Raw genomic sequence first — 60,948 nt, 5'->3', positions numbered from 1 at the left:
GTACAAGGTTAGTGTGACAGTTCATTAGAAGTTTGAAGAAAAAGAGACTGGCTGTTCTGCAAGATGGTTTGCTGGCTGAGATTTCAAGGCCCCCTGGCAAGTTGAGAATTAGGAGATGTGTTCCATTTTTTTCTTCACTGGGATGAATCATGCCTCTGACGGCAACTGTGTATGTGTGTAGTGTCGTGTTTTATCAGCTCCTTTCTGAATTATTGCTTTTCACGCACAAGCCCTTCCCACTTGACGGCTGCCAGAATGAAGTTTCGGAGGGAGCAGTTGGTTATATCTGCCACACAGGGACATCCTGGCTCCAGAAATCGTCTCCCGACCACGTACCAGAAGACACCCCATTGTCTGTCGGAGTCGGCCCTGGCTAGCAGCGCAGCAGCTTGACAGCTGGAGAGGGGCACAGGGAGCAACCGCGTCTTCGCTCCTTCAGCAGGACAGGATCTTGAGGAAGGCTTTGCGGAACTCAACATTGAAGGCAGTATAAATCACGGGGTTGAGGGCACTGTTCACGTAGCCCAGCCACGTGGTGGCGCTGTAAAGCTCCGGGGACACGTGGCAGGCTTGGCAGTGCGTGTTGAGAACGTGGGTCAGGAAGAAGGGCAGCCAGCAGACAATGAAGGTCCCTAGGTTGCAAATGGAGAGAAAAACTAAGTAAGGGATCTATCTGCGTCCTCCTTTGATTCCAGCAACTTCAAGTCGATCATTTTATGCCATCTCCAATGAATTTTTATAACCCTATGAAGTAAATGTTCCTATTCCCTCCCCACCTTCCCCCCGTCCCCGCCCTTTTTTTAATTAAAAAAAAAAAGGAAAACACATGTTAATATCTTTGAGTCATCTCAGGCTGTAGACTCTGGATCAATATTTTCATTTGATAGCTACGGGCTTTCTTACATGTTTTTTTCTACCTTTGAATTCACTTGAGGTGGTGATGTAATGTCCACCCATGGTGTATGTGACTTGGGCAGTGATAGGAAAGAACTGACAGGTGCAGGACACACAGCCCCTGCGGTTGGGGAAATTACAGCGAGGTGATCTAGTAAAATCCCTTGTAGACCAGAAACCAGGCTCGCCGATGGCACTGCGCATGATGATTGCTGATCTGGTACGTGCGATTTCCTAGTGGTTTGTTTTTTTAAAAACTGGATGGCACTATGGTACGTAGAACTTCCTAGTTTTTAAAAAACATTTTTCTTTATCTTCTATGAAAGTTGTGATTTTCTACATCATGGAGAGTGTGCCAAATACAGAAGAGTAGAATGAGGGAAAATAGTCGCCCACCATTTAAAGACAATCACTTTTGACATCTGGTGAATTTCTTTTCAGCCTCTCTTTCTCTGCATTTTAAATAATCTAGTTGTGATCTTGCCATATGACTAGTGTTCTGCATCCCAATTTTGTCATTTAATTTTTAAGTGTTTATTAAATATGCAATGTGTGCCCAGCAATTTCATCGAATTAGGATCTTACTTATTCTTTGATTTACCCATTATCATTCCATGTGATAGATAAGAAAACAGGGCTCAATCGGGGCACCTCTTTTAGCTTCTACATTTTAGGCTAGGTCTTTTGAATTTCCATCGGCGTTAACATGCATACACAAACATTTTGGTTCCCTACCTGATAAGTGTGGAAGTAAGGCATTGGCTTCCCAATCTCCATGAACTGTGTTTACTCCGGCGTCTTCCTCCAGCTCAGCTAATGCAACCCAACAGAATTCCTCCCAACCTGGCCCAGACTCACCAAGCACGATGGCCACCATCTGGGTGGCCTTCTTCTCCCTGAGTGGCACCGCCCGAGGCTGCAAGGATCCCAGCTTCAGAGACGTCGACAGCCTGCCGTTGCTGAGTTTTCGGACCTCTAAGCTGAGCTTGGGGGCCATGGTTGGGCTGAGGGAATTCCGAGTCCTTTCGTCTCTTTTCAGCTCCGATCCCCCCTCTTGGAAACCTGGCCGTGCCAATGCCGTGTCTTGGCAGATGCTGTAATAACGCTTTAGCTCCGTGTGTGCTCGGCCGGGGGAGAGGGGCTGCAAGGGTGACAAGAGAGGGTCCTGACATTTCTGGGGATAGTTTTGATCCTCTGGATGTTCCTGAAAGGGAAAGAAAATGTCAACCAGGGGCAGGAAAGCATCATTGCCCGAGAGCTCTGGCAGAGTCATGGAACCAGGGAAAGTGCTGGGGAATGAAATCCGCTTCTGATGGAAGGGTCTTCACATAAAGTGTGTCTGAGAACGACCACTCCGCAAGACAGGCCACACACGTCTGTAGGCAGGCCTTTTCAAGTTCAAGTGGTCTGGGCCTCCCAAGGAAGACACAGACCACACGCAGCGATAAGAGGAACATAGCAGTCTTTACAAGACCCATGGTTCCATTTCTTCAGCAAATCAATAGCAACAACAATAGTAATAACTTTTACTTGCAAAGTGTAACTCTTAAAATTTTAAAAAATTCAAATCAACTGGCTATTAAATGATTAGTAAGACAACTGGGGAGATTCAAACACTGGCTGGATCTTTAGAGGAGATTGGGCGCCTTCAGGGTGGTAGGACCGTAGGCTGGCTGGATATTTAATGAGAATATTGTTACTGTGTAAGTTGATTTTGATTCACGGTGGCCCAGTGTAACAGAGCAGGATGGCCCCATAAGACTTTCTAGGCTATCGCCTTCTGTGGAGCTGTTCTTTCTCCCAGAGAGCTGCAGAGTGGGTTCAAACCACCGACCTTGTTAGCAGCCAGATGTTTCACCCATGCAGTACCAGGGGTACTTTGAATAACATTAGGCTTTTATTATCACATTTCAGTGTGATGTAGTATGGTGGTTATTTTTATTTTTTTTAAAGAACACTTATCCATTATATTGATGGGCAAAATTATATGATGATTGGTATCATCCCATAATCACACATGTTAATGTTGGTGGGAATGGAGGTGAAATGACATTGGCCAGGAGTTTATAACTGATGGGCTGACTGACTGTTGGAACCAGAGGGCTTGTTATATTGGTCTATTTTTTATTGACAATTTTTATAATAAAAAGTTAATAAATGAAGAGACTCCAGGGTATTCGTCTCAGCTTTCCTATTTAGTAGATACATTTATGGACAAATTAATGAAATATCTTTGGGCCTCATTTGTAAAAATTGTCAATAATGTAATATCTCTTTCCGAGGGTTATGGTGGAAGTTAAATATTCATTTTATCTGTGTGTAGAAGAAAAAGTCCCCATGAAATTTGAGAATTTGGGGGAGAATTCGGGTTGGGACGTAGCCAGAGTGTTTTGAGGATTCTCACATCACCTTCTTGAACATTGAGGCGGCTCCACCATGCCCTGGTTCCTCCCCAGCAAACTCCCCTCAACCCGAATCAGCCGATGCTCTACCAGGACTCAGAGCTCAGGGACTGACCGCCAATCAGGACGGAAAAAGTAGCATAAAAGCCCTTTGCCTTTATTCCTGCTCCTTTCCTCCTATCTTTCTTGCATCTCTTTTGATTGGGTCCCCCGAAGATACTGTTGAGGCTCTACTTGTATTTGCAAAACTGGGGGAAGAGTTAACTGCGGCCGTGACCTTCCAGGAAACAGTTTTCACTGTATCTTCTTCCTCCAGCATCTTTTGGTTAAGAAAAGGAATTCAGAGAGTGGACCTGGCATGAGTTGTCTCGGAAATTGATACTGAACGCATGTACCTATTTCGAGCATCTCTCTCTAGTTATGTCATCAGTCTTTTTACCTATATCTATGCCATCTGTCTGTCTATCATGTATGGAGAGAGTGGTCATCATCTGCACTGCTTCCCATGATCGAAGAAACAGACAGTGTCAAGCTTGAGTAGGAGGCAAGACATTCTAACTCCCACGACTGTAAAGGCATTTGACACTTCTTCCCCGACAGTGGCAGCTAGGGCTCTGGCACATGAGCCAAGCCTAACCTGTCAGGGATTTCCACCTGAGAACTTGAATCTAGAGCCAGTCTAGAAGGAGGGAAACATCCCAAATTCATCGAATCATGGGGACCTGCGCTGTAGGTCTCCTAAGTAGGTTCTTCGTTTGAGCTGACAACGCCATCTGGAGCCATTCTTCAGCCTTTCGTTGGGTCTTTGAATCCCCTGACAGCTTTCTAGATAAGTTTGCAAGCATTGCGACCCAGAACCCTCCCTAGTTTGGGAAGTTTTCTGCTACTCTCCCTTTAGACCTGGGGATCCCTGCCTCGTGCTTTAGGCACAGTACACACTCAAAAACATGTATTGAATGCATGCACGGAAGTGGTCTTCAAAATGATTTCATGTTAAAAACGAGATTCACAGATTCTTAGGGACTCTAAGATCTATATGTATGCATAGCTATGGATAGAGGAGATTTTTATTCATTAAGCATATTCTGTTTTCTTTGAATGACCCTATTATAACCAAGACTTAATTGATTAAATGAATAAATAAATGAAATGAATGGTACATTTCTTCAGTGCTTACGCTTGTAATTGAGCTGACATATAGCTATCTAAAAGGGACGGCATCTAACTTCTAACCGAAACTAGGGGACTGGAGGCAAACTGTCAGGGATGCCTGAGAAACCTCAGGTTTGAGAATGCTGATCTAGAACAGGGTTTATCCACGTAACAGATGTGGAGACTCCGTCCCATAAAAGGAAAGTGATCCTCCATCAATTAGATGCTGTGTATTGTTTTCTGCCCCTCTGTAAACCCTTTGTCATCACCTCCAAGTCTGGCACTAGGGACCATGGACGTCTTTGCATCTGGGTGGCAGAATCCTCCCCTGCCATCTGGCAGGTGAGAACCTAAGTCTTCATACTCCTGGTCATGCAGCCTCTAGGGTCGCCGATCTCTCCCTTTGTAGCCATTGCTTTTCCTGTTTTTGCTTTGGAACCTGTGCGTACCTTTTACCTGCTCTAGTCGTCTAGACAGGACTCCCGCACACCAGGCCTATGTAAAAATGGCTAACAAAACTAGAGGAACCGCAAAGAAGACGCAGGACCTCGACAAGATGGATTGACACAGTGGCTGTAACAAGGGGCTCAAACATCAGAACAGTCGCGAGGGCGGCACGGGACTGGGCAGTATTTCCTTCTGTTGTACAGAGAGCCGCTGTGAGTCAGAGCTAGTTCGACGGCACCTACCAGCACCACCACCACCCCCACCCCCACCATCACCACCACCGCCACCACCACTGCCCCCGCCGCCACCGCCGCCACCACCACCACCACCAGTTTGGACAAGACCTGTGCCTTCATCGTGTGGAATCTCTAATAGCAGTGGTGTACAGGGAAATGCAAAGATTGTCCTATTATTGAATACCCTTGGCTCTATTCTGCACTCTGGTTGCTGGGGGAAGGCAGAACGGCCTTCAGTTGAGAGACCGAGGCTCAGGATGACCATCACATTGTTTGACTTTCCCTACATTGAGAGACTTGAGAGTCTCACCTTAGGTCCCTTGTCTGCTTTTCTCAGCTTGTTCCTCTTTGTTTCATTGACACCAAAGTCCCTCTAATGCAGGTAGTTCTAGATGCCATCTCTACCTCACTCCCCAAAGTGATGGGGCTCCTCCGCCATTGGTATCCAGCCTAAGAGTTGAAAGCATTCTGAATATCATTTCTGAAGCTTCTATCAGCACAATCTCTGGTGTGGTGTGTATCATAGGTTAGGTGTGCCACTGGACCCAGATTCCATTTTCGGGTGAAGCAGAGTCAAGACAAGCCAGCATATTGACAAAAGGACTCTTACTATTTTCCTACCCAAAGACATAGCCTACTTACCATTTTCCCTGTGGCATCTGATGAAAATCTGGCCCTTATTGAAAACTGCCGAATAGGGTGCAGCCGGAGACAAGTGGACTAGGGAGGGTTGAAAGAAGAGCTAGTCAGCTGTGGGTTAGACTCTACATCATTAGGTTATGTAGATATCAATTATTTGAACGTTGCATGTTCATATCCTCAGCTGTGAGTCCAGAGCTCCTATTTTATGGGAACTAATAAATAGTCTTGTTCTATTGTGAACTTTGGGACCAAACAACAACAACAACAACATAAAACCCCATAAACAGCCCAAACTCACTGCCATCCATTCAATCTTGACTTATGGTAACCTTACAGGATAGGGTAGAACTGTCCTTGTGGGTTTCTGAGACTGTAACTCTTTACAGGAGTCGAAAGCCTCATCTGTCTCCTGCGAAGCAGACGGTGGTTTCGAATAGCTGACCTCATGGTTAGCAGCCCAGCGAGCAGAGGCCGTACAACATTCCCGCCACCCCTAGCAGATTGTAAGTGATTGATATGCTTCTCTTGATGCTTCAAGCACTTTGTGAGTAAGCTGCGATGCTAAGCAGACTTTGAAACTCAAGCAATTGGAGGATAACTGTTGAGGCCATGATGTTGCGCTCTGCGTCAAGAAATACTCAATAGAAAAATATGATTAGGATTTCATCCCATCAGCTAGTCAGACTCTTCACATGGGGGCAGATTCGTAGGAGATTTTTCCACTGACTCCTGTGAGCAGTTGGGACAGAATGCTAACCTGGGACCCCACCAGCCGTCCATGGGACAAGGGCCACGCGAAAACCTCGAGTCCTTGTGAAATCGAAACTGCTGGTCATTTCTGGAGAATGAAGCATCTTGGACGGGAGGGAGAGCAAGCCAGGATACAAGTCCCTCATCTTCCCAAGTAAGGTGGGCCCTAGAGAGGATGTCACTCTTGAGATTGGATTAGCTGCCTCCGGAGGATAGCCAATAGCAGCAACTTACAGGGAAGGGCTCACACACGCGTGTGTGCCATGTGCAACATACAGACAAAAGCATGCGCTGCCAGGGGCTGCACGTGTGGGTGCTGTGCTCCCTCCGAACCCGCTCTGGTGCTTACTTGTTGGGGGAAGCCCGGCCTCACACTGAAGCATTGACTGTTCTGTCGCGTGAGGATCCGTTTCCGTCTCCTTTGTCTTAACACCACGTAGATCCTCGCGTAGACGAGGACGGTCACTACAAAGGGCAGGTAGAAGGACACGACTGAAGAGTAGATGATAAAATCGGGGTTGGAGATGGAGCAGACGCTGGGGTCCCCTGTGCGGGAGAGAAGGAGAGACAGGACAGGTGTTTGCAGACCCTGGGGGATACCAGGCATCCGCGAGGAGCGCAAAGGATGGACGCCTCTATTGTGCAGTGTCTCCACCTTCTTATCCACGCGGGGCTTTGCGAAGCAGGGGGGTGTCCCTGCCTCTGACATGCGCCCTCATCATTTCCTAGTTCAAATGCTGCCACGTCTTTGGAAGTGACCTTGAGTGTCTCAGTCAGAGGCAGCTCTTTCTTCCTTTGTGCCCTGTACTTTTGCCCCTTTGGGGGTAGTTATCGTACGTGACCTGTGGTGAGGTTGAAGGGACAGCTGACTTCGGCTCCTGGACTGTCATTAAGCTAAGGGCAGTATACGTGTTGTCTTGTCTCATCATTGGGACCACATATGGGAGGCAGATGCTGTCTCGATTTCTATTTTCAGGAGAACAGACTAAGGCTCAGAGAGGGTCGGAAAGTGCCCCAAGACCTGAATGCAGTAGAAGCAGCATGATCTGTGTTTTGCTTCAGCCCATCTGACCCCGAAGTCAATGCTATTTTCTGTGATTTTGACTCGTCACTCCCATCCGTACCGGTGGCACCCGGTGCATTTGCACTGTATCTCGCATGGACAGAATCAGCTGTTGGCACACTGCACAATCTCCATCTCAAACTCTGGCCTTGAGGGTGAGCTGGTGAGAGAGAGCAGATGTCTCATGGGAACTTCCGTCTGCTTCTTTGTCTCCTGACATAGACAGAGTAGACGCCAGACAGCAAAGTGGGTGAAGTGGTATACATCTACCTGGAATTTGTAAATGTGATCGTTCTTTGGGACAAGGGGCTTTGCAGATTTAATGAAATGGAGGGTCTCAAAATGAGTTCATCCTGGGTTTAGTATGGATCCAAAATCCAGGGACAGAGTCCTTATGAGAGGAGAGCAGAGGGACATAGACAGGAAAGAAAGCTGTTAAGACAGGCAGAGATGGGAGTTACATGACCCCAAACTAGAAGCCAGAAGAGGCCAGGAGATTCTCCCTTAGAGTCTCAGAGGCAGTGTGGCTCATCAACCTCTTAATGTCTGACTTCTGGACCCCAAGGCTGTGTGAGAATAACTTTCTTTTGTTTTTAGCCATCTTGTTTGGAGCAATTTGAATGGCAGCCCTAGGAAACTAGTACCTTTACTGGGTTCAAGGATTTTGGGGGAGCGTCTGGGGATTACTTCTCATTCTCTGATACTGATTCACCTCCACATTTAAGGAGGCAAGGGTGATGGCAAGGACTCATTGATTCCATTCATTCATTTACTGAAGGCAGTATGACTGGTGATAAAAATACTAAGTAGCTCTACTAAGGGGTCTAAGATGCTTTCGTGGGCTACCCTGGGAACTTGAGCCACACTGATATGGACAGCGAACAGGTCAACTTGAGAGGTTGGTGAACTTCATCATAGGATTTGAGCCAAATCTGTTCCCAAAGACACGAGATATGGACAGATCTGATTTTAGGATGAGTCTATTATCAGTGCGTATATTTCTCAAGCCAATCTCTCCATAGCGTCAGTGTTCTGAAAGCCAGGTAAGGTGTTCTATTACTAATATAAAATATTCACACTCCCCCATTTCCCCTTTTCAATAGAATATGAAGTCAAATAATAGACTTTTCCTAACTTTGAGGTTTTCTTTCTTTAAAAAAATAATTTTATTGGAAGCTCATACAGCTCTTATCACAATCCATCCATTGTGTCAAGCACATTTGTACATATGTTGCCATCATCATTTTCAAAACTTTTTCTCTGTACCTGAGCCTTTGGTATTGGCTCACTTCCCCGCTCCCCCAACCTCCCTCTCTCATTAACCCTTGATAATTTTTTTTCATGGCTTACACTGAGTGATTTCCCTTCAACCACTTTTCTGTTGTCCATCTCCCAGGAGGGGGTTATATATAGATCATTGTGATCAGTTTCCCCTTTCTCCCTACACCTTCCCCTCCCCCTCCTATAATCCCTACTCTCAATATTGGTCCTGAGGGGTTATCTGTCCTGAATTCCTTGTGTTTCCAGCTCTTATCTATACCCATGTACATGCTCTGGCTTATCTGAATTTGTAAGGTAGAATTGGGGTCATGATAGTGGGGGCAGGGGGAAGCATTAAAGAACTGGAGGAAAGCTGTATGTTTCGTTGGTGCTGTACTGTACTCTGACGGACTCATCTCTTCCTTGTGACCCTTCTGTAAGGGAATGTCCAATTGTCTACAGATGGGCATTGGGTCTCTACTCCACACACCCCACCCTCAGGTGGGACACAGACACACTCTCTGTTTCATATTCCTGATGACAAGACACGTGGAGATGGAGGAGCCACATGGCGATCCACACCAGCACTGAGATGTTTCTACCACCACTGGATCTTCAAGACATTTCATCCACTGGCATGTGATCTTCCTGCATCTGGTGTCCTTGGATGTGTTGCATGAGCCTGAAGAGGAATTCGTGGACTACTATCAAGATATGGGGTAATTTCAGACTTATGGACTTGACCTGGATTGGGCTGGGATGTTTTCTTAATGTACAATTGCTCTTTGCTATAAAGTTCTCTCTCACACACATATGAATGACTCTGGATTTGTTTCTCTAGTCCACCCAGACTAACACCTGGAACAATAATGATCTCATGGGTGGTCACCACACTGAAATTAGCTTAGCATTCGTCTTCACTTTAGATGTTGACAGTAACTGGGGACTCTGTCGAATGTTGGCCTTAGAGGCTCTTGAAATGTCACAAGCATGTGTATATGTGATGTGTGTGTGTTTGTGGTGTGTGTGTGTGTGTGTGTGTGTGTGTGTGAATAAGGATGTCCCTGCCAGCCCCCATAAATGAATAAGTGGTACCATAGTCTGCCCCAGAGGTAAACTACACCTTAGATGAGCAATGATAATTCCCTACATTACAAATCCTAATTTAAAATGAATGTTCATATGGAAACAATGTTACAGAAAGTAGCTTTGTTATTAGACTAACCCCCCAAAGAATATTCAGGACTCATTAGAAATGATATTCCAGCGCGACACAGCGAGTCTCTGAGTCTGAAGTCATTCAGTTAAAGTACCAAGTGAACAGGAGAATACAAAGACAATAATAGCATCATCTTTTAGAAACGTGCTGGGTTAAGCAGACAAATATTTACTGGAAGACTTGGCTACTTAACCTTTGATGTATCAGGGAAAATAGCTTGACCTCCATTGGTTGGCATGTACTTGGCACCTCCATGTATGTACTGCCAATTTAATTCTGTTCATTGCAAAGAAATCTTATGAAGCAGGAAGAATGGAATTACATCATATGAAAGGGGTTAGAGTCTAAAGGACTGAGCAAAGTGAAAACTGTGTGGAGTTTTCTACACAGTTGCTTTGAAAAGGCCCCAGTTACTCAAATAGACACACATGGTTTTATTATCATCTTGCACAGTAAGTAAAGGTTGTATGAGAAATGCAGTTATGTGTTATAAAGGTTCATGTGTAACATGTGGTATCAAGGATGACATTTCTGGCCTTATTCATAGGGTTGAGCACTCCTCTGCTAACCAAAAAGTTAGCGGTTCAAGCCCATCCAATGTTCTGTAGGAGAAAGATGGGGCAGTATGCAATGGGAAGATGTACAGTGGAAACTATGGAAAAGTCTATAAGGTCAGACTGGATCAGAATTGACTGGACACCAAAGGCTATATATATATATAATTTATATAGATAAATCAATATTTAAAATATATCTATATATTTGAATTTGCTCTATTATTATCTCAAATTTCCCATAAAACAATTGAGCTAAAAAATGTCAAACAACACAGCCAGTGAAAACCAGAGTTGGAGTTGGAATTTAGGTTTTTCTTACTCTGAGATCTCTATCTTTCCTTTAAATCACCGTGTTTCGCCTTTAAATCACTGTCCGGCAAATGGTTTTAGTCTGTCAGTTGGACTTAGCTATGTAACTGGTATATAAAAAAACCAACCCAGTGCTAGCGAGATGTGGTAGTTACATGATCTGTTGTCAGTTTGAGACTTAAGAGTGAAGGGGTGGAGTTTAGCCTGTCAAGCAGGTCACAGCATGATGATATCATTTGGAGGCACTAAGGAGATAAATAGCTTGCTAAAGGTGGGACGCAGCCTCACTTCCTATGAGACATGATTGCTGACAAGATACATGGAGCTATGCTAGAACCCTGGAGCTGAAGGAGCCATGTGCAGACCCCTGCCAGCACTGAGATGCCTCTACTGCCACTGGATACACAAGACTTTCCACCCACTGGCCTGTGATCCTCTTGCAGTTAGCATCATTGCATGTGTTGTGTGAGTCTGAAGAGGAATTTATAGTTTGGTATCAGATGTATAGGCTAAATCTGATTTATGGATTTGAACTGCACTGCGCTGGGATGTTTTCTCAATATTCAATTGCTCTTGTATATAAAGCGCTTTCATATGTGTGTGTGTGTGTACATATATATACATATTTGTATATTTGTATATGTATATACAAATCCTAGGAGACACACACTCTCTCTCTCTCTCCATAGGGTTGTTTTTATACCCTCTCTCTCTTATCTTTACCATAGCAGACTCCCAGGCCTTTCTTCCCTAGTGCTGCTGGGTGGGCTGACAGCACAACCTTTGCTTAGCAGTCAAGTGTAAACCAGCCCACCCCCTAGGAACCTCCACATGTACCAGAAACACATGAAACTGGAACCTCCCAAGAATTCATAGCATTGGCTCATGGGATTTAACGAGCCAATGAAAATGGACAGAATAAGAAATCCAAGTGAGCACTAGCACATAGGTTTCTCTCTTAGCAAACATCAATGTTTTCTTTTGATATCTGTAACTTCATGGTTATTCTAATCGCTTTCATTTAACACATGGAACTCCTGAGGATGGAGGATGGATACAGAAGGATGGACAGTGGAAACAGAAGGCCATGATTCACATGAAGGGGAAATGTGGTATTGATTAGTAGTGAATACCTATTATCCCAAACATTTCAGGTGAAAACATCAGTCATTCATCTCTCCATCCATCCATCCATCCATCCATCTACCCATCCATCCATCCATCCACCCATCCATCCACCCATCCATCCATCCACCCATCCATCCATCTACCCATCCATCCATCCATCCATCCATCCATCCATCCATCCATCCATCCATCCAATAGAAGATATAGACCATGGGCCAACCACTATGGCCAGAATTATTTTTGTTTTAAAATATAAGACATACTTCAGTAATTTGAAACTCTATACTGGTTTCAAATGTTAGCCATGATTCTTACTGAGTATAAAGGTAAACATCTATCCCAACCTCAGATGTTTTATCATGCTATTTTGTATTATAGGTCCACTGTGAATTGTCATTTTTCATTGAGTAAAATAATTTCACTTAATTCTTGGGGCCCCTTAATATCTTAGTACATTGCTTCAAATTACTGCATTGACATGTCTGTGAAAGTGCAGGTAAGGCAGGCATTTCATTAATCAGAGCAGAACTTTTAGCCAGTAACGGATGAGCGTTGCCTTATATTTCACTTTTAACTAACAAATTCCCCAGCTTTGCTTATTCGATGGCATCATCTTTTGACCTGGGGTCAGAAATATCAGGGCTGAGCACCATTCCCTGCCGCTCAGGTGTGCTATGCATCACATGGGCACTGGAAGCGGAGCCCTGGTTGTTACCTGTGGTGTTGAGACCAAAGAGGAGCGGGCAGGACACAGCGAAGGCCAGTACCCAGACGGCTGTGATCATAAACGCCACGCGCCGGCAGGAGCTCTGTCCTGTGCCTTGCTGGTAGTGCACTGGCATGACCACTGCGGTATACCTGAAAAAGGAAGGAGAAAGGCCGGGCGTGATGAGAGGGAAGAGAAACTGCCCCAGAGACAGGTTGTACAAAGAGGTCACTGGGGTGCACTAATTATGCTCATACACAGGGTCAGAGAACCATCATGTAGCTAGAAAGTCAGAGAGCAGTTGAGTGAAAACAGAACAACCAAGAAGAAGTAAACGAAGAACTCCTTGAAGTGGGTAGGGGTGCAGAGAAAGGGAGAGAGGGTAAACATGTTCACATGCCAACACCAGCGCGCTGGAGAGCTTCGTGACTAGTCGCGTAGTCACACACCCTGGGTGGGTGACCTTCTGTCCTCATAGTTCCTCACATCACACAGGGAGTCACTGGGCTTTGAACATCTTATGTCTTATGGCCCAGCGCTCATAAAATTTATTATATTAGACATTCAAGACACATGCATTATGAAACACCTATAAAAGCAAATAGGCGCTCTTTGTGATTTGCATCAAATCACGATGACTGTTATGGTTATATTGTGTTAAAGATAGTTTAGTGTGTCTAGAAGTATCTCTTTAATGTTATTTGTGCATAGAAAGATAAGAGTTGTATGAGCCCCTAATAAAATGATTTTTTAAAAAAAGAAAGATACACTACATACTGTATATGAAGACAAACGCTTGACTAACTGATGTTAGAAAAAAATTGTACCTCGTGGTTCTGATTTATGTACAGATAGGACTTAAAGATGGATTGAAGAGTGGGACTTGTTTGTAATCTGTGGGACTGCCTTTACTAGTAGAGCTTGTCCCCAAAAGATGCCAAATCTGCTTCTCCCTGTGAAAAGCTAGTCCAAGCAGTAGGTTTTCAAAACAGAACTCAGTAGCATAGAAATGAGTGGTATCCAACGCAGGAGAAAGATGAGGCTTTCTACTCCCATAAAGAGGTACAGTCTCGGAAACGCCCAGGGGGCTGTTCTACTCTGCCCTACAGGGTCAGTATGAGTCGGAATCGACTCGATGGCAGTGAGTGAATGTCCAATGGGAGTTGAAAGTCCAGTTTTCGTGTTTTGAAATGGCCAGAGCAGCTTGTTATTTTCGTACACCAGTGGCGTTTATATGGCAGCTGCATGCTGAATTTGCCTGGGAGATCAGTCCATAATCACCCCAAACGCAACATATCTGAAACAGATCTCCCCGAACGTCTTCATTTGCTTCCCCTTCCCGAATTTCCTCTTTCCAGCGCCCAATGCATCTAGACCCAATATGCAGATCTTTTGGACTCTTCTTTGACCCTTTCCTATCATTTGCTCACCCATTCCTTTGACCCTTTATTCAAAATGTATTGAGTCCCTGTTATATGTCAGACCCGACATAGACCCGTTAGATTCTGGAACTACAGGGATATGCAAAAGAGAAACAGTCTTTAGCTTCCTTGAGTTGAGAGTGGAGAGGATGGGCTATAAAATGAAAACAAGATACTATCCGAACATGAATAAGTTGGGTGACATGTGAGAGAATAATGGAGGAGGCAAAGTCGCAGCAACCCGAGATAGACAAAGAGGGTGCAGAAGAGAGTGAGTCAAGGAGGGGCCAATGGTGCAGGGGAAGAACATTCTCAAAGAAAGGACAGCGGGAGCGATTTACTGATGAGGATGATGTCTTCCCTAATTATCTTCCCATCGTTTTCCTACCACCTGTGCTCTAGGAGGGCCAGCGTCTCCTGGAAGATCTCCTCATATTTATCATTTCATTCTTCAAATTCATATTTTACTCTTCTGTTGACTCCCCAAAATAGATTTCATCATTTCACACCCCGGTTCAGAACTCTGTGGTAGGTAGAATTCTAAGATGCTGACCTTTATGAACACATCCCTGTGAACATGGTAGTATATCTCATCTATGATTCTATTACTACTCAGCTGAAAAAGAGATGATCATAGGGGAGGCCAAGTTATTTCTTAAAAGGGATTGGGCCCTTCCTGAAATCAGTAAGATTCAAAGGATGACAAATCTCCCTGCTTTAAGACGTACAATTCTAAATTTTGGAGAGGGCCACATGGCAGGGAAGGCCAAGGGGTCTCTCCGATCTCCAAGCTCCCTACCATTTGAGTCAATACTGACTCACAGCGGCCTTTAGGAGCTCAGAATGGCCCCGGTTGTTAGCCCGCAAGACAGTAGGGGCCTTAATTCTACACGTGCAATAAACTGAAGTCTTTTAGCAGTCTCCCTTTGGAAGTTTAGAAGGAGATCCCAGGCTTCTCATACACTGTGATTTCAACTTTGTGAGACCGCGAACAGAGAACCTAATTCTGTGCATGGCCTTCTGACATGCAGAACTTCGAGAAAATAAGTGGGTGTTGTTATACGTCACTACATTTGTAGCTATTTGTGTATAGCATGGGAAAACTGTTCATGCTTTTCTTTATCCATACACAGAACTTCTTAGGCTTCTCACCATGACTTCAACTTACCTGCCCAAACTGACCTCAGAATGGCCGAGGGATGGACGCTCTTCCCTAGACAGAGGCCATTGTTTTGTGACCCATTATCCCTTCTTCCTCATTCTTGCCCGCCCTTAATCCTAGATCTGGTCTCTAGCAGTCTTTCCAGTCCTTTCCAGGTTACAGAGGACACCCGTAGTAAAAAGCTCACTGCCATCAAGTCGATGCCCACTCACAGAAACCCTGTAGGACAAGGTACAACTGCCTCCCTGTGAGTTTCTGAGACTAACTTTACATGGCAGTAGAAAGCTCTGTCTTTCTCCCACTGAAAAATTGCTGGTTTCAAACTTCTGGCCTTATGGTTAGCAGCCTAACACAGAACCAGGGCTCCAGGGCTCCTATAAAGTTCACTCCCTACCTCGAAACTCATAAACTTTCTCTACCAATCAATCACGGTTTGCTCCTGCATGTAGTTGTCTTGTCTTATTATTTAACGTACCTTTTGGCTGGATAGACACGGCCTCCATATGATTTAGGGTGTTGGATGGCTCTCATCATCTTAGAGTTTTGATACTCCCAATAGACTCTACACAAAACTTTCAGAAACTGTTGCTTGACTTATCATGATGCCTGAAGGCCTCCTTCCCCATGAGATGGCAAGGTTTTAAAGGGCACAGCTGGGTTGTTGGAGGCCATCGAGTCAGTTTTTGACTCATAGCGACCCTATAAGCCACAGAATGAAATACCGCCTTCTGTACCATCCTCCTAATCACTGTTCTGTTTGTTGTTCCATTGTTGCAGCCACCGTGCCAATATACGTCATTCAGGATCATCCTCGGTTTTGCTCACCCACTGCTTTACCCAACACAAGTCCTTTGCAGGGGCTGGTCTTTCCTGACATGTCCAAAGTACATGAGCCAAAGTCTCACCACCTGCCCTTCCAAGGAGCATTCTGGCTGTACTTCCTCCTAGACACATTTGTTTGTTCTTCTAGTAAGTCCACCGTACTTTGGATATTCTTTAGCTATACAATAACTCAAATGCACCAGTTCTTCTATGATCTTCATTACTAATTGTCCAATCTCACATACATAAGATGCTTAAAAATGCCATAGCTTGTTGGGTCAGGTATTTTCAGTCTTTACTCTTTCATACGTGAAAGAGGTCTTGTGCAGCAGACTTTCCCAAGGCAATACGTCATGTGATTTCTTAACTGGTGCTTCCATGAGCATTGGCTGTGGATCCAAGTAAAGTGAAATCCTTGACAACCTCAAACGTTTCTTTATTTATCATGATGTTTTTCATTGGTCCAGTTGTGAGGGTTTGGGTTTTATTTATATTGAGTTGTCATCCACACTGAAGGCTTTGATTTTAATCAGACGATGCCTCAAGTCCTACCTGCTTTTAGTGATCAAAACTGTGTCATTTACATATCACAGGTTGTTGATGACTCTTTCTCCAACCTGATGCCACGAACTTCTCCACATAGTCCATCTTCTTAGATTATTTGCTCAGTTTACCTTAATAAATATGGTGAAAGGATAAAAACAGTGGTGGGATTAAAATAATTTAACAACCAATTCACTTCCCCAATGACCATTTTAAGTATAAAAATGATATACTGTAAGGTAGTTTATTATTTCATATAATTTTAATAAAGGAGGTACATATAACTAGATTATGTTATAAGAAGCTTTAAAATATTCATGAAAAATAAATAATACCTGACAAAAACAATATAACTGTTATTTAATATATTTCCATATTGTGACTTATTGGTGTCCTCACTTGCAATAATTCATTTGTAGCCGAGCATCTGGGTTTGTGATTTATACTTAACCATCTCTTCATTGAAGGAGTAGGATCCAGTTCTTTTAGAGGTAGGCCAACTAGGCCATCGTCATTGTGCTTGATATATTGGACACAGACAACGTCTCCCCTCTGAACCTGTTATGTTCATCCTTGAAAAACCATCTTCCACGTCTGCTGAACTTACAATTGTTCTGACAGTATTTCTGGCTCTTTGAACACTTTCAGGAATTGCATAATTTGCTCATATATTGTGGGAATCTGGGGCGTAACACAAAGCTGAAAGGAAGGGCAGCGTGTCCCTTTCTCTCTTTCTGTTACATATTTGTTTCCTGAAGTAACAAGTGCAAGGGAATAAAAATGTCATATTTCATCAAAAGTAGCATGAGTTTTATGAAATAAATAAATCAGTATTACAAGCTTAGTTCCATCTAACTTTTTATACTTATGGGAGAATTACTACAGATGCTTAGATGATGGTGTTGTGCAGATGAGCATTGAAAAAGAGTAAGGAATGTAAATTTGTAGCTGCTTGGCCACATGGGGTGACTGCCCAGCCACTCACCATAGAGAGAACACTGATAACAAGCGTCGGTTCACAACCGGTTCTTTAAACTCAACAAAAAGTATTGGTTTGCTGAACTCGTGTGAACTGACTGAATCCCCCACTGAATAAACCCCTGAAGCAAATCTTTCTTGACTTGAAACCACACAGATGTCCCCTTGTTCTGTTTGAACAACTGTCTCCCGGTCAATACACAGGTTGTGCATGAGCACGATGAAGTATTCTGCAATTCATTTTCTTCTTAACGTGATCCATAGTTTATTACAGTCTGCACAGTCGGATGACTTTGTGATCAATAAAACACAGTAGATAGCTCTCTGGTATTCTTTGCTTTCATCCAACATCCATCTGATGTCAGCACATCCTCTTCTGAATCCAGTTTGAATTTCTGGCAGCGCCCTGCTAATGCACTACTATGGTTGGTGTTGAATTTCCTTCAGCAACATTTTACTTGCATACGAAAATAATGAGATTATTTGGTCATTTTCACATTCTTTTGGGTCGCCTTTTTTGGGGAATGCCCACAAGTATGGAATTCTTCTGGTCGGTTGGCCAGGTAGCTTTCTTGTAAATTTCTTGGCACAGAAGACTAAGGCTGTCTAGCACTGCATCAGTTATAAGAAATCATTCCCTTGGTATTCCATCCATTCCTGGAGCCTTGTTTTTCACCAGTATACTCAGTACAGCTTGGACTTCTTCCTTCAGTACCATCACCTCTTGGAAAGGTTGAACATTGACCAGTTCCTTTTGGTACGGTGACTCTGTGTATTCCTTCTGTCTTCCTTTGATGTACCTTGCATCATTCAATATTTTGCCATAGAATCCAGCAATAACAAATATTTCACCAAAAAAAATCATTACAGTCGGAAGCTTGAATTTTTCTTTCAGTTCTTCCAGTGGAGAATTGCTGAATGTTGGGGGAGCGGGGGGGGGAGGGGCGAAAATGAGGAGCTGATGCCAGGAGCTTAAGTGGAGAGAAAATGTTTTGAGAATGATGAGGGCAATGAATGTACAAATGTGCTTGACACAATGTATGTATGTATGGATTGTGATAAGAGTTGTATGAGCCCCCAATGAAATGATTTTTTTAAATTGCTGTGTGTGTTTTCTTTTCCTTTGTACTTTCTCACTCCAGATCTTTGCACAATTCATCATAACACGCTGTCTTTCTGTTCATCTCTTTCACTTTGCCATTTCCAACATTTGCTTTAGGTACTCTCCATTCAAGAGTGAATTTCATGACCTCAATTCTACCTTACAAATCGGATTAGACCAGAGCATGCACACTGCTACAGATAATACAGGGAATCCAGGATAGATAAATCCCTCAGGGCCAACGAGAGTAGAGATACCAGGAGGATAAGGGGAAGGTGGGGGGAGCAAGGGTAACTTGATCACAGAATCAACATATAACCCCCTCCCAGGGGAACGAACAACAGTAAAGTGGGTGAAGGGCGACAGAGGATGATGTAAGATATGAAAATAATACTCTATAACTTATCAAGGGCTCATGAGGGAGGGAGGACAGGGGAGGGGAGAAATGAGGAGCTGATCTTAAGGGCTCAAGTAAGAAACATGTTTTGCAAATGATGATAGCAGCATACGTACAAATGTGCTTGACACAGTGGATGAATGTATGGATTGTGATGAGCGACGAGGAACCCCCAATAAAAGTATTTAATAAAAAACAAAGAAAGAAATACAGATACATAGGAGGAAAAAAAAAGAGTGAATTTCAGAGGTCTTCCAACATCCCTTTTGGTCGTCCCCCTCCCCCATCTTCGTAATGGCCTTTTGCCATCTTCATGTATAATGAATATTCTGATGGTCATTCCTCAAATTCTCTGATATTCTGTGGTTCGCATTCAAGACATCAAATTTGTTCTTTAGATGCTTTCTAAATTCATGTGGAGTATACTCAAGGTCATATTTTGACTCTGGTGGACTTGTTTTAATTTTCTTTAGCTTCAACTTGAACTTGCATAGGAGCAATTGATGGTCCATTTCCCCATCTATCCCTGGCCTTGTCCAACTCAATTCTATGTGTTCTCTCTGGTGAGGTCCATTCTAACGAGGATTATACACAACAAGGGATAGTCACTGTTGATGTTGTTGAAAAAATATATTTGCCATTAAAAATTTGCTGGTCTTACAAAATGTTGTCACCCAATTCCATCACCAAGGCCATTTTCCAACTACTGCTTCCTTCCTCTTTGTTTCAAACTTTCTCATTCCAGTCACCAGTTATCAAGGTGTCTTGATTGTATGCTTGATCAATTTCACACTGAAGACATTGTTAGAATTCTTCCATTTCTTCCACACTAGCTATATTGGTGGGTGCACATATTTGTCTAATAATTGTATCAACTGGACTTTCCTGAGGGTGGAAGGATATTATCCTGTCACAGAGAGCATTGTACTTCAAGATGGATCTTGAATGGTTCTTTTTCATGATGAATGCAAGGTAGTTTCTCTTGGGTTTGTCATTCCAGGCAGAGTAAACCATAACTAGATCTACACCTTTTTATTTTCTCAGTATCTAGGCACCCTGGAGAGCCGGTTCAGAACAGGAGCCTCATTTACCCTTCCGTGCACCTTAAGGTTTGAGGCTGAGGATGGGAAGCGCAGACCCTGGCTGGCAAGCTTGGCGCAATCCTCCACAAATGCTCTCCCTTTGTCTGCTCCGGTGCACCAGCACATCTCTCTTAGCTGCCTCTTGTGTTTCTAGCTTCAGAGCATTAACATTTGAATTCTGAAAAGATCAGCGTAAAGTCATCTGTGAATGCGAAGGGGAAGGGCTCAGAACATTGGGACTTGAATTTGGAAGCGTGGTGCATAACAGAGGCTTCTTCTTTCTCAAAAGGGAGAAATGGAGGTGATTACTAGTTAAAAAGGTCAAATGAAGATACCACCCACAACCTCCAGGGAGGGCTGGCCTTCCTCCTGAAGCACACAGATTCCAGCCCCTCTTGGGAATCCCTTATGACATAGCAGGGCAAGGATCACTGGTGGTCCCATCCCCCCCCCCCCATGCCACCCCCCCCCCCTCTGTCCTGGTCCCTAAGACAACTTGTAGAGGTAAGTGCCTTGTAGAAGAACTCTTCTGGGATTCAATCCCCTGGGGTCCTATCATTGTCAATAGGGAGCTGAGGGTTAAGAAGCAAGCTGTGATTCACACAGAGATCAAGAGATCAAGGCCTTCCATTTGCATAACGTCCTTTGATGTCAAAGAACCCCATCTCTCTGTGCCTTTAGTAGTGTGTTGCCAAGTGGCCCCAAAGCCATGGTGAGATCAGTACTAATTTGTAACATCTGCCACCACATTTGGCACCACTCCCATCATGACCCTACCCTCCCAGAATTAAAAAAAAATCCTAAAATGTTGCCAGTCAGCATTTGAATGTTACATGCTTCCTTAGATATCCTTTCCATGTCTGGCCACTACCAGAGGCTGTCATGTGCTCAGTGCGGTCATTAACGTCCAGCAGGGGAAGGAGGACGCAGAGACATGGCGGTTAGTGAGGAACCCACTGGAAGTTGTCCCAGAGCCAGATCTCCAAGCTTCGCGACCAGAGTCCTTGCTGCGTGCTCTGCTTCCCCCCAAGCACACTGACAGCCTCTGAGGCCTCTGGGGGACAAGAGTTTCCATGGGGAAGGTGGTTTCCGAGATCAGCCTGGAGTTTCTCCAGTCAGCTTCCTTCTAGTCATTGCTTCAGGGATTCCTGGTTCAAGAGACCGACTCCCAGGCCATGGCGTTGAACATGTTGATTAAGTGCTTCTCCCTGGACATATCAATACAGTATCTCTGAAGGGGAGTCCAGGATATGTTTTTAATAAAATAAAACAGATTTGGTGAATAGTCTGCACACAGGGCATGTTCTATGTCAGAGACTGCTGTGAATTTGCGGGAGACATGAGACAAGAGCCTACCCACACCACTATTAAATGGAAGGTTCCCCGCTTATTTTTGGGAACACGATTAGACGTTTAGAACAGAGGAGACACCCCAAGTCAGTCCCAGTGTTTTGCTGTGAGGAAGCTTGTGACAGGTGACTGAGATGTTGAGACTGTTCCAGAATTAGCCATCGGAGGGCACCCGAATGCAGCAAGAGGGCTGCCAGCTTGTGTGGGGTGAGAAGTTCACAGTTCACCTAGGGGCTTTGTGGGCCTGTGGAGAGGGGGGTAGGGGAGGGCCCCCCTCCTTCCTGGAGCCCTGCAGGGACCCTAAATTCCCACCCTGGTAAATGACTTAGCTTCCAGTTTCCTCTAGAAGTGACCGCTGATGACCACAGGCTCACAGCTACATCAATGCATCCTGGAGGGCAGGGCTGGGCTTGGGTGGAGAGGCATGGTCCAGCGCCCTCTCTGGACTTCTGGCCCTGGGTGTTCACTGGGGCATTCCAGGGTCTAAGCCTGTCTCCAGGGTACACTGCACTGCTCTACCACCCCAATGTGAGAGCCCCGCTCCTCCCTCTGGGTTTGAACGCCTAGCTCCTGAGCCCTTTCTTGTGTCAATTACTCCACTGATCTGAAGGCTGTCAGTGTTTCCAGGGGTGAAGTTTTGGGGCTTTAGAAGCTACAGAATAGGGTCTAGATCCCAGCTCTGTTGTGTGGGTGTAGGCCAGTGATTGAACTTTTCTTAGATTCGATTTTCTCATGTGCACAATCGCCCCAAACCTCTTGTTGAGTCAAGTCCACTTTGTAGTGACCCTATGACAAAATAGAACTGCCCATGGGCTTCTAAGACTGTCAACTCGAGGACAGCAGAATGGCGCAACTTTCTCCCAAGTCATGGTGGATGGGTTTGAACTGCCAACCATTCGGTTACAGCCAAGTACATTAACCGTGGCACCACCTCAGCTTCTGATCTGCACAATAGGGATAGTGATTCCAGCCAGACAGAGTGAACGAGTTTCCTGCAGAGCTTTGAGCACAAAGTCAATGTTCAAAGCCCACTACTATTACTAGGTGAGCTTCAGTGGTCTGTGGTCCATGGGTTTGTGGATGCCGCCTTCTCATTTCTAATGATCGGGGAGCATTCGATTTATTTATCAAGTCAACACATACACACAGCACTTTGCATGTGTCAGGCACTGTTCAAAGTGGTTTGCACATATTAATTCATTTGATTTCATAATAACCCTTTGAAGTCGTTTCTATTAATCTCCACTTAATAGATAACGAGGGCCTAAGATGTTAATTGACTTGGCCAAGGTCACATTGTGGCTAAATTGTGAAGCCAGGATCAAAGGCAGGCAGTCTGGCTCCAGAGCTAGGGGTCCCTGTATAGGACCCCTACCTCAGCCCCTCTGCAAAGGCAGTATGTTGCATTAGATAAGGCCTGGTCAATTCTTACTCTGAACCTACCAGCTTTGGGAAGTTGGCAAGTCATATATATATATATATATATCCTAGCCCCCGAATTTTTATGTGTAAAGTGGGGGTAATGCACCGATCTTGCAGGGTGGTTGTGGGGATTAGCGATCAAGAGTCAAAAGCTCTTTAATATTTGACACGTTAAGCAAACATACACCAAACCCACTGCCATCCGAGTTGATTCAGATTCCTAGCAGTCCTGTAGGACAAAGTAGCACTGCTCCCTGGTGTTTCCAAGGTTGTCCTTAAGGGAGGACAGAGCCCCATCTTTCTCCCGATGAATGGCTGGTGAATTCACCCTCCTAAATTTACAGTTGGCAGCTCAACTCATAATCCGGAAGGCCACTAGGCTCCTGTGCTTGGCACATAGTACATGCTAAATAAATGGTTGTTACTGGGTCACTCAATGATGTTGACCCTGTGCGCCACATAAGGAAATGTTGCCCAATGCGATCTACTGGGTTTTCATTGGCTGGCTTTTGGGACTAGATGGTCAAATCTTTCTTCCTAGTCTATTTTCGTCTGTTGAAGCCTGTCCGGCAACACCCACGCCTTCAATGACAGAGGAATGAGGTAGATGGACCAGGAATCCAACCTGGGGTTCCCAGGGAAGGTGAGACGTCTACCCATGAACCACTAACCATCTCATGAATGGGAACTATTTTCATTGTTATGTCTGGAATCATGCAAGTTAGGATTAGGGAATTCTAAACGGGGAATGTATCTAGTTTACTTCGAACTCTAGAGAGGTAGGTAGTCAGAGATTTCTCCTGGGGGCGCCACACCCAGTTCCACTCAATGAAAGGGCCATTCGTTGTAATAGAATCCTGTTCAGGGAGTCAGCCGCTCAGGTTCAAGTCCCCGTCCTGTGCTAGGAGGTGAAATCCCAGAGAGGGATGCTCACATTGCTAAGCGACACAACCCCCCACCCCACCCCACCCAGAAAACACTGACTCCATGGCAGCAGACGGGTGTGACACTGCAGCCACTGTGCCACTATGGTTCCCTTGCTAGGCAAAGAGAAAGGAAATTCAGATGTTTTCCTGCGTCTCCCGCCCCACCCCACCCCCCAAGTCCCCGTGGCTTATCACTCTACTGGAAGTCTCAGCACCACAACCTAGGAAGAGAGAGTATTCGCTGGAGGGGGGGACCTTGAAGAGGTCCCCTCCTTAGGAAGCCGGCGGCATGGAAGGAGAAAGCAGCTGGCCTGGGTGGGAGGGCTGCCTCGGTCTCCCCACCGGGGTTTAATGAGCCCCAGAGCTCTGTGTGGCCACTTCTCACCACCTTTTATTTGGTCAGACAGGGGGCTCAATACATCTTTAGTTCCGTGGACTCCCCGCGCGGGAGCTGCTGAAGGAGAAAGCTTTTTTGCAAATGATTGGAAAGCCCTTTGCAAATATAAAGTGCTTATTTAGATGCAAACTGAAAATCCAAGGTGCCTGTGACTCATCTGGTCCCTATTGTGCTCGCTGCAAAGACGGAGGCTGCCTGTGTGATGGGTGCCATTGGAGAGCCACTTAAAGAACTCCCTGGTGAATGAATTTGGTTGCATTATTCCTGGCTCCTCGTGGGGGGCGGGCTCCCATTCCCACCGCTCAGAGCTGGTCCTCCTGCTCTGACTGCCCGGCCCTCTCCCGGAGGTAGTTCAGATGCAGGATGCACTCCCAGGGGGGGGTGGGGGAGCTGGCCTGTGGCGGAGGCCAGGAGCTAAGGGGGGTGGAGGACTTCCTACTCTGCTTTGAAAAAAAAAAGAAAAGAAAAGATGGCATTCTAGCACCCAGAGCGATGCCTAAGAATCTCATGACAATAGTCTCCCTTGCTTTCAAAAGCCCTTTAACAGACACCCCGCCCCCCCCCCCCACACACACACTATGGTCCTCCCCACCCCGTTCCTGCAAACCAGGGCTTCACAACCCCAAAGTGCTGAATCCATTTGGTCAAGTTTGTCAAACCGGTTACTGGCATTGTGTGAACACCAAAGGTTTGCATGAATGATCGCATCTTTAATGAATCCACTGCTGTTTGGCATCACAAGAACAGAACTGGATGCCTAAGGTATTGTAAACTGCTGTGAGAGATCCCGGAGACAGCTTGCCCGAGGGTTATTTCCATTGCTGGAATGGGGTGGGGACTCTCTTTTGAGGTCTGGCAAGGATTGGCTCATAGGGAAATACAAGTCAACGGGGCAACCACCACAGCATGGTAGGCATGACTTGTCCCTCCACTGTTCAGTTAGAGGAGTGCTAGGCATTCTGGGAATTTTCCTACTTGAGAGAGAACCCAATTCCAGGTTTTCCCAAGGTTAGTTGTCTCTGAAGGGGTGAACGTTGCAGCAAAATGGTGCTCTTGTGTAATTTAGAAAAAGGGACCCCTCTCCCCGCTGGGCTGGAAAATTGCAAAATGCCATGTTCTCTAGGCTGGCTCCAGGATTCACAAGGGATGTACTGGCTGATCTCAGTTCCCACATCCTTGGACTGCTTCCTACCCCATGTGGACGGAAACATGTGGGAAAAGGGGTCAAGCACACAATCAACAGGGTGGGGAGCAGGGAGAGAACCAGGGGAGCTGGGAGGAGGCTGCCCCAGTTCCTCTCCTAGAAGCTCCCTGTAATTACAGCTTGACTCTCTTTCCCTCCAAGACGGACTTCTTGAAGATGCACGAACACTGGCTGATCGGAGGCAGTGACCACTGAGTTTAGTCTGCCTTGTTTAAGGCTCTGTCAGAGACGCAGCAGGGGATACTGATAGGTGATGGTGAAACAGACCAGACACTGTCCCCTACGTTCGTAATTCAGCTATTCCCAACAAACTGCAGGCGATGGCCGGAAATCACATAAAAGGCTTGGAGGCGAATAAGGGAGTTGTGTTCTCAGAGAACAGAACATGTTATGTGAACTCTCTCCTCACCCCTTCACTTTTCAACAGCTTTGTGGAAATATAATCCACATCCCGCACAATTCACCTTTTAAAATAGGCAATTACCAGTGAATTATACGTTAGCATATGTACAAAGTTATATAATGATTTAGTGTATTTTCAGGAAATTTAGTATAGTTACAGAGTTATGCAATCATATAGATGCCTTACTTACATTTTTAAGCATAAATAGTATCAGTATTAGTTCCAACATTTTGGATGTGTTCCCTAAATTTTCCTTCTTCACTTCCTTCAAGGAATATAAATGGAAGGATCTTTCAGTTGACTGACTGGCTCACAGTATCAGCATAGGGAGGTGTCCATTCTTTGGTTGCTATTAAGTGCCACGGAGTTGATTCTAGTACATACCAGGCCCAGTTGACTGAGTGGAACTGCCCCATCGAGTTATCTTTAAGGGAGCTGATCCTTAGGACTTTCTTCACAGAACTGCTGTGTATAGATTTGAACCACCAACCTGTAAGTTAGCAGCTTAGCACTTCACCATTGCCCCACTAGGATTCCTATTCTTTGGCTATTGTTCAGAATTCTCCATGAGGTCATGAAAGGACGTTTCCAGGTGTCATGCAGAAGGCACTGCGCTGAGCCCTGTGAGGCTGAGCTAGAGTGAGGGCAGCGGGTTCACACTCTCCTAGGTGGATGGAGCTGGGAGCGCCCGAAGGCAGGGGTTGGGCAAGGTCCAAACCCATCAGCCACTTTCAGTAAAAAGAGAAGGCTGTCTGCTCCAGTAAAGATTTGCAGTCTCAGAGTCCCCCCACCTGGGGTCACTGTGAGTTGAAATCAACTCACTGACAGTAAAGTTGGCCAGTGAATTTAGGTGAAAGAAGTGAGGTCAAAATCGGAGAAATCTACTCCAGCAACCGAAAAGGCATCTACACACCATACAATTCCTGACTTGTTTCCTTCACCCCGAGAAAAACAGAAAGATCAGTCTACCTTTCTCAAGTTGCCTTTCTCCCCCGTGCACTTCCCTCCCTCCTCGTTCTTTGCAAATGCTCTCTTGCTTCTTTCTCAGTCTCTCTGCTCCCTGCCCTACCCCCAAAGAAACCCCCCACAACAGCAGGAACAGTTCCTCTCTTAGCGCCCCTGCTGAACGCGCTCCCACCATCTGCTCACTTCTTGTCCTTCGCCTCCTACCTCTTTCCTCCCAATTACTGTGTTTTCCCAAAAGTAAGACATCCCCTGAAAATAAGACCTGCTTAGAGTTTTGCCTCTCTGAACTATAAAGCATCCCCGAAAATAAGACCTCCCCGCACATAAGGCCTCCCTGATAATAAGCCCCCCCTCCCCCAAAGCTATCGTAGCTCTGGATTGTAGTGGCAGGCGCCACTGCTAGCAGACAGGAAGAGCGAGTAAATGTACCATAGATTGTTGTACATGGAAATAATGGTAGTAACAAGAAATTCTTGATACTGTAGGATTCAGTTTGTCCGGTTATGCTGGTTTGTGATGACAACTACTACCGTATCGTATACAGGTAATACATTTCCTTTTTTGTTTTTCGACAATAAATGTGTACCACCATATTCTTCTTCATGGAAAAATAAGATATCCCCTGAAAATAAGACCGAGTGCATCTTTGGGAGCAAAATTTAATATAAGACACTGTCTTATTTTCAGGGAAACAGGGTAGAAATCAGAAAAGCCCCAGGGCAGGGTGAAAAGTAAAATCAGAATCCACTTTCAGGAGCAGGGGCAGAAGAAAGTGGAGGAAAGTTTATAGGATAGTTATTTCTCTTTAACCATAGGGCTTTGTTTCATCCACAAAACAGAGTCTCAGAGAAAATGAGAGGAAAATGCCTCACAAGGAAGGCCGCACAGGTTCCACCTGCCCGTGACCTCAGTGCCCTCCAAGGCAGCCTGTGGCTCCTAGACAAGGAAGGCAACTTCCTCAGACTGGTTCCCTCCTGCCCGCTTGCGGCTCTTCTCTGGAATGGGAATCGCAGCCCTACCTGTCAATGCTGATGGCACACAGGTTGAGGATGCTGGCAGTGCACATCATGACGTCCAGAGTGACAAAAACATCGCAGCAAACTCGGCTGAAGTTCCAGACTCCACCTGTTACCTGGGCGTCAGAGACAAGGATGTCAGTGTTTCCTTCCAGCAAAGGAACAGCAATTTAATCAACTCAATGGCCTCCTGGCACAGATGCTGAAAGGCCTTCTCAGTGGTTGGTGGCGTCATTACCACACGGTGGGCAGGCATTGAGGGAGTGCCAGGCTGCCCAAGATGAGACCGTTAGGACATTAATACTGGAAAGGATCGTGGCAATCTATTCGTGTTTCCCTAAGTGTGGTTCACGGTCAGGTGATTGTGAAAGATTGCCGAACCCTTCCCTAGCCCTACTGAGTCAAAATCTCTAGAGCTGGGCTCATGAATCTTCATTTTAAAATAAACACCCCCAGTCACAGCAAGGTTTGAGAAACCAGGCGGCGACTAATGCTGGCCGTGGTTAAGTGATATGCCCGTAGAGACACAGCTGGTAGTCAAAGAGCTGGGATGCCTGCCAGATGTGTGAGTTGTGCCAATATGCTACTAGGAAGCCCTCCACCCAGCAGAGAGCTCACCATGTACCCAGGAAATAAACCGAGAGCATTTTTTTTAAAACAAAACTTACCTCCAGGAAGAAAATAGATCTGGCTCCTGGGTTTAAAGCTTGGAAGCACCTGGCAACAACATCTTTAAGATTTTGTGTAAAATAGGTCTATGCCAATATGCCTGTCTTGAACACCCTTGCCCAATCACCAGACAGTCCGGGCAAAGACTCAGCCCAGGGAACTGGAAAGAACACACACCGAATTGGTGAGGGTGAGCCCAACTTCAAGCATTTGCACACGTTCTGAGCTCTCTCGTTTGCCCTTGCTCAACAGGCAGGACTTTAGGAAATTTCCTTTATAATCTCTTGAGCTGCCGTGGAATTCGTTATCCACTCCTGGTGACTCCACGCGCGGTGCTGCCTGATGCTGTGCCTTGTCCAGGCTCTGCCGCCGTGGTCCTTAGGGTTTTCCATGACTGAGCTTCAGAAGGAGCTCACTTGGCCCTTCTTCCTAGTTCACCTGAGTTTGGAAGCTCTGTGGAAACATTCGGCATCTTGAACCCATTGCCCTCCAGTTGGTTCCGACTCAGAGTGTGACCCCATATGTTTTAGTCTGGGTACTTTAGAGAAACAAGCCCACAGACACTCAAGATTAAGAGAGAGTTTTATATAAAGGTTAAGTGCACATCAAGGAAACATCCCAACCCAGTGCTGCCCAAGCCCACAAGTCCAACATTGACACATATGTCCGACACTAATCCACAAAATCCTCCTCCATCTCACAAAACACATACTATAACACTGACTGAAGGAGGAATGCCGAGTCAGTGAGCGTGTAAGCATCTCCGCCCTGGCAGGGGTCTCCACACGGCTGCCCCAGCACCCTGGGCTGCATCAGGGTAGGCCCATGCAGCTTCTCCTTGGAGATGTCTTGCAGGAAGTGAGCCTTGCCAGCGGAAGCAGGAAACTGGCTAAGGCAGCTGTACGCTTGTCTGGCCATCACAAAGCAAGACATGAGAACTCAAAGGTGAGGCTCACTGAACCTTTTATCCCGCCACCTTTCAATTAACTCCACATGTGTTTATCGGCCAGGTTGGCACAATAAGCAAATGGCCTCACCATAGGACAGAGTTGAACTGCTCCACAGGATTCCCAAGGCTGTTGTTTTGATGGAAACCGACAGCCACATGTTCTTCTGAAAGCAGCAGGTAGGTTTAAGCAGTGTTTATACACGAGGTATAGCCAAGGTCTCTCAACTTGGAAGGTGAGAAATTTCCCCTTAACCCACCAAGGCCTCATCATTTCAAGTCTAGCCTATTTTTACTTAACTTTCTTTTTCTTTTACACAATTGAGTTGAACCCAGGAGATGGGTTAGGAAGATGGTCACTAGCAAAATAACCCCACATGCCATTCTTGAGTTGGGGAGCATTTCTGCAATAAATGTTTGCCAGTTACCACTTGTGGGGCTGTCATTTGGGGGAGAACTCTTTGAAGTGGGATGCCCTTGGGGGTAGCTGGATCTCTCATGATACTGCTATTATTATGGCTTAATAAGGTCTCTTAAACGACTACTTAAGAGATAGGGATGGTTGAAAAAAAAAGGCATTGTTGCTTCTGATATAGAATTTCAAAGGGAAAAAACCAGATATAACTCAAATGATTGTGCATGACAATGGTGCTGTTCTTCTGTTTAGCATCTCATCTAAGAATCGTGTGTATGACCAGCCTGAGTTCATGGCTCTTTCCAACTTTGTCCTATTACAGTAAGGCCCTAAGAGCAATCTGCACTTTCCCATATAATTTCTTCCCATTGGCTTTATTTTCACTCGCCTATTTTATCTGGTATTTAGGATTTTTTTTCTTCCTCTTCTTTCAGAAACCAAAGATACTTTGACCAAAGATATTTAGATTAAAAGCAAAACCAAAAAAATTGAAACTAATGATAAAGTCATTGCATAAAGAAGCAAATATGAATTTATAGCAATTCTATGAAGGAAAAACAAATTAAAGGGAGATGAAAGGATTCTGAGCTCAAATGATAATAAGCACAATGATTTAAGGGGGGCAGGAGAATTAAAAAATGGATTTCCTTATTGCAAAGGACAAGTGCATGCTAGAGAGGCTTCTTGAAAAAGCTAGATTTTGTACCCTAAATCTCAGTTTAACATTGTGTCTGTGATAAAGTGGATGTCTTAAAAAAATCTTTTTGCATCACTGTGAGTTTGTGTTCGTGAGTGGGTTTTGAGATGGCTGTAAGAGCAAACTGCACTTCTTGCTGGACGTTCACTCATTCATTCATTCGTAACACAAGTACCTGTGAAGTCCTTAATTCTTGGTAGAAAAAAGGTAGATGATGTGTTTTAAGAGATTTTTAAAAATAAATGTCCTACGGCCTTGTCCTTGAAACACTGCAGCATTACTGGGGAAACAAGGCAGTCTTGAATAAAGTAACAAGATGATTGTGGGATACTTGCCACGCTCATGCAAGCTAATATTTACAGACAACTCACTTCACATAGGTCACTGAAACCCAAGGCTCATTCCAGGAATTCCTGGGGGTGGGAGATTATGATTATTTTAACTGTCTGTGCCCATAGGGGTCTGAGGATGAAGCATCGCTTATTTTACAGACACTTAGAAGTGACTGTTCCTTACTCAACTCGATGGGAACAGAGGCTTTTGCCTCCTCATTGCTGTGCCCCAGGCTGCTACAGAAGTGCTCAGCTTGCGGATAGATTCTGAAAGAATCAATGGTCTGTGCCAGGCTCTTTATTAATATCAATAAATAAAAACGTCAATGACATCTAGTCAATTCTGACTCACAGCCACCCTCTGGGGCAGAGTTGAACTGCCCCCCGGGGGGCTCGGAGACTATCTATCTTGATGAGAGCACAAAGCCTCAGCTTTCTCCCATGGAGAGGCTAACAGGTTTGAACTGCTCCTTAGTGGTTGGACCCCAAAACTGAACCCATGACACCACCAGGGCTCCGAATACTAAGAGCTACCATTCATTGAATTCTTATGAAGTGCCTCACTGAATTATGGTGCTGGTGAAGAATATTAAGTCTCAGAGCCTGCCAACAGAAGACGCAGTTTGGTCTTGGAAGAAGTACAGCCAGTATGCTTCTTAGAATCAAGGATGGCGAGACTTCATCTCAGGGACTTTGGCCAGGTTATTGGGAGAGACAGGCCCCTGGGGAAGGATGTCATGCTTGGCGAAGTATCGGCGCAGCGGGAACGAGGAAGCCCCGTGATGAGATGGATGGACCCCTTGGCTGTACTAAGGGGCTCACACTGATGGGCCATTGTGAGGATGGCGCAGGAGTCGGCAGGGCTGCATTCTGTTGAGCTCAGGGAAGCGATGAGTTGGAGCTAACTGGAGGACGCCCGCCACCAACCACAATGGAGTGCGCTGCAGCGCACTTTACAGACCTGCGTTCTGCTGCCTGTTATGAGCCGACGAGAGAGATGACCCTTCGTATCTTAACTGGCGCCGAGAAACTCCAGCTTAGAGATACTGAACACCTTGCCAATGGTCACACAGTTAGCAGAGGCTGAGCTGATATTGGCGGGGAGGTTGTCAAGTGCCGGGAACTACAGTGAAGTGCTTATCCTGGAGGGGAGGCGATGGGAAAATGGAGGAAGGGAGGGGACATAGGGGAAGGGAGACCATATGCTTATCAAGGATTTTCTTATGGTCAGCTGTTCCATCTCAGCCTAGGGAATGAGATACTTTATTATTTTTTTTAACCCGGATGTCTCCATCATACTTCGTGGCTACTTTGATATCCGCCTTCTTTAGCCTCCAAGGGCACAAAGCCCCCAACGTGCCCTTGGGCTTCTAGGCCCCACTGTGTCATTCTATTCAGGCTCTCCTCCTTGTCTGCCGCCAGGTTTCTCCCATCCAAATTCGCATTCTCGCCTTGATCTCTCCGTTAAGTGGCAAGAAGAAAACAATCTAATTAGTTGATTAAAGTGATGCCTAGTAAGGCAGCGGTTCTCATCCTGTGGGTCCTGGCACCTTTAGGGGGGCTGCCTGATTCATAGCAGTAGCAAAATTACAGTGATGAAGTAGCAACGGAAATAATTTTATGGTTCAGGGGGTTCCCACAACATGAAAGTCTCGGCATGAGGAAGGTTGAGACTCACTGTTCTAAGGTGTCATCACGTAGACTTCCCGGGAGCTTACTCATTTAAATGAGTTTTTATTGATGGGATGTCAAATGGAAACATATAGATATACATATTTCCACACCATTGAAGGATCAATTAAAAGCAGCAAAGTGCCACGAGTATCCTAACTAGCTTACAAATTACCTTATAGGACTCAAGAATCTATAAATATTATTTCCAAGTTTTAGACAGAGGCATTACTGCATAAACTCCCTGAGTGGTGTAGGCAGCCCAACGGAAGGTTGGAGGTTTGAACCTACCCAGAAGTCCCTTGGAAGAAAGATCTGATGGTCTCCTTGCAAAAACATTAGGCACGGAAAACAATACGGAGGACTGTCCGGCTCAGACATACCTGGGGTGGATTTGACTTAGCATGGACTTGAAAGTCACTTATTTTCACTTGTAACCTTTATTTCTCCCTCCTGAAGGTCTGCAGCTTGGCACTCCACTTCTGAGATGTGCAGAATTTAATTCCATTTGAAAATCACGGGAGTGGAAAGAGTTGACATTTGCCCGCCCACTTACTCATCTATCCAATATTTCCTAGTTGCCTGATACTTGTCTTAGAGATGGGTGCACTGAGATGAATTAAACTTAATTTTTACCGCGGGGACTCAGAATATAGTATATGTATGTAGGGAGACTAGTATATGAATATGTGTGGGTTAAAGAGGCAAGGGACAGAAGGCAGATAACTGAGGCAGGGCAAGGGAGCAAAGGTAATTTGAACAGAGCATGCGTAGAGGCCGTAACAACATCTTGGGACTACATTTCCCAGAACTCCTTGCTATCCCTATGGCCAGTCCCAAGACTCTTGCTAGTGCACAGGAACTCTTACAAATATATGTATGCAGAGGGCAAGAAATACGGAGACGAACCATTTTGGCTGGTAAGGTTCTCTTCTTCCTCGTTGTCTCTAAATGCAAGACTCTTGTGATACCCTCGGTCTTCCCCGAGTAAATCTTGTATCTTTGGTTAAGCATCTGAATTTCGGTAACAGTCTTAAGGAAACAATGATGATCGTTTCTAAGTGCCGACAGCTAGATACGTACAAAGTATTGGGGACCACGAAAGTAAAATTATTTTTTTTAATTAAGGCATAAAAAAGATTTTAAGACATTTGATTTAAAGCATTTTAGAGACAAATCCTACCTCTCTCCTAAATTTTAATGAAGAACGCATGTTAGGATTATACAGCAGACAGGTGGTGTTGCTCTCACTTGCTAATGACTATAACTAACGCCCTTTGGCAAAACAGAAGGTGGGAGCCAGCAAGGAAGTGTCTACAGGTACTGAAGTTGGCGACTGATTTTCGACAGACACAGCCTAAGGCAGCAGTTCTCAAATCACTCCAGGCTCCGTTCAACAAAGCCATTCTCAGGCCCCACTCAGAAATAGTCAATGCCCCCAAAGATTCTTCTTGCTTGGGAGGTTTGGGAAACACTGGGCTGGGGCGATGGGGACAGGATCTTTTCATCAGTTGTCCCTAAAGCCAGCTTTCTCAAGCCTTAGTTGTACCACGGATCCCGTGAGCCCCGTGGCTTCCTTCTCCGAAGAAACTTTTAGGAAATGGTAAAAAGCACACCTGACACAGGTGCGGTTGGCAGCCTTTGCGTCTGTACCATTCAGTAACTGGACATCTGGTGCAACCACCAGCCCTCCCCTCCACCTGCCCCTGGTCAACAGTCTTGACCTTTGATCTCATGCATTTGCTTCTTCTAGAGATTTCTCATAAGTGACATCCTACAATGCTTGTCCTTTTGTTTCTGACTAATTTCACTCAGCATGTTGTCCGAGGCTCACCCACGGAGGGATTTATTTCTCTTTATGATTAATAACATTCCTTACTTCTTTTCCATTGTTCCAAATCTATGGCTACCTGCCGACCCAGATCTCCCAGGCTGAGCTCAAGGCAGCTAACAGCGTGGGGGGCCTCTGGCTGGGGTTTTGTGACTCACTTTCAGAGGTTCTCCTGAGTCTCGGATTACTGCCCCTTCAAAGCGTTGCGGCTCATTGCCAAACTAGAGCGCTGGTAGCGGCAATTTTCTGGTCTGGCAGCAGGAGCTCCGGGCTGGCGACTAACTATTCGCCATCTTCCATCCCTTTATGACTAATCATATTCCATTGTGTGCGCATGTACCACATTTTTCTGATCCATTCGTCTGTTGATGGGAATTGGGGTTGTTTTCCCCTTTGGGTTGTTGTGAATAACGTGGCAATGGATGTTGGTGCACATTATGAATCATACTTTTAAAGAGGAAAATATAATTGATCACAAAAGCCATCAGCTATATTGAAATAGTTACCCACATATTTTACACATACAAAGAGGCTTCAGAAAGTGGGTGGGAAAATAGAATTAAAAGATCATGAAATGAAAAAAATAAGATAAGGAAATGGTTTTGGTTCCCTTATGAAGCCTCCCCATAGGTGCATTTTAAATAGCAAGGCAGGCTCAAGGGCTGATTGAGCTTTGGTGACTTAGCGTGTTATGTGTTGGGCTGCTAGTTGCTAAGTTAGCAGTTCTAAACCACCAGCTCCCTCTGCAGGAGAAAGATGAGGCTTTCTACTCCCATAAAGAGTTACTTTCTTGTAAAGACACGGGCATCTCCGCCCCTGTTCCATCGGTGGCTGTGAGTTGAACATCTCAGTGGCAATGAGTGAGTGAGAGAGGCAGGTTCACATTTCTAGTGTAGACCTGTCTTCCAGTGCTTCATCAGCTTCTTGGAACATTTCAGTTGGCATCCTGTCAATTGCCGGAGTCGTGCCTTTGTCTGATGTCTTCTTTTGCTATCACTGGTTCTTGATCATACGCTAGGTCTTGAAATGGTTGAATTTTCTGATATAATGACTGTGATTTTCCTTCATCTACTTTTGGCGCTTCTTGCATTATCCAATGGCTTGCTCATCAAATCCTTCGGTATTTTGCTCATGGAATCAATCCTTCAATGTTACAATGCAAGGCTTATATTGTTTTGCCCTTCAATTCTTTCAGCTTGAGGTATGCCGAGTACATCAGACATTCAAAGATAGGCCGAATATATCTGCTACCTCAAACCTCTTTAAATGTTGGGAAACTGATTGTGGTCACAATTGTACAAGCCTGCTTGATGTGGTTGAACTATAGAATGATATGATTTCTGTATTAACTCCCAATTTATAAAAAAGGAGAAGTTAGGCCATGTGCTCTACATGGAACACCGTATGAGTGCAGAGAACAGACAGCTTGAATGCTAACCTATGTTCACACCCATTCTGCTTCATAGCAACCCCTTGCCTTTCAATCACAAATAGCATAAGGAAAATCGCATTCCCATACATACATACATAAAAGAAAACCTCTTTAAAGTGTTAGAGAGCAAGGCTGTCACTATGAGATTAAGACGTGTCCGACTAGGGTATTTTTAATTGCCCCATATTTAAAATGCATGTGATAGTGAATGATCCATAAGGACTACTGCAGAAGAATCAATGGATTTGAATTATGGTTTTGGTGAAGATTATTTACTATCACCATGACTGCCAGGAGAACAAACAAATCTGTCTTGGAAGACGTACAGCCAGCATGCTCCTGAGACATGAGGGTGAGGTGACTTTGCTTCCTGGGTTTTGGCGATGTCATCAGGAAAGACCAGTCCCTAGAGATAAAACATCATGCTTGGTAAAGTGGGTGACTTTTTCAAAAATGAGCCAGACCCTCCATGAGATGGATTGGCGTAGTGGCTGCAACAATGGGCTCAAATATACCGATTGTGAGGCTGGCACCGCACTGGGAAGTTTTCCCTTGTGTTGCACACAGGATCACTGTGAGTCTAAATCAACTCAACAGCACCTAACAATAACGGAAGTAGGTCAAATGCACCTGGATTTTCAGAGTGAAAGCGGGTATAAATGATATCGCAAGACGTCTACAACAACTGTAATATAATTTGAAAAGATAATATCTGTGATTTTTATTGGTGACCCTGAGGATTTCTGCCGTTGTGAGTAGTAGTGCTACATTTCAGCTGAGTGAAAATAAAGAAGCAATTTTATTTACATCTAGGTGGATTTACATCCCTGTCTGGAGGAATGGACTGGGAAATAAAAAGCTATTGTGTAACTGAATTGGGTAAAGGTGTATTGACTTGGGTAAAGATATAATTGACTTGGGTAAAGGTATGTTGACTTGGGTAAAGGTGTACTTGAATTGGGTAAAGGTGTGTTAACTTGGGTAAAGGTGTACTTGAATTGGGTAAAGGTGTGTTAACTTGGGTAAAGGTGTACTTGAATTGGGTAAAGGTGTGTTAACTTGGGTAAAGGTGTACTTGAATTGGGTAAAGGTGTAATTGAATTGAGTAAAGGGCGCAGACCAGATCATCAGTTTTCCATTCAATAATTCATGCACATTTTGCTTCATCTCATGCAAGGCAACACCACTCATCCCATCTCCTCCTGGTACTTCCAGTCTCCACCCCTCCGTCTCAACTACCCTTTCCACACTTAAGTTGTTTGGGGGAGATCTCCAAGGGACAACAAGGAAATGACTCTCGAATCGCCCTCCACATTCCATTTGTTTTCTTGCCACACTTGGAAACCACTCTCATCCTCCATTCCAGGGCAGAAGGCCACTGGCTGTCAAGATAGGGTAACAAATAAAGATAGTAACTTCTCTGGATCTCAGCACTCTTAATTTCGAAGTGGGAGATATACAGATCAGTGCTTCCTGGCCATCACTGCCTTGTAGCAAAAGGCAGCAGTGTGCGAGATTCACCCAGGGTGGGCGTGTGGCTGGGGCCTGGTGTTGGGCCCTTATTACTAGGATGAAAGCCTCCAGGGCTACCCTGGGGGGTTACCCTAGTTTGGGGGTTCTGGGGTAGGTCCCAGCAGTCTGTATTTGTACCAAGCAGCCTCTGATAAGGCACTTTGACCCCCAGAGGAGGGCATTAAACATGCAGAAGCCAAGGCCATCACCGGGAATCATGCTGTGGTTGGATCATACCTTAGAGTGCAGGGCAGAAATAATTTTAACCTCTTTCTGCCAAATAAGCCAATTGGCGACGAGTCAATACTTTGGGTGACTGCCAAAAGAGTATACTGTACCAACATGGCCTTTTAGAAGGCCCTTCCCCCAGCAGATTGTTCCCCAGGAAATACTGACTCATGGATATCCCATGTGTTTCCATGCATAACTGCTCCGTAGGGTTTTAAAGGCTGTGATCTTTTGAAAGCAGATCACCAGACCTTTCTTCGTCGGTGCCATTGCGTAGGCTCAAGCCTCCACACTTTTCAGGAGCCAGGATGCTCCTGCTCCCAGAGCCTATGCAGAGTTTGTAGGAATCTCCTATTTCTGTTTTCCAGGGGGGAGATTTTAACTTTCTGGCACCTGGAATCTTTTGCATTGTGGTAAAACTCCTCTTTAGAAAACAGTCTTTCTTGTTAATAAACAGTGTCATCATAAAGCCTAAACACCCCCCACCCCCTTTCCAAATAAACTGCTCCTCATCTTAGTCTGACCAGCTCACTGCTCTCTCTGAATGCACCCTGCTCTGGTTTGCTTGTCTGCAATTCTTAATTAAAAAAATCATTTTACTAGGGGCTCATACAGCTCTTATCACAGTCCATCCATCCACTGTGCCAAGCACATTTGTTCATATGTTGCCATCATCATTTTCAAAACATTTTCTTCCTCCTCGAGCCCTTGGTATCGGGCTCCTAATTTCTCCCTCCCCCCGTCTCTCCCCCACCCTCCCTCCCTCATGAACCCGCGATAATTTCTAAATTATCATTATTTTTTCATGTCTTATCCTGACCGCTGTCTCCCTTCACCCATTTTTCTGCTGTCTGTCTCCTAGGGAGGGGATTATATGTAGATCATTGTGATCGGTTCCCCTTTCTTCCCCCACCTTCCCCTCCCCCTCCTGGCATCACTACTCTCATTATTGGTCCTGAGGGGTTTATCTGTCCTGGATTCCTTGTGTTTCTAGCTCTTATCTGTACCAGTGTATGTGCTCTGGTCTAGTCGAATTTGTAAGGTAGGATTGGGGTCATGATGGTGGGGGGTGGGGGGGAGACAGGGAGAAACATTAAAGAACTAGAGGAGTGTTGTTTGTTTCGTTGGTGCTGCCCTGCACCCTGACTGGCTTGTCTCTTCCTTGTGACCCTTCTGTAAGGGGATGTCCAATTGTCTACAGATGGGCTTTGGGTCTCCACTCCATGCTCCCCTTCATTCACATGGATGTGATTTTTTGTTCTGGGTCTTTGGTGCCTGCTGCCTGATGCCCTCGGCTTGTCTACATTTCTTAACCTTCAAGCTTCTCCTCCGGTCCACGCTGGAACCCAGGTGTTCTGCGCTCAGTATTCCCAGTGTCCCCTTGGCTGCATACACTGCCATTCTGCCCCGATATAAGTGCATTAAACATCACAAAAGGTGCTTAGCCAAGTGGAACAAAATGGGATGTTTATGTGTGAAGAGGGAGCTTCAGACAGACTGCAGCCTATGAAGCAGGAAATTAAAGACTTGAGAAGGAATCTGAGATAGAACTATTTGGTATGGTACAGAAATTTTGTGGTGGTTTTTTTTTTTTTCTGAGAAAATGCAGCACACTGAATTAAAGAGCCAGCCAAGCAAGAGGCCCCTCTGATAGATAACCCATATAAGGTCACCTGGGAAAAAGATGAGGCTTTCTACTCCCGTAAAACAACAATAACAACAAACATTACAGTTTCAGAAACCCACAGTTCTACCCTGTCCTATAGGGTCACTATGAGTCAGAATTGAGTTGATGCCAGTGGGTTTGGTTTAGATAAAGTCACCTGTAGAGTCTTGGTCTTGAACTTCTCTGCTAGGACAGAGGGCAGAGAAAACTACCGTGAGTCAGCAGCTGGCCTCTGCCGGTCCCATGATATACATTGCCTGAGCCCAGACTCCTGTGTGTCTTCATGACTGATGCCAATGGAAGCCAGCAGTGGGACTCACTGATTGACTGTCCTGTTCTCTCTCTTCTTGGATTCCTCTGGGAATCTCTGTGATTCCCGAGCTGTCAGTTTGTTTCATCTGACAAACACATGAACCTATACTGAGCTCATGTTTCTATCCAATGACTAGTCAGAGAGCAGCAGGTGCCCTACCCCAGTCTAAGCAGAGCACATCTGGACATTTCTGGTCATTCTGGGACATGGGTTCTCCCTTTTTGGGGGACAGGTGTGGTGTCTCCATGTGAGCCTGACAGCTGAGACTTTTCATCCGGAGATGAGACCAAGATACGCAGAAAGACAGAACTGAGAATTGCAGAGACTTAAAGTCCTGAAGCTGAAGTCCTGTAGATCAAACTGTCTGGAGATCATCTTATGCTGGTCTTTTGAAGGTCGTGGTTGTGAAAGCCAGGTTTTAAAATTTTATTATTTACTTTTATTTTTTGTTGAAAGCCAAGTTTTTAAATCAACTGGATTTGCACGTTCTTTTATGTAAACAACTCAAAAGTGCCCTATCGGTGATGTCAGCTATTTCAAAGCTATGATCAACACGGCACACTCTTTTCTTTCCAATGAGCTCGGAGGTACAGTCAAGTAGTCACAGGGACACTTTGTCATCATGAGAGTGAGGAAGGATAGCACTTTTGCTCTTATGTGGAAAGCAAAGATTCATATAGTCAAAGTTCCCTTAAGGATGCAGCATGCATTTTTCTCTTAGGAAAGCACCATAGCTGTCTCCGAGGCTCTCAGACTGTGTCTTTCAGTTGTGGATGGTCAAATGTCACATCAACCGGACGAACTAGGAAAGTTGCTGCTGTCACCTCCATTGATTGGTGTCACTCTGGGCTTTCAGACTCACAGGGTTGAGTTTTCTTCAGAGCACCACCCTATGTTGGAATGACTTTCAGCCAAGTGCCTTCCAACCTAAGCAGTGCTCCCTGACACTGTCTTGCCTCCCTCACCCCTACCTTTCCCTTCTTCATAAAACCTGCATTTTCACCTTTTCTGTCCCAGTGTCCATTGTAGCCCAGAGTGACCTCAGGATCCACTTCTGGCCAATTCGATTTAAGTGAAGTCCCTGGGGGAGATGGGGAGATGTTTCTGGAAGCATATCTTCTTTACTGATGAAAAAGAGGGAGGGGGGCGATCCACTCCAGGGAACCAGACCCAATGCCATCAAGGTGATTCTGCATCCCAAGACACTTCAAGGGCAGAGTAGAACTGCGTCCTGCGACTGCAGAGCTGGACAGGAGCACACCGCTCCTCTTTCTCCCACGGAGCTGCGTGGGGACTGGACTTGCTGGTGCTGCGATTAAGCAGCACAACACAGAAGCCACTGCGCCACCAGGGCTCCTTACTCTAGGAAAAGACCGCGGATTTTCCTACTGTTTCTCCCCATCCTACTTTAGTACACTGCGTGATAACCAGGACCAGCAAGGCCATCTTGAGAGCACAATGAGGAAGTAAGGAGCCTGCCGCAGATGAAGAGGAAGACGAGGAGTGTGCATCCTTGATTATACCATGGAGCGGGTCGGCCACCAACGGCAATGGCTTCTCATTAGACTATCTGGCTCGTGGATAACACAACCCCTAATGGTTTAAGTCACCCGACTCAAATTTCCAATACATACAGGCAAAACACTCCTAGCGCATACATACTTGTGCCTGGAAAAATATTCCCTTTGAACAAGATGAAAGTATTCAGATCAAAGCGTTTGAGGCTGTGAATCTAGTCGCCCCAATGGCTCCCAAAGGCATTCTTCTCAAGCGTCTCCTCCCCTCCAGGGGACTCTCCACCCCACAGAAGGTTCTATGATCAACATCACACACTTTCATCTTTCCAAGGAGTTTTTAGGTATAATCATATAATTCTGAGGTTAACTGTGTCATCATTAGGATGAATTAATGAATACCATTTTTGCTTTTCCCGGAGACACAACGATTTATACATAGTCTCCCGAAGGACTCCGGGGCTTTCTTCTCTCATGAAGGTACACTAGCTCTGCCTCTGAAGGTCCCAGAAAGGCTAGTGGCTAAGACTAAGAACAGCATTGATGGGGCAATCTGGTCCACCAGACGCAAACCTTCTCACATCTGTATTGATTGCCTTGAGCGATTACTGCCTTAAGTCGTGGCCCTTCTTTGGAGACTGACTCTCAGATGACTATGGGAGAAAGTGATTAGGGCACATCAATAGGATCAAAAGAGAGACCCCCCTTACCCCCGCACCCAAGCGTGTTACCCAGTGAAGAGAGAGTTTTGCCTACCTCAATCTTCTTATGATTGTGGGCTCACTTGACTGTAGTCATGGTTACTGAGCACCCTACATCAGATAACTGGCTCGACAGAGGTCACCATGGTGTTCACTAGAGCGCACCTTCTCCTGTAGGAGAGCCAGCTGAGTCAACCTAGAGAGCCCTTCACCGGGACCTGGGGCAACATTCCACGTCAGGTCAGGGTAGGCTCAGACTGCTCTTTACTGAAGTCGTCAGTTCAATGGGGCACCACCTAGAGGAGATGGTGTCACTAGAAAGTGGTGTCGCGGGTTGGTCTTGGGGATTCATCCTAACATCCATCTCCTCAACCAATATATATACAGAGGTTTTCACATATGGTTCAACCAGAGTCCTGAAAGCAATAAAAAACAATGGACAAAAAGTATCCTGAATTGGCTGTATAAGGATCTGTGGTGGTGGAGTGGGTTAGGCATTGGGCTACTAACAATAAGGTCAGCGGTTCAAACCCACCAACTGCTCCTTGGTGGGAACACGAGGTTGTCTGCTCCATGAAGGTGTATAGTGTTGAATGCCCTGGGCGTTGGAAACCCTATGAGTTAGAATTGACTTGATGGCAGTGGATTTGGTTTTGGGTTTCAGTGGCTTTATTTCAGACACTAAAAGTTTGTTTGTATTTCAGAGGGAATTAAAATACTCATTAGAGCAAAAGTCCTCTCCATCTGCATCTTCCTCCTCTGACATTCATCATCCAGGGAGACTTAAGGATCCTTGCAATGGGTAGGGTGGGCAGAAACACTTTGGGGTGGTGCTATGAATCATTGACCAATCCATATTATTTATGACACCAAAACTCTGCCTCACTTTGGAAAGCGATTTCACATGCTTCTAACTCCTTTCTGGTCCCATTATTATTGGATGGAAAAAAAACCCAACAACCCAAATACACACTATCCAACACCAACCAACAAACCAAGGATCTAGTTATAGCAATAAATATAGATGGCATCAATAGTAGCTACCCATCTACTGTATGCATTACAGAACAAGGTTTTTATAACCAATTTTGCATCCAATATTCATTTAGCACATGTTATAGGCCAGGTACAGTATATTTGGACTATAGCAAAGAGGAAAAGAAAAAAGACGTAGCCTTTGACTTCTTAGTCTAGATAGGTTGACAAAAAGTCAAAATAATGACAAGATTCTTTACCATTAGGATTATCCTGACTGGGAGGAATAAATACATTCTCCCCCTTTAAATCTACCCTAATCGGCCTCATTGTTTTTCTCCTGTCCTCCCCCCAATTTTCTTTATTTCTTTTTTTTATGCCTCTCCCTTGAGATCATAAGTCTAATTTTAGTTCTCAGACATTCTTTAATACGGTACTTGCCTAGGCAGTCTATGCTCGAGGTTTTTGTTCTCCTGTGATATGTCATACTTAATTAACTGTCATCTTCACTATTAATATTAACTGAGATATTAATTTGATGAATCTTAATTTCTCTTAATCATAGCATCCTTGTGAACTTTTAGTGGACACCTCATAAGAATGACACACACCACGGCAGAGACATGTTAATAGTATATTAAGGTGTGTCTTTTATTTTTTTTAAATCTCTTCTGTAACTGCATGCTTTCCTGTGAAGAATATCCGTTTCTTGAATCGAATTGTCCCCTTGATTTCCTTGTTACGGAATGGATGTTTTGTCTTGATCATCTCCTGGCTCCGTTTTACATTTACAAATGAAAATATTTTCAAATATAAGAAATGCGTTTCCCCACAAGAATTCTCCAGGGTCTGCTGTGTTATCTGACTGGCAAGAGCTCTTTGCTATTAATGTAGGCATCAAAAATATACCTGTGACGGTTTCCTCTGTTCCATTGGTAGCAGAGGCGGAGGAGAACTGGTACCCAGGAGGAAAGAGCTGAATTGCAGTCAATTGAATCATGAAAAGAAGTCTGATCTACTTACAGATAGGTTTTTCTCTCTTTTCCTCTCACTTACGTAGAATATTTTTTTTTTTCAAAATTGCTTCTCCACTCTCCCCTACCTATATCCCACCAGCCCACCCTTATGCCCATATATGTTGGAAAATTGATGGAGATGACCACGAATTCCCTCTCCCAAGCCCCCTAACCCTGAGATGTCTCTGGCCCAGGAACTAAATGTGCATGAATGAATGAATGTGCATTTTCAGGATGTGTCTCTTCCCTTTAGTACAGTCACTTGGGAACAGAGTCATCTCCCGCTCTCAGGTCTGCCTGCATGGCTGCTGCTGGGTGCTGGGTGCTGGGTGCTCTCAGAGCTTCATTTCCCTCACTCAAAGCAAATAGCAGGCGTTTTCTTTCCTGGTCTTGGAGACCTCCCTCAGGCAACAGTTCAAGCTGTGAACACCAGGAGCTCGGGGAAGACAGAGACATAGAGGCCACGTGGACAGTGCACCTCAGGGGCTCACTCACCTCCAGATACACCACCCAAGGCATGACCAAGGTGGCGACCAGAAGGTCTGCCACAGCCAGGCTCACCACGAGGTAGTTGGTGGTGGTCTGCAGCGCTCGCTCTCTCAGCACCGCCACACACACCAGGCCGTTGCCGAAGACGATGGCCAGGATGAGCGCGCAGTAGGACAGGGCGTAGTAGGAGTGCGGATGGGCCCAGCTGAGCCCCGTGGAGTTGTCCACACAAGTCGAGTTGAAGCGGCCACTCAGCTGACTGAGATGTGCCATGGTCCTGGGGGAAGGACGCGGCTCCCTGAGAAGAAACAGAAAACATATCAGAGTCTTGGAAGCTTGTTGGCTTGAGTAGTTTCTCCTTAAAAAATTTTTTTTTAATTGTGATTTGGATGAAAGTTTACAAGAAAAAAAAACACCCCTTTTCATTCAATCTTCATTCCTCCACATTCTGTTTGGTGACCGTGACTCTCACATTGTCAGTGTCCTCCGTCCCTCGCTTTCCAGCTTACACGTGGCCTTCTTTCCGATCCTTCCCTGTCCTTGGAGCATTCTCTGGGCGAATGCTGTGATTTTGTGCAGTTGGGTGTCCGAAGGATGCTTACCTCCCTGGTGTTGTGGTTCACCTTACTGACCGACAAGGTTGACTGCAGGTTGAATTCAGTTCCAACCTTGAGGGAGCATAAGGGCCACAGCCCCAGGTCTACTCCTGGTTGTGCTCGTGATTTCTTGTTTCAGCAAAGAGTTATTGAGCGCATGTTCTGTATCAGAACTTGAGCTAAGCATTGCTTTGAAAAACAGAGCCACGCCTGTCAGTTTGTTGTACTGTGGTGACGTGTGTGTTGCTGAGATGCTGGAAGCTATGTCACTGGTGTTTCAACTAGCAGCAGGGTCACCCAATGTGAACAGGTTTCAGTGGAGCTCCCAGACTAACAGCAGACGATGAAGAAGGAATCGGGTGTCCATTTCTGAAGAATCACCTACTGAAATCCTTGTGAATACCAGCAAAACCTTTCCAGTTACTGACAACCTCATGAAAAGCAGCAGGATATTGTCCCACATAGTGCTAGAAGGTGAGCCGGCAGGTCGAAGGCACTCAAAATATGACCGAGGAAGACTTACCTTGTCAAAGTAGAGTTAATCATAATGATGTAATGGAGTAAGGCCTTGGGGACCTTCCTGTACTTATGGGGCACAACTCAAAATGAGAAGACACCGAGGTAAGCATCTATTAGTAATTGGAACTTGGAAAATACCACGCCTAGGTTAAGCTCACCTTAATCTTCAAAATCACTCCCTTCCTTTGAACACTTTTGAAAGGTCTTATGCAGCACCATGTTTTGACGCTATGCATAAGGTTTTCAGTGGCTAGTTCCTCCAGAGTGGTCAGCCAATTCCGTCTTCACAGCCTGTTCTTGGTCTGGCAGCTCCACTGAAACCTGCTCACATTGGGTGACCCTGCTGGCATTCGAAATACCACTGACAGCTTCAGCATCACGGCAACATTCACGTCACCACAGTCTGCATGACAAACTGACAGACAAGGGGCGTTTCTAGGTGTTAGTGATCCTCCATGGACTCACACGGGCAATTTTGAATCAGAAAAATCATATGGTTCAGTATTCTGGGAATGACAAGATTCAAGAGGACTGACATTGCATTCGTCGTTAAAAAAAAAAGACATTTCAAGATTTATCTTGAAGAACCATGCTGTCTGTGATAGGATGCTATGTATCTGGCTACAAGGAAATCCATCAATACAACTATGATTCAAATGTATGCACCAATCACTAAAGCTAGTGATAAAGAAGTTGCAGAAGTTTACCAATGTCTTCAGTCTGAAATCGATCAACCATGCAACAAAAATGCATTGATAATTATTTGGGATTGGAATACAAAAGTTGGAAACAAAATATAGTCTTGGTAACAGAAACAAAACTGGAGATCCCATGATAGAATTTTGTAAGGCCAACGGCTTTTTCATTGCAAATATTTGTGACCAACAACAAAAAAAGGCAACTAGGGGACTTTTCCATAAGGAATACACAGAAATCAAATTGACAACATCTGTGGGAAGAGACAAAAGAGAAGCTCAATATCAGCACCTAAATCAACACAAGTGGCTGACTGACAGACCACCAGTTTCTCATATGTAATTCAGATGGAGGCTGAAGAAAATTAAAACAAATCAACAAGAGCCAAAATATGACCTTGAGTATACCCCACCTGGATTTTCAGAACATCTCAAGGACGCATTTGTCTCATTGAAAACGAATACAGAAGACCTGATAAGCTGTGAGATGACATCAAGAATATCATACGTAAGAAAGCAGACGGTCATTAAAGAGACAGGAATAAAGAAAAGATCAAAGTGGATCCCAGAAAAGATTCTGAAACTTGTCCTTCCTTGTAGAGTAGCTAAGGCTAATGGAAGAAATTACAAAGTAAACTAACTGAACAAAAATTTTCAAAGGGCAGCTCAAGAAGATAAAGTAAAGTATTATAGCAAAATGTGCAAAAGTCTAGTGTTCGAAAACTAAAAAGGAAGAACATGTTCAGCATATTTTGAACTGAAAGAACTGAAGAAAAATTCAAGCCCTGAATTGCAATAGTCTATGGCAAACTATTGCATGATGCAGGAAGCATCGAAAGAAGATGGACAAAATACAGCCACTACCAAAAAGAACTTGCTGATATATTCAATGGTTTCAAGAGGTGTATGTGATCAAGAACCAACAATGCTGAAGGAAGAAGACCAAGCAGCCCTGAAGGCATTGACCCGAACAAAGTATTCCATGGACAGAATGCGAATTGAAATGTTTCAACAAGTCGGTGATACACTGTTAGTACTCACTCACCTATGCCAAGTAATTTGGAAGATGCACCAACTGACTAGAAGAGATTTATATTTGTATCTATTCAAAAGACAAGCAACCCCTGCATGATACCTTCCCAGCACGATCGCTGAAGACAAAATGGGTGTATAAGCAAATGTGGTGGAGACAATCGATGGTGCCCAGCGATTAAAAGATATAGTGTCTGGGGCCTACAGGCTTGAAGTTAAACAAGCAGCCATCTAGCAGGAAAGCAGCAAAGCCCGCATGGAAGAAGCACACCAACCTGTGTGATCATGAGGTGTCGACGGGAGTAAGATCAGAAGTTCAAAAACAAGCAATCAAATTGACATGTAGGAATGTGGACAAAGTGGAGATCCAAGACCCTCCTGTAAGATAATTGCACAGTCCCTCACAGAAGGGCCCCACAGAAGGGATGATAAATCTAGAGAGCCATATAGCACTGATGAAACCGATACCTATCCTCTAGTTCTTTAATATTTCCTCTCTTATTATTATGGACTTTGTTTTACTTCATTAATTTTGTTAGACCTGCCTGTGCTCACCTGTATAATTAAGAGTGTGGGATGTATGAAAGCTAAGATAGAGAACCCTTCAGAAACAGTAATGGTTGTAATGATTCCCTGAGGGTATGGGAAGAGAGGTGGGGAGGGAGGGTGAAAGGGGGAACTGTAGCAATGATGACTGGCTAACCCCACTCGAAGGGAACAAATGATAGAATTGCATGTGAACATATACACTGGATGTAGTAAGATATGGGAAATAATAATAATATAATAATAAGGGGTCCTGGGAGGTAGGGTGGGGGGAGGGAGGGGATAAAGGGGAGCTGATATCAAAGAGTTCAAGAAGAAAGAAAATGTCTTGAAATTGATGGTGGTAGCAATTGTAAAATTATGCTTGATATAACTGAATTATGGATTATTGTAATGTCTGTTAGAGCTCCAAATAAATTGACTAATAAAAATCCCAAACAAACAAAAACAAAAGATAAGTGACCGAACAGAATGCACAAATTATAGAACAATGTAATTTATATCACACGCAAGCAAAATTTTGCTGAAGATCATCTAACAATGGTTGCGGCATTACACGGAGGTTCAGGCCAATTCAGGAGACACGGAACAAGAACTATCAGAGCTGATGTCAGATGGATCTTGGTTCAAAGTAGAGGATACCAGAAAGATGTTTCCTTGTGTTTTATTGACGGTGTCAAGGTGTTCAACTGTGTAGATCATAACCTTGAAGAAAATGGGAATTCCAGAACACTTCCTTTTGCTCATGTAGAACTTGTACACGGATCAAGACGCAGTTGTGAGACTGGAACAAGGGAACACCACTGGTTTAAAATCAGGGTAGGTGTGCGTGAGGGTTGCATCCTCTTCCCAGACTTCTTTGCTCTGTATGCTGAGAAAATAATCAGTGGAGCTGCCCTATATGAAGAAGAACTTGGCACCAGGATTGGAGGAAGTTTTATTAGCAACCTCTGGTATGTGCTGACACAACTCTGCTTGCTGAAAGTGAGGAGGACTTGAGGTGCTTGCTAAGGTAGATTAAGGAGGGCAGCCTTCAGGATAGATCACAATGCCTTTTCCTCTGCCTGCCTCTGTTTCCCTCCATTTCCTTCCGTCTCCCGTTCTGTCTTGTATTTTATACCAGGCACAGTAGGTATGAGAGACTGAGTTGTGAAAGAAAATTTCAAGAGCAATAGAGGCTAGAGGCAGGGTAGTGGTTTTAAAATTAGGAAAAATCTAGGTTTTAATTGGAAGCCTCCCATAATGAGTCATAACCAATCGAAAAATGCTTAAACCCTATATTGTCCCTCCCCTACCAAAAAAACAAAAGAAAAAACAAAATCCTATATCCAGGAGTCAATGACTCAAACACCATCAATTTTCAATCTCTGACTTACTTCAAACTTTCCTTTTTTCAAAGAGAGAAACAGAGATTCCAAGAGGCGAGTGACTTGTCTTAAGACATTTAGCTCGTTAGTGGTAGAAATAGCACTCTGGCCCTCTAATTCCTCCAAGCCGTGGAGAAACGTGTGTGTGTGTGTGTGTGTGTGTGTGTGTGTGTGTCTGAAAGCCCCGACAGCCATTATGGTCACCATGTCACTGGGAGGACTAGCCTGCAAACTGGGGCTGGGGGTGGGGGATGGGCTAAAGCTGGAAAAGGTAACAATGTCTATCAGATCGGCCTATTGGGAACTGCCCTGGAGAAGGGTCTCTGACCGCTCAGAATCCGTTTGTATGTGTCTGTGGAAGACAAAAATGACCATGTCCTTAAAAAATCTATCGAGAGAGAGACATGTCTGGGTGGGAAGGGAAGGAGCCCTGGTGGATGCAGTGGATTGATTGTGGGGCTGCGAAGGACAAGCCGGCTGGTTTTAGCCCATCAGCCGCTCCCTGAGGGAAAGAGGAGGCTGTCTGCTCCTGTCAAGATGTCCCATGTCAGAAATCCTACGGGGCAGTTCTAGGTTGTCTTATCGGGTGGCTATGAATCAGTCACCCAGATGGCGGGGCTGGTTTTTATGCTGTGCCCAGGAGATCAATGCTTATAGCCTGCAGGGGCACTGGGCAAACGTGCCTCCTGCCCTGGGTTCTGTGCTTTAGAAGGTCCACTCTAGTCCCTCTGTGGTCATACCATTGCACAGGCCAACACCTCTGTTATTTTAGACCACATGCCGAGTGCCCAGATCACCGAAGTCTCTGCCCAAACGGCTGGGGACCCACTCTCGGCACAGCGTGGGTCTTATTCCAGACTTGCTGTCCTGAGTTGTCTGTACTGGATGCGTGTGACCCTGTGAGTCCAGAGAGTCGCCCTTGGGCGAAGCGTGGCCGGTTGCCTGCTGTGCCTGTGCACATGTGCCTGAAGACCCCTGTCGGAGCCTGGGGTAGAGAGAGAAGGCGTCAGGGAGGCAGGATGGAGGGGAAGACCCTCCTCCTCCTCCGCTCCCACCTTCTCCGTGGAACTCCAAAGGGCTCAGGCATTCCAAACCCAAACCTTGTTGTAAGCCCAGATTTGTTAGGGTCGGTGGGAAATGAGCTCCGGCACAAAACGCAATTGTGAGGATGGCACAAGACAGGGCTGTGTCTTGTTTTGTGATACGCAGGGTGGAACCTGACTTGACAAGGCTGACAACACAAGAGCAAGTAGGAATGACCGTAAAGTATGGAGACATGGAGTACATGGACATCCTCGCTCCAGACCTGACAAAGATAGTGGTTGGTGTGATGGCCTGAACTGAGAGACTGGTGGATTCACGGCTGCCACTTTGTGCCGAATATTGAAACAATTCCGCCTGGAACATGAAAATGTTTAGACGAGCCAATGATTGGGAAGGGGTGACCAACTTGGAATACATTCAAAGAACAGTTTTTTGGGGGTTAATTGTTCTTCATCTTGGCACACTGTTTTCATTCAATATATTTAAAAACATAATGATAATGTTTGATAATAATTATAATTTTCTCATTATTCCTAGAAGGGCAGCTGCTCCCCAAGAGCTAGCACTGCTGCTGATGCCAAGAGCTTTTGGAAAAGCACCGTGCTTTCTGCTTGTTCAGGAATAGCCCACCCTGAGGGAGGCTCAAGCCCGGAACATTGTTTCCTCTGCCCCTGGGCCACCTGGGAAAGCAGTGGCTAGAAATCCCTCTGTCCCTGAGTTTGCAGTTGTCTACCGATGGCTTAGCTTCCGTTTACCTGTCAAGTAAGAGGGAAGCACAGGACCTGGGGATGTTTGTGATCATCCTGCCGGACCCTGCACCCTGCCAAGCGGTTCGACAGCCTCTCTAACTTAGCACACTGACGGTCAAAGTCTAAATAGGCGAAGGGAAACCCTTAATTCTGATAAAGCAATCCTGGGCCTGATGTTGGAATCACAGCCTCACGGTGCTTGGATTTGTTAGGCAGACGGTCCTGTCTCAGGCACCAGGTTGTTTTTAGCAGCAGGTGGGGTCAGTGGCGGATGCTGAAGCAGTTCTTGAAGCCTTGGAGAGGAAGCAAGAGCAGAGAGAAGGGAGGTGCTAGAGTACCCCGTGCATGTCTGTGGATGGTCGCAACTTCCTCCCTCCTTAGGTCGTTTGTTGCCCCCCAGAGTTGCTTATCTAACACAGAGATCCACTTTTCCTTTCCGTCTCCCTCTCCCTCTGGAAGTTAGCAGTGAGCACCCTCTGTGAGGGAGAAGCAGCAAGGAGCTTGGTGAATTCAGGAACTTAATCATCTGTAAGTAATTCATAACGACAGCATGGTTTTCTCATCCACAAGATGGGGCTAGCCACCCCTTCTCCGCTGGGGTCTTATGACGATGAAATGCAATGATATACGTCACGCCTCAGCACTATTGCCATCTGGGTGGGATAATCCTTTGCTGTGGCGGGATGACCTTGGCATCGTAGGATGGTCAGCAGCAGCCCTGGCATCTACCCACTAGATGACAGTAGTGCCCTCCTTCCAGTTGTGACAGTCAAGGTGTCTCCAAACCCAAACCAACTCACCAGCCTGAGGTCTGGCAGAAAGCTTTTGAAATGCGGTAAGAGAAGTTGAGGAGGAAAGGCTGAAGAAGTCAACGGAGCCACCATTACAGGTCGCCTAACGGTGTGAACAAGGAGGAGCTCGGCGGTGACATTAGGGATAGGAGGTGAGAAAGTAGAACAGGCATGAACTACATGATTGCTGGCCTCACGTTTTAAAACTCATTCCATTCATAACACTGCTTCTACATTTTTTACGGGTCTTTAATTTTTTACAAAGTATTCATTGATTTTGGCCTGATTATTTGTTCTGTCCCCTTTTAAGGAACCCCAGGGGAGTTGCAAAGGTTACCTGCTGGGCTGCAATCTACAAGTTCTGCAGTTCGAAACCACCAGGCGCTCCGAGGGACAAAGACGGGACTTTCTACTCCCATAACCAGTTACAGTTCTGGAAACTCAAAAGGGACGGTTCTACCCTGTCCTGTTGGGTCACTATAAGTGAGTGTTGACCGGATGACAGTGGTTCTTGATGATTCTTCAGTGTGAGTGCATAATCCATTTAAAAAAAAAGCGGGGGTGGGGGGTGGGAGGGGAGTTGGGGTGGTCAGACCTCAATCGGCCGTGGGATGGTTCCTGTTTCCTGGTGCCCCATCCCTCCACACTGATTCACAGTTGCCCTGAAATATTTTCAGGTGCTTCCTTGGCACCTGGTTCGCCATCAGACTCCCAAGGAAGAGAGTCATAAAGATTTCCAACATTGTAATTTTCTTTTAAAAAATTACATCTCCAGTTACTCAAGAACCCAACGTACCTTGCCTAGGTAACAGTCAGGGGCTTGCACTAGTACGTTACATATATAGGCCTTGGGCTGATCACCATGAGGTCAGCAGTTTGAAACTACCAGCAGCTCAGCAGGGGAAGGTGAGACTTTCTACTTGTGAAGAGTTGCAGTCTCGGGAACCCACAGGGCCAGTCCTACCCTGTCCTACAGGGTCTCCATGAGTCAGAATGGCCTCTGACAGTGGGTTTGGATTTTAGTTTTTAGAGTTGTTTTAGGTTCACAGAAAACAAACAAACAAACAAAAAAGTAAGAGTTCCTTCACACGTTCTGGCCCTTTCCCTCAAATTCTTCTGTTGTCAACATGTTGCCTTAGGGTGGTCCATTGGTGCTGTTGAGTCCATTTGCACATTTTTATTTAAAGAGAACATTGGTTGAGTCATAAAAGCCACAAGGACAATACAAAGATACAGACACATTATCCAGATGAGGGAGGCCACCAATATGTGATTGGATGTGATTGAAATGTGTGATTGATATGGCATCCAAGGGCTCATTGAGATCCCAGGCTTTAAAGGGGCACGGAGGGGAGAACCTTACTAGGAAATTCAGGTCAGACCAGGGCAAGGGCGCATCTGCATTTCAGAGGAGACACTGAGAGTTCTGTTGGGTACGGTGGGTAAATGGGGAGGAGCAACCTCACACTGGGAAGGGATGCTAAACAATGACCACAGAGAACCTAAGGGAAGAATAAATCTGGCTTTATGTTCCTGGAGAGACATTTTGAAATAGTTTCTCCCCAATGGACTAAGCACAAAGATGACTTTAGATGCTGGCCTTATGGGGAACATGGCACTCCCCAAGGGCCACACCAGAAGGACTTGACGTGGAAGCCCAACTGAACTAATGGCACCCTCCTTCAAAACTATGTATCTGTAGCCCTTGGACTTAAGACTGAAACTCCCTGATGGGCGAGGAAGCAAAGGATGGCCATCCCAAGATTGTGGAAAGGGCAGTCGTTGGATCTTGGGTGGGACCATAGCTCAATGGGCATCCAAGGGAAGGAGACCAAGGTCCATTGTATATTTAGTACTCGAATGCTCCCCTTGCATTAACAAGACAGGTATTAATTTGATAGGCAAAGATCTGCCCTTGTAATAAATTATACAGTAAAATTTGCCCCAGCACCAACTCTTTTTAAAAAAGGGAATTAACAGTGAAAAAGGTGGGCAGGGGGTCCTGAGTGGGCCAAGAAAACTGCCACAAAAAAGCATGATTGGTGGCAGACCAATACATCACAATTGCAGGTGGGTCTAGAGCAGCAGGGGCGAGACCATGATTGGGGCCCGTACATGATTAGATAGAAGGGTTTACTAGATTGGTCCAGGGTCTTATGAACAAGGCAGTCAGGATAAGACTGATAGGGCATGATCATGACTATGAGATGCTTCTTCCCACTCCCTACCCCAGCACCTATCACCAGCACAGTGACCTCTATTAAGGACACACCTGGGCAAGCCCCCCAGTCCATTTCTGCATCATCGTGATCCTGGGCGACAGTGACATTGCCTTCATGGCATTTTCTAGACTGCAGTCTTCATGGAGGCAAATCACCAGGTGGATGTAGGAGGCCGTTGGCTGGTCCAGGTGTTTCTTGGTGTGTGACTAATTAGTCCCCTGTGCCTCTGTTGACTTGGCAGCTAAGTACATTGCGAGATAACTCAGGTCTTTATGACCTCCTTAAGATTCTTTTGAACCTTGAATGTCCTTGTGCTTATCTTAGAATGTAACGCTTTTATTATTCAAGTATTTAGACAGTGTGCCTAGTGGAGTAATGTTTGCATAGATAAGAGGTTCAGAATGTTTTGTAAAGCAAGTGCTTTAATGTTTGTTTTATAAGCATTCCCTTGTAAGAATAGTATAAAATCCAAGCTTTGAATATACTCGGTGCTTCAGTCCATCAGACGGTTGTCCTCCTGATTCTATACTTTGTATATGTCTCTTTCTTTTCCTTTCATCTGCACACCTCATTTCAGATGCAACTTGATACGGGATAGCTGGTCTATCACCGCAGGTGGTTCTCCTATAGAGCAGCTGGGTGGGTTTAAACTGCCAACCTTTTGATTAGCAATTGGGTGTTCAATCGCTGTGCCACCAGGACTCCTTAATCTGGCATATTGGTTACAATTAATGAACAAAACTAATACAGCATTAATATTAAATAATGCTCATGATTTGCATCAAGGTCCATTCTTTGTGTGATATCATTAGCTAATCTTAATATTTATAGCAGAGGACTGATATTGGTATCCATCTTTGATAGATTTAAAAGCTGAGAAAGATTCCATGACTTCTTAGGATAACAGAATGCATAAGAACTGCTTTGAACCAAGTTTGATCCAGGTCTCCCTAAATCTGCAATTTAGCATTTCATCTGTTTCTATATATTTAATGTGCCTACACTGATATGGAAGGAGAATTTCAAGCAAGGAAGACATTATGGGTGAGACACTGAGCTAACTACGAGGTCGGTAGTTCAAACTCACCAAACTCACCAAACTCACCACTTCATGAGAGAAAATCAATGAGAAAGGCTGTCTGCTCCTGGAAAGATTTATAGTCTCCGAAACCTTGAGAATGAGAATCAGACTTATTATTAATCAGAATCGACTAGGTGGTAATGGGTTGGCTGTTTGGGATTTTATAATGATGGGTGCGGGGGTGGGGGGCGTCATTCTGAAATGTAGATGCTTTTCCTTAACCTTAAGGGGTGGAAATCTCTTCACCAGCAAGGGTCACTGGCCAAACCCTCACTTGTACCATAAGTCCCCAGCTATCCCCATTCCTAACCCTACTCTCTGTCACATCCTGACCACCACTTTCCAAAGTTTTTCTGCTTCTGGATTTCAATTCAGACTGGCTAAATTGCCTGACAGAATGAACAATCATAGTGAACATTTTTAAAAGCACTTGTTTTATGGCAGGTTTTGTAAGTATAATTGTCTTTAAATCTCATAAGAACCTGATAAAGGAAGTAAGTGCTATTGTTAGGCCCATTTTGGCACATCAAGAAACTGAGTCAGGACAGATGATCCCTTCAGGATCAGTGGTGAGAGTGGTGATACCAGGAGGGTGGAGGGAAGGTGGAGTAGAAAGGGAGAACTGATTACAAGGATCTACATATAATCTCCTCCCTATGGGACGGACAACAGAAAAGTGGGTGAAGGGAGATGTCGGACAGTGTAAACTATGACAAAATAATAATAATTTATGAGTTATCAAGGGTTCATGAGGGAGGGAGAGTGGGGAGGGAGGGTCGAAAAGGAGCAGCTGATATCAAGGGCTCAAATAGAAAGCAAATGTTTTGAGAATGATGATGGCAACAAATGTATAAATGTGCTTGACACAATGGATGGATGTATGGATTGTGATCAGAGTTGTATGAGCCCCCAATAAAATGATTTAAAAAAGAAAGAAAGAAATTGAGTCACAGAAAGCTTGTTGAGGTCATATGCTGGTAACTGAGTGAGTCAATTCAGCCCAAGATCTGTCTGACTCCAGAACTTACATTGCTAACAATTCCAAAATTGGGGTGAGGCAGCCATACATGAAATGGGAATGAAGTTTAAAAGCTGGCTTGCTCAGTGTCTTGTGCACATCACCTGACCAAGCTCAGTAAAGTCAATGCAGGTGCGCATTGCTCTTAGAACCAGTGGGAGTTACATTGTCATTATTATTAGAGGTAGTCTTTAGCATTTCTATGGTACTTTATAGTCTTGCAAATTGCTGTACAGTTTATTCTCCAAAGGAAGATTAACAGATGCCTTGAGACAGATAGTAGAGTTATATATTTGGACACATTTACATTGTCAATAAATGTACAGAAGAAAAAAAACCTATAGCTGGTTACTGAGATTCAGTAGCTAAGGTGATGTAGGTTTTTTTTCTCTCAATTAAACCTGCTCAGTACAGCAGAGCACTCTCTTTTTTCCATCACAACCTCTAAAGCTTGAATGTTACAGCATTCTAATCAGAGATAAAATGGCAAACTCAAGCAAGCCATCAGGAACTATCAATTGTTGACAAACTTCATGGCACTGGAACTTGAATTTAATATTCATGGACTGTATTTGCTATTTGCTTTAATTCATATTCTACATGCAGTCTTCTGTGTATGCTTTAATATCCGATATTCGTTTTGTATTTCCCTTGTTCAACACCCCGACCACTACTAGTCATGCAGATTCTTGAAAATGTTCAAATATCAATAATCAAATGCTGGAGTGAGAATCTTTCTCACATCATTTGTGTGACTTTCTGGGTACAAGAGATCCTGGTGCCAAATGGTGATATCTCCCTCTTGTCCAAGCACAGGTGTCTCCCTAGCCTCTTAGGATCAGCAAGCAAAGGGCTTCACCTACAAAGTGCAATCAAGTGTGTAGGATGAGTTTAGAATTCAAGTTCCACTGTCTATTGCCACGTTGTTATTTGGTGCGTACATCTTGATGGTACTCGATTATACTAAATGCATCCACTGGAATAAATGCTTAATTGCCATGACTTCCCTTGACCCAATAAGTTGCGGTTAGTAATAGAAGTCCCACAATTGAACAACAACAATAAACCTCAAAATCATAGGCCATCATAAAAGAAGTATACACAATCATCGCCTCAAGTATTATAGATCTCTGCTGGGAATAATTGGCTTCTGATTTGGAAACAGCCTGGCTTTAAATAGACAAGGGAAAGCTGCGCCTCTCCAAACCTTCAGCCCTGGATTATCAGGGTACTGAATTGAGGAATTTAACATAACAGACACTTACAATGAAATAAAAACCCGTAAGACCAGTACAACAAACGTCCATACAAATCCCAGGAATAATAACATTTTTTTCTTCCCCATCTTTTAATTCTGCTTGATATAGCTGCTAAAGTCTGTAGGGACCCAATTTTGGGGGAAAACAAGAAGAGATCAGAGGTTTGTTTGTTTTGTTTTTGACTCTCCAAACCACTTAGAAAAAATGAGAACAACATGCTCAGGGTTTCTCAAAAATTTAAATAAGAGTAGGTACGGAGTTTTAAAGCCATATTCTTAGAGAATCAGAGAACCCAGAGCTGATTAAATAATACCATGTGCTAAATTAGGAACGGAAAGAAAAATTACTTACCCTGAAATTTTCTTCTGATCTCTGGATACTGAGGTGTTTAGAAACTCAGCTCCTACAGCCATTTACTGACCGCAGACAGACAGACCCAACCAAGGCGGCCTTTGCCTTTCTCAGGAAAAGAAAACAACAACTGTGGAATTGAGCAGAAAGAGATAGGACACATTTTTGCCTATAAGGTGAAATCCCTTGTGTGCTGCTATTCCAACTTCCCTAATACACCTTATTGCATGATTTTGAATGCATCTGTTTTCTCTAGAGGATTTGGGAGGCACCCTAAACTATGGTTGCTCAGGTCAGCTGCTCCGAGGCTCTGTCCTTGGTGCTGAAGTAGAGGTGGAAGAGGGAGAAGCAGGATCGGTTTTCTTCCCCTCCTCTCTGTGCCTCTGTCTGCTCCGGCACTGTGCTTTTTAGTGCATGTGCAGTCCCCCCTCCCCCCTCTCAGTACTATTTTTCATCCCAGGTTTTCCACTATCTTTATCTCTAGGCATCAATTTCTCTAGAATAACTCACCTTGCTCGGTTTAATAGTATTGCCAGCTTTTACCAGGTTTGGAAGAAAGGACAGATCAACAAATTGATACCACAAGTGGTTAATGGAAATCATCACCATTTAAAACACAATTGACAGTATAATTGAACTTGAAAGTGTAAGCCTGTCGGGGAAAAGGAGGTTAAAGAAAATATATTACAGTTGAAGCAAAACCAAGGCATGGACTACAACTGGTGTTAAAAGATAAAATTAGCTAAATATGATGAGAAATGTTCAATGTTTATATAGCAGGACATCTCATTTTCAGAGAACCTTCAAAACATTTGCTAATTTATCCTTACTGTTCTTTTGTGATATTGGGGAACAGTTGCCTCTCCCTCCCCCCTTTAACCTGGCTTTAGAGCCGGTTACCACAAGATAGATCCAACTGCAATGTCAGAGGAAGTCAGTTCTGAAGCCGCACTAGAACTTAGGCACTCTTCATTCACGGTCACCTGTTCACCTAACGTTTTCTCCTGGCATCCTGACTGTTTCCTCTTTTCTTGACTCCATTTACTTTCTTCGTCTTCCTTTTAGACGTAATGATCATCTTTTGTGGCTTTTTAAGCCAACCTTGACTGTGCTTGGCAGCTGCCCTGCCGACTGTCATGAGGACGCTAGTCTTAGTTTGACTATGATGGAGACCTCTGCTGGCTGAGAAAGGCAGCAGTAATTATGAAAGCTAAAGACTGCAGTTAATTCCAAGCAGCACTAAACAAAACAAAATCCCCGCGATCTTCTGTTGAGCATTAACTAATTCCCCTTTTCGATCCTTTCAACACCCCAGTGTCATCCGGTAGGTCCTAGAATAGCAGAACAAAACCCTACCTGGATCCAAGCCATCCTCATTGTTGTTGCTACGTTTGAGCCTATTGTTTTGGCCATGATCCCCATCCATCTCATTGAGGGTTTCTGTCTTTCTCTCTCTCTCTCTCTGAAATGTCTGCATTACTAAGTGTGATGACGTCTATCCGTCTCCAAGGACTGGTTCCTTCTGAAACCATGTTCAAAGTACGTGTGAAGAAGTCTCACCGTCCTCAGTTCTACAAAACGCTCCATGTGTGCGTCATCCAAGACATTTGGCCATTCTTCCGGCACTCTCCGGTGTCGTTCGCCAACACAAGTCAAATGTATCAGTTCTTTAGTCTTTCTTATTTATTGTCGATCTTTAACATATGAGATAATTTTGTTCCTCTAGTTCACTGGTTCTCAACCTTCCTCATGCCACAACCTTTTAATACAGTTCTTCATGTTTTGGTGACCCCCCAACCATATTATTTTCATTACTACTTCATAACTGTAATGTTGCCACTGTTATGAATCAGGCAACCTCTGTGAAAGGGTTGTTTGACCCCCAAAGGGGCCACAACCCACAGGTTGAGAACCACTGCTCTAGTTAGATTTATTGCTCAGTAGTTCATCTTTGGGGTGGGGAGCGGGAGGCTGTTGTCAATGGTATTGCTTTCTTGGTTTTTTTTTTTCTGAGTTCTTTTTGTTTTTTTATAGAGAACTAAGTGATTTTTTGCTAGTTGATCTTGCACCCTGCCACATTGCTGAATCTTGCAATTAGTTGCAGTAGTTTTTGTGCTGCGTCTTTGGTTTTTGGGATTTTCTATGTATTAAAGGAACTAAACACACTGCCTTGGAGTCAAAGTGAACCTGTATGATGGGGAACAACTGTCCCTGTGGGTTGGAGACTGCAATTTTTCACAGGAGTAGAAAGTCTCATTTTTCCCCTGTGGAATGGCTGTTGTTTTCGAACTGCTGACCTTGTGGCTAGCAGCCCATCGGGTACCCCATTCTGCCATCAGGACTTCTCTTTCTATGCATAGGATCATATAATATGCAGAGAAGAAGGGTTTTCCTTTCCTTGGCCAACTCCGATGCCTTTAATTTCCCTTTGATGCTCTGGTTAAGACTTTCGGCACAATATGGAATAGGAATGATTGTCTGATTCCCATGTGAAAGAGGAATGCTTTCAGTTTCTGTTGAGGGAAATCTTGGCCATTGGCTTTTTATAAAAGTGCTATATTGTACTGAGAATTTTCCTTCCTGTTTTGTTGAGTATTCTTTACGGAATAGGCATTGGATTTTGTCAAATACCAATTTTCTGTATCAATTGATGTGATCGTGCGGCTCTTTTCTGATGTTTTATTTATGTAATGGATTACATTGATTTCCCCCCCTAAGTTTGAGCTATCCTTGCTTATCTGCTATGAATCCCACTTGGTCATGATGTATTATTATTAATACATATTGTTTGATTATTTTAGCTAAGCGTTCGTTGAGAATTTTTACTCAATGTTCATGAGTGACATTGGCCTATAATTTTCTCGATGTCTCTGTCTGGTTTTGATATCAGAGTTGCATAAAACGATTTGATATCAGACTTGCTACATAAAGTGAATCTGGGAGGTTTCTGTTCTTTTTTATACTCTGGAATTGTTTGCATAGAATTGGTGTCAGCTCTTTTCTGAATGTTTGGTAGAAGTCACCAACCAGTGAAGCAGCGTGGGCCCAGGCCTTTTCTGGTGGGAGTTTTTAACAACCTCATTAATTTCTTCCTTTGTCATTCATCTATTCAGATTTTCGACTTCATTTCATGTGAGCTTAGGCAGATAGTGTGCTTCTTGAAAATTTTCCATTTCATCTAGGTTTTTGAATTTGTTGGAGTTCTCCATCACGTTCTGTCGTTAGTTTCTGCTGTAACCGTGCCCATCTCCCTCATCATTCAGGGCACTGGCATCTTCTCATTCTGTTTCTTTGGTAGGTTCTCCAATTTTTTTT

The 60,948-nt window shown here is 44.7% G+C and overlaps 1 protein-coding gene across 2 annotated transcripts; it reads right to left on the bottom strand.

Moving 5' to 3' along the window:
* Positions 1-435: 435 nt before the first annotated feature.
* Positions 436-44,636, bottom strand: DRD3 (dopamine receptor D3). 2 transcript variants are annotated; one of them, XM_075543457.1, is made up of 7 exons: positions 44,370-44,636; positions 27,960-28,072; positions 12,775-12,917; positions 6,873-7,069; positions 1,900-2,035; positions 1,753-1,800; positions 436-632 (listed from the first exon to the last, which is right to left on the bottom strand). In XM_075543457.1, exons 1-7 carry the CDS (start codon positions 44,634-44,636, stop codon positions 436-438), a joined length of 1,101 nt encoding a protein of 366 aa, XP_075399572.1. The 2 variants fall into 2 exon arrangements, with proteins under 2 accessions (XP_075399572.1, XP_075399571.1); XM_075543456.1 differs by having other exon boundaries at positions 1,753-2,035.
* Between the last annotated feature and the right edge of the window lie 16,312 nt (positions 44,637-60,948).

The sequence above is a fragment of the Tenrec ecaudatus genome, chromosome 2, assembly GCF_050624435.1.
Source record: "Tenrec ecaudatus isolate mTenEca1 chromosome 2, mTenEca1.hap1, whole genome shotgun sequence".
Taxonomy (NCBI): domain Eukaryota; kingdom Metazoa; phylum Chordata; class Mammalia; order Afrosoricida; family Tenrecidae; genus Tenrec; species Tenrec ecaudatus.
Note: the sequence above shows the minus strand (reverse complement) of the source record. Positions and strands in the feature narration are given on the sequence as shown.

Excerpts from the sequence above, each read along its gene's own strand:
- DRD3 (XM_075543456.1), bottom strand. The coding sequence starts at position 44,636 with ATGGCACATCTCAGTCAGCTGAGTGGCCGCTTCAACTCGACTTGTGTG. Across the intron at positions 12,918-27,959 it reads TGTGCCATCAGCATTGACAG|GTATACCGCAGTGGTCATGC; the intron begins GTAGGGCTGCGA and ends TTCCTTTTTCAG. Across the intron at positions 7,070-12,774 it reads CTTTGGTCTCAACACCACAG|GGGACCCCAGCGTCTGCTCC; the intron begins GTAACAACCAGG and ends TCTCCCGCACAG.